This window comes from Panicum virgatum, chromosome 1K (genome assembly GCF_016808335.1).
Source record: "Panicum virgatum strain AP13 chromosome 1K, P.virgatum_v5, whole genome shotgun sequence".
Taxonomy (NCBI): domain Eukaryota; kingdom Viridiplantae; phylum Streptophyta; class Magnoliopsida; order Poales; family Poaceae; genus Panicum; species Panicum virgatum.
The window spans coordinates 2749018-2819974 of NC_053136.1; the positions used below are offsets into that span (position 1 = coordinate 2749018).

Consider the following 70957-nt stretch of genomic DNA (forward strand, 5'->3'; position numbering starts at 1 on the left):
GGTACATCTTTGGTGTCTTGGTCCTCTCGCAAGCAGGCTAGTGTAGCGCTTTCTTCCACAGAAGCTGAGTATGTTGCCGTTGCTAGCTGCTGCTCCCAGATACTTTGGATGAAACAAACCTTGCAGGATTATGGCTTGAGTTTCGGTAGGGTTCCCATCTTTGTAGACAACATGTCAGCCATTAGCATTGCAAAGAACCCTGTCCTACACTCCAGAACCAAGCACATAGAAATCCGATTCCATTTCCTGCGAGACAATCATGAGAGAGGACACATAGACCTGATCCATGTCCCTTCAGAGAGGCAAACCGCAGATATACTTACCAAACCGCTAGAGCAAGACACTTTTGCTCGCTTGCGAGGGGAGCTTGGGGTTTGTTACCCCTTTTGATCGCTGACTTTTGTTTTGGTTAGCTTGGTAGGTCTTTGTTTTGCTTCTCTTCGCTTTGTAGGTTTGGTAGTTGCATTGTGCATATGCATTGTACATGTTTGCATTTTGCATTGTCTCACTTGCACTAGCATTCTTGAATACATTGCTATGATCTTCTAGTGCCTGCTAGTGTGAGTTGATAAACTTGATCATGTATAGCTTGCTCCATTGTGTATATGACATCATCTGAGTTAAGCTATTTTGTTTTGAAAATCTGAAAACATGATCACCCTGCTTTGGCTACTAGCATGTTAGGGCGTGTTGATGTGCTTTGCTATCTTATTCATGCTAGTATAGCCTTCTGTTCAGCAATTCACACTTGAAATGATCTAAATCTGATAAAATTGCTTGAACTGTTCTTGAAATGGATTGAAAAGATCCAGGTGGGATTGCTTGTCGCACTGATCGAGCTTTCGGGACGGCTCACTTTGCACTTGTGAGAATCCGGGCAAGGCTGTGCATGACTGAAATGAGTGCTTTAAGCTTCTGATTGTCTTTTGGCATAGGCTTGGCCTCGTTGCTAAGTGAAGCATGACAAGCTTTCAACCCCTGGCATTAAGAATTGCTTGATATAAATTTGATTGAAAAATGAATGTTGCAACTTGTTTTGGCTGTTTTGGCTCACCTGTATGAGTTTGAGTAGCACTGCTTTCCATTTCCTACTTGCTAGTGCTAGATCATGGGTGATGCATTTATCTCTCCTAAACTGAACTTGCCTAGCTCTAGACTGATTTGATATACCCTGTTGAGCTAGATGCAGGTCTTGTTTATGGATGCACACGTGCTTGTGACTAGATGTTGCTCATATCATTGTATCCCTGAATGCTTTCACTTACACCTCCTGCATTGCATTCATGGCATAGCATCTGTTCAGGGGGAGTTTTTGCTTCAGGGGGAGTTTTAGGTCTTTTTAGGCTTGATGTGTGCATGTGTCAACAAGGGGGAGAATTTTGAGAGAAGTGATCGAACAAGGGGGAGACTTGTTTGATTTTTGAAAAACTTGTTGTGCACAGGGCTTTGAGAGTGCATCATTTTGGGAGAGTTGCACTTGTGAGAGGGAAAAACTTTGCTTGGGGAGTTTCTGCTTTGGTTTTGGCTCCTGGTTTTCTCGTTTTCCCTCTGCTGCTTGCATGACTGCGTCGAGCGTTACCTCTGTCTTTGAGGAGTCATGTTTTGGCTTTTGATCGATTGCGTCGAGCCGTTGCCCTTGTCTTAGGGGATCGATCTTTGCTTGAGTAAGTGACTGTTCTTGCCTTTCTGAGCTTTTTGTCACTTGCTTGAGTTCTTCTCTTTCGTGTTTCTTTGTTCTTCTTTGGTTTCACTTCTCTTGGTTCATTTGTGGTGTGTTGACAATCCACTCATCAAGGGGGAGATTGAGAAATGTTGAGTACTCTATCCTGCTTGTGATGATTGAATTGTCAACCGTGCGGTGTGATCGTGCGCTTGGTCTTTGGATTGCAGGTACACGGGCGTCGAGTGTCGACGGGGAGCTGCCGTGGAGGTGCTGTGGCCGATGGACCGTGCGGTGGACGGCGGTGAAGGGCAGCCGGGACCGGAGCTCGGACCGGGCAGCAGCTGTGGCGTCCACTCCTGGATCGAGGGCGCAAGCGGCGACGGAAGGCGGGTTTCTTGGTTTGCGCCACAAAACCAAGGAGGCGGACGGCGGTTGAAGACGCCAAGTCGTGGAGGCACGGGCGTCGGTCTCGGGACTGACGGAGGCGACGGGCGTCGACGGCGTCTAGGGCCTCGCTGCGGGCGAGGAGGTGACGGGCGTCGGGCGGCGTCTAGGGCCGTCAGAAGGCCGAGGCGGGAACGGCGTCTAGGGCCACGGCGTGGAGGCGGGAATCTTCCCGCTCGTGAGGTTTTGGCGGTTTTCTCAAAACCGGCCACCTACCCGGGTTTCGCGGACCCTCCAAAACCGCGGACTGGATCTCCATCAAGACGGCGGCATCGCGGAGAAGACTTCGTTTCGAAGAAAGAACCTCGGCCGTCGGATGTGATCGTGTACAGGGGGTGCTGCAGGCCAACCGGTCTGACCGGTCCCTGGCACCGGTCTAACCAACCGGTCTGACCGGTCCAGCGTACCGGTCTGACCGGTCCCGTGGGTATAAATACGCCTTCACTTGTGTTAGGTCAAGTGCGGCTTTTGTAATCTACTCGTGGACACCTCTGTTCTCCAGGCCGCCGCCCCTGTGTCTTCCTCCCTCTGATCTTCTCGGTTGAGTTGATTTTGTCCATGGATTGTTGAAACCTTGTAAGGGATTTGATTGGGAAAGGAGGCCATATCCTCCTCGTGCCCTCTGGGCTTTTGATTCGATTCAATCCCCTGGTTTTGTGCCTTGTGCAATGGATTTTCGATTTCGTTTTTGGCACACTTGATTGAGAGGAGGCTACGAGTTCTTAGCTGTGATTCCCGTGCATCTAGCCCAGTTCTACACCCTCTGGAATCACGAGCTTTTACGAATTCGAGTTCTTGAGTTTTAGAGAAAACCCCAACCCTTTTGATCTCCCTTGGAATTCTCAAGAATCATTGATCTTTAGGACGAGATCTTTTGAGGATATGTTCACGGAGTAGGGGCGAAGCAATCCCCCAAGTTTCATCGATTTTCGTGGTCGTTTGATCGAGATTCACCGTTTGAATCTAAGTTTTTGGGGGTTTTCTGGGTGCCACCGGTCAGACCGGTAGGCAAGACCGGTCAGACCAGTCTGCTCTCTTTTGCACAGCCCCGACCGGTCAGACCGGTCCAGTGCACCGGCCAGACCGGTCCAGGCTGATCAGGTTGGCTGATTTTCCCGAATCGCTTCCGAATTGCTTTGGTTTTTCACTCGCTCGTTCGAGGGCTGTTGTGTTGGTTTAGCTTTTCAATAGCTACTCCAAACTTTAGTCAGAACGCTTGAGGGCTTGGGCGATTTTGGGACATAGGCCGACGATTCGAATTTCGAAGAAATTTTGATCGGCTCCCATTCACCCCCCTCTGGTCACCGGCTTCGGTCCCACAGAAATCATCATGCCAGCTCAAGCACAAAAACTTCTTGTGGTTAATACTTTCTGCGCCTCAGTACAAGGGAGATACTTCGGCGAAGAAATATGACTCTTCCTGCATATAATTGTGTCATGTGCACAGATGGCACTGAGGAAACGACCTTGCATCTTTTCATTGAGTGCAATTTTGCTAAGCAGTGCTGGTCGTCAATTGGTATTCAACTCCAGCAATCTTCAGTACCGTCAGTCCATCAAAAATCAACTGCAGGTACCATTCTTCATGGATATAATTATTCTCATGTCCTGGAGTATCTGGATCGAGCGAAATGGGGAAACTTTTCGAAACATCACAGCAACGATTGCACAATGCAGAGCTACTTTACGAAAAGAACTCGCATTGGTTGTCCATCGAGCTAAAAGTTCAGTTTCGACACATCTACTTTCATGGATAGAAACACATTTGTAACCTTTTTACTCTTTTTGCTCTTCTTCCTTAACTCCATTTTCCATCCTCCTTAAACTTTGTAAACAGAACCTCTTTTTTTCCGTTTTAATATATATCTAATCAACAGGAGCCTTGCTCCTTCTGTTACATCAAAAAAAAAAAGGACTGCCCTCAGGCATCGTATCCGTCCTAGCTATTTAATTTTTGGTTGACCCGAATAAAATCTGGCAGCCACGGATTTATATATTTTTTGGCTCGTGATAGTTCTAGATGAAACCATGCAAACTTTATTATGCGCAACGCAACGTGCTGGGGATCACAACTGACAGAACGTAACATTATTTAATTAGATGCAAATCAAAGAGTTCATTAAAAACAGGCAGCCTGATCGGATGTGTTTATTCGTCTGCAGCTGCTGTTGCATTGCACGCACGCATGCAGTAGAGCACTCCACAGAGATAATTTAAAGGCGCATTCGCTTCAGGCTTATTAAGTGAAGGTGGGCCTTGGCTGTTGTTCGTATTAGGCCTTCTGCGTAGCCCAGGTTGCGATCCATGGATCTGACTGAGCTAGTGAAATATGCGATGGCAATATTAGTCCATATCTGATATGATTTTAACGGGCAAATTATTCTATGCATTTATCTATTCCATCATATACTAGTGTGTTAATGTAATTAATTTTTAAGAGAACCCGACAGGTTAATTGCCGGTCTATGTATTGATAGACAAGGGGAAAACGTAAATAATAAACACCATTATTACATCACAGTAACACCAACACCAACACATAACCCTGAAGATAACACAAAAACTACCACAACAAACTTCCAACCCTGCACGAGCAACAAGGGTCACCAACAAACTAGTTGTAGCAACCACCACTGTGGGAAGAGGTCTCTAACTAAAGTGATGCCTCTCCATGGAGGATATATACGTCGATCGTTCGAGGACAGCCGCCAGTGGCAAACAGAAAAAACCCGTGCATGGTTTTTCAACCAAGAGCCCTCAAGCAAAAAAGAGAGATAGACTTCACAATAAAACCTCCAACGGGGAAAAAGGCCGGCGTCAAAGACATGCATCTCCATTCAGCTTTAGCATGACAATCACATACGTATGGAATCACTTTAATTAGAAAGTTATCGTGTTTGTAGACACACTATATGTACGAAACTGAAAGATACAATTACATATATACACATGGGATGATGGCCGCGCCACCCTTGCCCACTAATTTAAGGCTAGCCATAGACAATGGCACATACGACATGCATGTACATGGGGCTCAGCTCAAGCACCAATGTCTGGAATGAAAGGACCAATGATATACATGAGAACGAGGAGATGCGTGATGAACTCCCCACCAGTAGGGATGCAAGTCCCATATTTTTTTGGGTCATTGGGTCGACCCCAAACTTAATAAAATGAACTAGAGTGGCATGCTATGTAATTAATTTGGGAAAAAATAAACTAACATGAGAAACCCAAAAACACCAATGGGTACTCACTTGTATCCCTACCCACCAGTGCTTAGATGCTCATAGTGGAAAGCCGCTCCACACCGCGCGGTGTAGTATGCCATCTCTGCCCACACCGAGCCGATAAGCTCCCAGCGCTCTTTCTCACTGCTGATGCTAATGAGCTCCTGGGCCAACTCACTTGCACGCGGCAGCACAGAATATGCATGCGCTCCGCACGAGTTTCTGCACACGATTGCTAGCTGCATCAACACTATTGTCGAGTGATCTTGCCGGTACGTACTTGATGCTGATCGATGCTCCTGGTTTTCGCCGGTCGAGTGATCTTGCCGTTCCTTCTGGCTCCCCGTTGCGTCAAAAAGCTTTGCGACAAACTCATTGATCTCTATCTTCTTCTCGGCAACAGCAAAGATCTTTCTAATCTTGTTATGAGCTTGGTCATGTACTATCTGGGAGCTGGTAGAGAGCATCACACGGCACTTGAAGATAAGGTACATGATATAGTTTGATAGCTCTCTGCTGATCTGCCTATGCTTCTTGGTGATGAAGAATTGTCGACAATCAGGGCTGCTAGTGCTGGCACCGTCGTCGTTGCCTACAGATGAGTGGTATATAGTATCTCTGTTGCAATATGCCAGATGAGAACGCTTGTTGGGAAATCAGTAATGCCGTCGCTGGTTGTCTTCTTGACTAGTGCTTTTGTTGGCCTTACAGAATCTGGAATTCCGTGTGTGTCCATCCACTCCTGAATCACCCACCGGCCACGGAAGCTGGCAATGTTCCATTGTTTTCTTGTCCCGAAGCCTAGTAGCTTGTCGAGGACGAACTCCTTGCATTGATTGGCGACGGTGATCCCTCCTCACCATCACCATCGTCTTTATTGATCATGGGGGTGTGTGTCACCTCTGGTAACCCAATGTGCCTATTGATTATGCTGTATTGCCCGAGCTTTTCGGACCACTGCTTCTTGTTCCACCATGCAGAAGGTACCTGATAGTAGCTGGGAAACGTGGAGATGGTGGAAGATACATCTAGGGCTATTGCTCCTATCAGCAATATGTAGGACACGGTGATATCAGCGCGGCTGGTATGGAGTTGGTTTTGGTACCCCTTTTCGGCGGCCCAGAAGAGCACCAGGGCTATTGGAGTTGAAGCAAACTGGAAGAGGGTGTATAGCACAGAAATAATATGAAAGCCAATGAGGCACAAGTTAGCATAGGCGGGATCAACGTGTCCTATGCTATGGTAGAACTCAACATGAGAATCAATGAATAAGAAGTTTCGAAATGGGATTTTGGTGTATAGGCTTTGGTAGACGTGTACCAGAAGAGCTCCCACATGCTCGTAGACCCTGCATCGGCTTGCACTAAAGAGAAACTGCTGGAGTATGCTTTGCTCATTGTCTCCCCCAACCGAGTAGACTTCTACCTCGCTCTCAGATACACTGAATGATACCCTATTGTCGGGAACATCGCCTGACAGGAGGTCATCGATGATTGTACTATATTCTTTGAATAACCGTAGTTGTCCACTGGAACCTCCTTTGGTTATATTATCAAGTGTTTCCCTCATTTCTTTGTCATCGACTTCAGTTCTTGTCGACACAGTATTAAGTTCTCGTAAGTAATTTAATAATGACCAACGACTCTGGGCTCGCAACCTAAGCTGGGCTGGGCTCGAACGGTAAAGGCAGCCGGTACGCTCAGCGTACCTGAAGCACCCAGAGACGAAGATGAGCAGCATGGCAGCCCTGAGCCGGACGTCCGGCCAGGACGCCTTCGCCACCACATACCCGGCGACCGCCACCTGGGTGACCAAGCTCAGCAGGTGACGCTTCCACAGCTCGTTGTCCTGCTTCGAGAAGGCCGTGATGGTGTCCTGCCCGCCCAGGTGGACGAGCACGAACGGGGCCCAGAAGGACATGAGCTGGTGCCGCGGCTGGCCCGCGCGGACGGCGAGGTGGCCCAGCACGAAGATGGCCACCAGGTAGGCTAGCCACAGGACGGTGCGCAGGACGCGCGACGTGCTGCGCCTCCGCATGTCCGCGAACAGGAACAGGAAGGCTTGCAGCGAGAGGCTCACCAGGATCAGCAGTGGATCTCCCATGTGTTCCACAGCTCTTGGACAGCAGGCACCAAGCTGCATGCTCATCGAGGAGTTTCATCAGTCACCACGCCTACGTGCGTGTTAATTAATTATATAATCTTGCAATCTTCAAGCAACAAACCAAATAAAGCACATAAACTGATGACAAAACATATTATTATATATATATGAAAGTGATCGGGTGCTCTAGCCTAAGAGGGGGAGGGGGTGAATTAGGCACTCTAAAACCTTAACCTATGACTCTAACTAGTTTGCACAAAAACTTAATCTAAAACAATCTATCTAGATGTGCAACTATGGTTCTCCTAGTGTGAAACTCTCATCCCAAAAGAGTTTAGCAATCTATAGCCGATCCTATCAGGATACTACTCTATGAAAGTAAATGCACAAAGATTGCAATATGAAGTGTGGAAGCTTAAATGAGGGATGAGAGGAAGCAAATTCTCGATGCGAGGATTTATCCCGTGGTTCGGATTGCCACTAAGGCGCCTCTACATCCACGTTGTTGAAGCACTCACAAAGAGTATCGCTTTCCGGCAATCAAGTCTCTTCCGTGAACATAATCACGGTCACCTTGATCCCGATTTCTACTAAGGGAGATTGCCCACGAAGGAGGGGTATCCGTCCCCCGCACAATGTTGTCGACGCCACTCCACACCAAGCCGGAGGGTCGTTGACGTGCCGGCGAGCCACCAATGCTCCAAGGAGGCCGGCGCACCGAAATACAAGTTTGGTTCACTCTAGAACCAGCCACAAGGATCTCAACCTTACTTGCTCACTCACTTAGGAGCTAACCTAGCACTAACTCTTACAAAGCTTGTGCTAAGGACTAAAAATTTTATCTCTATGCTCTTGGATGGCTTGGAGGTGTTTTTGGATATGTGTGTGATGTCTTGGGACTCCAGCAAAATCAAAATGGCCGGGGTGAGGCGTATATATAGGCCACCAACTCGAACTAGCCGTTAGCCAGTTTTCTGCGTAGGCATCGGAACTTCCGGTGCATAGAGCATAGGTTCTTTCAGTCACTCCGTGCTCTGAAATAGCCATTGGCATCTCTGACACTTCTGCAGCAGCTTTTGGGACCATCGGTTAAACCGATGCTTGGGGCGTCGGTTAAATCGGTGACACTCGATCTTCTCGTAGCCGTTGCACCTTGCTGACGTCATTGCACCGATGCATTGCTCCGATGGGCATCGGTTCTTCTAGTGCTAAAGGCTTGGCTGCTGCACGCTTGACATCGTCTCTGGACAATAGTACATCGATTGCACCGATGCCTCTGAGTAGACCGTCGGTTAAACCGGTGCTACTGACTGTTCCTCACTTGGCTCAGTAAGCACATCCAATTACACCGATGTAGGGGTGTCGGTTCTTCCGACAACCATCGGATGCACCGATGCTTAGGCATCGGTTAAACCGGTGCTACTGTTTTACAGTAGAACTCGTCCAATTTAGCGTTTCTTTGAGTTTTTTTTTCGTGTTTTTCTTTGTATGGCCTTTTTACTTCATCCTTGAGATCTACAAATGTTCACTCAACAAAGCCATTAGTTTCATTGATTGCGTTGTCATACGATCACCAAAATCATTCGAAATGGCATAAATGATGCCATGTTCGTTACAATATGAAATCACAATATCATATCGATCACACCAACTCCACTACTAATGTTCCCATGGTTCACTTGCAGGAGTACTACGCTTATCCCTGTTGCCGCAAGCTATAGAAGATTCGAAGAATGACTGAGAAGCCTTTGTAGAGGCGGTTGACCCAATCGCTTTTAACTCCATGACTCTAGATTTCTAGAAGCCACAGAGAACAAGAACCACCTCCAAAAATGGATTTTCAGAGGCAGCTTGTTTAGTGGGGGCAAGCGGAGAGGAAAATGGGATATTCTGTGCCAACCAAAAGACCAGAGGAGTTTAGGGATACATAATCTAGAACAAAAAAACATTGTGCTGCTAAGTAAATAGCTTTACCGTCTGCTACGACACATGGAACGTGGCAGTAGATCATACGAAATAAATAACTTGGGAATAAACCCTTAATCCAAGTTCAATAGAAAAGTGGTGATTCTTATTTCTGGGCTAGCCTAATGAAGATCAAACGGGATTTCCTTAAATTTGAAAGCTTTATCATAAAGGATGGGTCCCAAATAAGATTTTGGGAAGATCGTTGGCTTGGAAATAGAACGCTTCGCGAACAATACCCGCAGCTCTACAATATAGCCAGCAAGAAACAAGATATGATGGCTGAAGTACTAGTCTCGCAGAATCCCAATATATCTTGGTGAAGGGACTTAATTGGCAACAAACTGGTGATGTGGAAAGAACTCGTTTCGCGTCTTGCCACTGTTGTTCTAAGTCAAGAGGAAGATGAATTTAGATGGAACCTGGACCAGACATGTGTTTTTTTTTGTAAAATCACATTATCTGGGCCTAATCAACCAGCATGCCCCAACCTTAAACAAAAAACTATGGAAACTTAAAATCCCATTAAAGATTAAAATCTTTCTCTGATATTTGAGACGAGGTGTTATCCTTACAAAGGATAATTTAGCAAAATAAAACTGGCAAGGAAGTCAGTAGCGTTGTTTCTGTCATGAAAATGAAATGATACAACATCTATTTTTTGACTGCCAGTTCACCCGTATGGTGTGGGCTACTGTGTACGCAGCCTGGGGAATACCCAAACCTCACAGCATACCTAGTATGTTTGGGAACTGGACTGTCGGTATACCAAAAGAGTATAAAAAGTTAGTCCTTTGTAGGTGCGGCAGCCTTGTGTTGGTCTGTCTGGCTCTGCAGAAACTCTGTGATTTTTTACAACCATCTTTTTTGCAAGTTATCTACTCGACTACGCACTGGCTACGCACGTGGGTTATCCTTCTGCAGCCTCCTTTTCAGGATACACTTGTGGCGGCGTCTCGTTTTTTGGTCCAGGTGGCCAAGAAGATTTTTGCCCAGGACATGGGTGGCGGTCTAGTCTTAGGATTGACAGTCATTAGTGTGCTAGGACTTTTATTGCTTTATCAAAAACAATTGTAGGTTGTGTGTCTTCGGGCAGAGGCCGGGAAAATTTTAAGACCATATATCTCCTCAATGTATCCTGCTTGAAATCAATAAAAGTTCCCCTTTCCAAAAAAAAAAGGTGTGACTGCATTCCTAGCCGTCTCTGCCTAAAACCGCTCCTGTTGCTGAAAAACATTTCTATAGTTTGGCATAAAATTTATATGGTGAGAAAATAATTGGATTTGATAGGCTTCAGACAAAGGTTAATCTAAAAAGGAGAGAATGGAAGGATCCTAAAAACTGCTATTTATGTGGTTTTGTTTTAATTATCGTATTGCGAAGATAATATGGTTTTGTTTTAAAGAGGCTTTAGGCTGGGATAGGATATCTTTGATAAGTGGATTCCTAGTGGGGGGCGCCCGGGGGGGGGGGGGGTCGTGCGCAGGGACTATCACATTAAGTTTATGGGGCCTATCGAATGTTAGAAATAAGATGAGGATTGAGAAGAAATTTCCAAGGAATTCTAACAAAGTTTGCATATTATGCCGCAAGCTAAAAGTTGAAGGGTCTGCCTTTTTTAATTGGAGTTATAAAATATAATTTTATAAGTACTATATTTCGAACTGAATGAAATTATACACTCCTCGTCACTTAATAAACGGTGCAAAATCATGGGATAGTGCTTTCTAGGGCTAATCATACACTCGTGAGTTTTCTTCAAACTGCTTCTTGAGTTAAACACAGACACGAGTGAAGCTATTACGCATATGGAAGCACACCATAAAAAGAATAAACCAACGTAATATAAAAGGTATATGCCTTACGATGCATCCTAACCATATATACCACCACGACGAGGTGCGTCTTAGCTTCTAAATAATATTTGAGAAATATGATTAAGCACATGTTACTTTTAAATTACGATAAAGTAATATGGAACTCTATATAGCCAAGAGTTTGCATAAAGTATTTACATAAATAAGTTAATTAAAAGGAAGAAGTTGCATCTCGTTTTAATTACCTGCCCCCCCCCCCCCCCCCCCCCCCCCGCGTCAGATTGTCCATGCCAAAGGCCTCCTCATTTGTCTTTAGTGGCCTCATGTCAGTCAGGAGATATGCAACGCAAGCACAACACATGGATGATGTTGCCTTGCTGCACTCGTATTTAAATAGATGCATTGTAGACATGGATTGAATGCCAAGTTTGTACTTTTTGGTGTTCCCACGAAAGAGGTTTGTCCTCTTGGCGCCACTTGACATCTATGCTCGCTTCGTTGGAGGAAAAGTGTTCGTATGTGTCAGAAAGCAAGTAATATATGCTTTCTTCGACTTTGAAAGAGAGCGAGCAAATGTTCATATATTTAGTGACAGAATGATATATAGGTACATGTGAATTGTACATATAGTAGCCCATAAATCCGTGCCACAGGCCACCCTCCCAAGGGCCATTGACTATTTGACTTGCACCGGGGACTGGGGAGTTCAGTTTGCCAAGATTTTTTTTTCTTCTTCTTCTTCTTTCTCTCCTTCCAAATGTTCCGAGCCGTATTCGTACCATGAGCATCGCAACAATAGTTCTCCTTTGTCTAGCATTGTGAGTTGTGACCTTGCAAGGAAGCCAGGCAGCCAGCCACCAATCTTATTGTACCGTAGCATATCCTCAGGTCGAGGAAACCGAATCCCGTATCCAGTGCAACTTAAAATAGGCATTGGATGCAAAGGTGCACCACATTTCTGGCTCTTGATCACACAAAGCACGCGTTGGATTGCATGGCCAGTTCCTGGCTTCAAGCTTGTCGTTTGTATGGATCATTGCCTAAACCAAGAGCCAAGCGACGAATTTGTGCTTTCCCTTGGCATGCACCTTCCAGATTGTGTGCGACCTACGATCCTCTAAACTGAGCCAGTTACAAATGGAGCCTCCACGTTCGTTCTAAAGGACAAAAAATTTCCACATTAATCGGAGAAAATTAGAAAAAACAGACACCGTAGATTTTACTTGGTCAAGTAATAGCGGTCGGATCTAATATGACCAAATTAAACATATGTAACATCAGGTAAGGATAATGGATTATATCGACAACCTAGCCTTAGATTAATTAAAAGGCTGCCGCCGCCGGCACCTAGCTAGGTCTTGGTAGCTCAGATTAACATGCGGCCGACGCCGGCGCCTAGGTCTCGGGAGGGCTTCGCTTCAACAATTCCTGGTGCCCTTATATGTCGCGGCAGGCGTTCAGCAGGCTCGGTGACGCGCGCGTGGATCATGCATGGTGGTGTCTCGGCAGCGTTCAGCAGTGGCAGCAAAGCAGGGATACGGTGTTCAACGTTTGCGGACGATAGCTTTGTCTCGGCAGCTGAACTGTACATCTACTCATGCATGAGCGACTGGACATCATGCACAGTATGTACATACTCCGCAGTAGTAGTAATACATTAGCGTGTGTCCTCTTATTATTATTCAATGCCCATCATGCATGGTTGATTTAATTAAATCAGTCACTCTCGCACGCCGTCGCCTTCGGTTTGTTGAAGGGATTGTTTGCAATTAGTTAGCTGGAGCCGCCGTGGGTGCCGGCCTGCCGGTACAACTGAACTGTTCGGGATCAATGAAGATGGGATTCATGTGGGGTACACTTTTTCTCCGTATTGAGGGATTTGAATAATCAAATCAAACAATCATAAGGTGATTAAATGTTTGGACCCTGCTTACTGATACGATACGGGCACTATTGATTCTGTAGTTTTAGTCGAATTCATGCAACTGGACGGACATGATATATTGGAAGCACAGACCTCTGAACAACGGTCAATGAGAGGTGAAGGGCATGTAATAACCAGCAGGAGTCGGTGAGCTGCATGTCGCACATGCCACGTCTAGACGATACTTGACTTGACCAATCAATTACTCCAAACAGTCCATGAATGTCTGCTCCAGGCATATGAGTTCTCCCAAACACAAAGACATAAGGGAAGAGGTAGCAAGAAGGCTCCTTGGTTCATTGTCTTTCTCCATAGTTATTCTGGCTACCAACTTTATCTTTGACAGCAGTGAAGAAGACCAAAAGTTATCCTGGCGAAAGCCGATTGATATGGGATGCCAACTACAATGAAGATGGAACAGCTGCAAGCAATGGCTCCAGCTATTGAAGTATGACTAGGGTAAGTAGTACAATGTTTCTGTTTTGATCCCTACTAAGAAGAAGAATTGAGGTGTGCATAGCGAAAGATGAGGAGAAATATGACAATTGAATGGCATGGTGGTGGTGGTGGTGCTTTCACATAAGGTATGAGCAATTAGTAGGCCGCATGTGCTCAACTCCAAACAACCAAGAACCGGCTGTACTGGTAGTAGAAAAGAACAACGGTAAGACTACAATGTCATCTGAATGAAAGAGGGCAGATAATTAGCAGCGAGCTGCTGGACCTAAATGACAATTCTGGGTAATATATAATCTCTGATCACCAGAATCAGAAGAAACAAGGCACATGGAGTGAAATTAAGATAATGTTACAACTAAACAAGGCATCTGTTGTTATAAGTAGTCAGTCTTTACACTCTCAAACATTTTTATACTAGCATTTGAATTATTACCTCCAGCAATGTATGTGTATTTCTATACTAGAGCATTTATAAGGTGCTCATGCTCTGGATTTTGCTACATACTCTAGTGTAACTCTGCTATAAGTGATTCTTAATTCATCTATGAATATCTACAATGTCTGCCACGCATTTCATTTACGACCTTGAAATAAATCAAATCAAAATATATCACCAAGTGTTTGATTGAATTTTGAATAACTTTCTCATAATAATACTAGCCGCACAAATGTGCGGGCTGCCCTACTAGTTGCTTCAAATAAAGTGGGCACATATGTTTGCCATGTAGTTATGTCATCCTCAATATTTAGCAGCCAGAGTAGTTATAGGAAGGGTATATAGTGTGTTTTGATTCATCTTAGCATATGCCTGTTTTTCTGGTGTTCTAATTTCTGCAACTGACATTAGAAAAATGCATACTTTTCATATATGTCCATACAACCCAATCCTAATATATACTGCAGTAGTATAAATAAGAGTTTGTTTTGTGCTAGTAAGTACGTACAAGTTTGACGGACTATGACAGAAAACAGAGCAACTCAAAACCACGTACGAGACTCCGCATGCAAGTCAGGTTCGGTTTCTTGAAAGACGACGACGACCGAGCGAGGTCAGGTAGGCCCACCGGTGTTCTGCTGGGTGAGCCGGCGGTCCGGGTACAGGGAGCCGCCGAAGCCGGAGCACATACCATGCCACTTGGGCTTCTAGACCGTGCCCCGCAGCGTGTCCAGGCGGAGGCCGAACACCACCTTGCCGGAGAGCCAGAACGCGGTGCCGCCTTGTGTATATCTTCGACCTTTCTTGGTTTAATGTTATGTTTATATTTAGTTGCGAATTGAACATGAACTCGGGCATATATATTACTGTCACAATATCACTACTCATCATGTTTTACCTAGTGTATTTTGGAATTAAAATATACCATAAATTTTCTAACGGATACTACCAAACCTGTCACTTGTTATTATCTGTGGCCCACATGTTTAGTTTTTTATAATTGGTTCCTCCTCCTTTCTAACCATTAGATCTGGCCCCCTCAGCGGTTCCTAAAATCTCCAAGCACCGTAAAATTTCTCAATCCACAATGGTTCCTTTTGGTCCTCCCATGCTTTACGTCCACAAGAAGATAAGTTGCAATGTAATAATAGTCATCATCATCAGAGGAACCAATCTTTACGATTCACTGCAATTACAAATTTCAAAGCCATTGCAAGATAAAAATATTGATACATTATAATTTAACCACTAGTATAATCTATGGTAGCCCCCATGCATATATATAGGCTACATATATACCCTTAATTCTATACTTCCTCACCATAGCCTACATATATCATCATAAATAGTTGTAAATGCAAAAAAAAAGAAGCAGAAAAGTTGCCTCGCTCGGATGTCAGCCAGCATGCATGGCGTGAGCTGATGGGTGTGCGGTGCAAAGCGGCGTGGCCTGGCCGACAGCCTGCTCCAAGGCCGGGTTGGGTTGCGCTGTCCTGTCCTCTGCTCAGGGGCGGGACACAAGAGGGAGCCACAGTGTGGGCGGAAGAGGGGGCTCATTTATATTAGGGTAAAGTCTGTTTTTCAATCCTGAACTATCACGATAGTCTGATTTTGGCCCTTGAACTACGAAACCGGACATCCTACACCTCCAACTAACGAAACCGTTTGAAAAACAACCCTGGCCCAGCCAAAGGTGGTTTTGCTATAGTAAAATTTCTGAATTTCTAGAATTTCACACATCTCTCAATTAAATAATAAAGAAAGCATAGTTAATATTGTCTAAAAATCATGATATTTTTTTGGCAGGTAGATAAAAAGACAAGGAATTTATTTTGGCTAGATGTGGTACATTAAACATAATGGAATTTGAATTATAAAATTTTAAAAATGGGTAGAATTCAAAATATCTTTAATTTTTGGGTCAGCTAAACCTTTGATAAAAATGAACTAAAAATATGATAATTCATAATTTTTTATTTAGTTTAATAAGGTATTTTTATTGGCCCAAGTTTTTATGAAAGTTTTTGAATTCCTTCACAACGCTCAAATTTGAATCAAATTTGATTCCTCAAATTTTAATTTATGAATTTTCTATAGAACTTGGGCTAATAAAAAGTACCTAACTAAATAAAAAATTATGAATTATCATATTTTTAATGCATTTTTATCATAGGTTTAGCTGACCTAAAAAATCAAGAAATTTTGAATTCTACCTATTTTTAAAATTTTATAATTCAAATTCCATTATGTTTAATGTATCACATCTAGCCAAAATAAATTTCTTGTCTTTTGATCTACCTCCCAAAAAAATATCATGATTTTTAGACAATATTAACTATGCTTTCTTTATTATTTAATTGAGAGAGGTGTGAAATTCTAGAAATTCGGCAATTTTACTGTAGCATAACCGTCTTTGGCTCAGCCAAGGTTGTTTTTCAAACGGTTTTGTTAGTTGGAGGTGTAGGATGTCCGGTTTCGTAGTTCAAGGGCCAAAATCGGACTATCGTGATAGTTCAGAGTTGAAAAACAGACTTTTCCCTTTATATTATGCAGGCATTTGGTTTTCATATTGATCGACGCAGATTAATTAATATCGATACATAGGAACATTGTGAGGAAAAATTTCAAAATCACAAAGGAAACATCTATCCCTCTTTTTAATTTTAAGCAAGAGATATGTGTAGGAGAGTTTCCATTTGGATCAGCCCGCATGATCGACAATAATACAAACTACAAATCGGGGAGAGATTATATTTTATTTATATTGCTCAAACAGAGGTGGGCCGTCCTCCCTGCTGGCTCTTGGTCTCCATTGACAATGACAGGGAGCAGAACACCGTGGCGGTAACCATGGAGAAGAGCTGCGCACCAATGGACGGGAGACCAGAGCCAGACACTACACCCAGCAGCCACAAGTCATGGCTGCGTGCCTCGTAGTCGTAGTAGGAGCCAATTCCAAACCTCTCCGGCGGGTAGACGAAGGAGAAGGAATACACGGGCACCGGGTACACCACGGCGGGCAGGAGGCTGACGACGAACACGAGCACGGCAGCCTCCTTCCCCCTCGCTGCTGTCACGAGCCGCCACCCCCGCCGGAGTGCCCACAGGGTGTGGCAGCCTCTGTCCACCGCCGACGCGGCCAGGCTCACCGTCGTGACCGCGCCGACGTACATGAACACCAGAAGGGCGAGGAGGAGCAGCAGGTAGCGGCCGTACAAGGGCACGGTGTCGTTGGTCAACGTGGAGACGAGGAGCAGCACCAGGAGAGCCGTCAGCGACGACTCGAGCGCCCCGACGAAGGCCGCGGTGGCGACAAGGCCCCCGATCCTCTCCCTGACCGCCTTGCGGGTGAGGCGCTCGCCGGAGTAGGTGGCGGCGGCGGCGAGGGCAGCGGCGAGCTGGGTGGCGAGCTTACTCGCGAGGTACGCGAGGTAGATGACGAGCAGCTTCTTGGCGTGCTCCCGAGTGGCCTCCACGACCTCTGAGAAGTAGCTGTAGCTCGCGTGGTCGTGGGTGGTGGTGGTCTTGCTGTTGAGAGCTTGGATGTCGGCGAGCGTGGCCGCGACCAGCGGGTGGGCCAGGTGGACGGCGACGGCGATGAAGACGAAGGTGTGCGCGAAGATGAGCAGGAAGGTGGTCGCGAAGAGGCTCACGTCCTGCGTCGGCAGGAGCAGGGATTCCTCCACCAGTCGGACGCATGGTGACCTTGCTGCTGCTAATTTGGTGCTGCCCATGGATCGGAGAGGTCGAGCGCGCCGAACAAAGAGGAAAAATTGTTGTTGCAGTGGGACAAGGGAAGTGGTAGTGGATCTGGACACCTGTTCGATCGAGGCGTGCGTGTGCGTGCGGTTTGGTTAATTTTCCATACCAATCGCTGGACAGAAGCTAGCTAGCATTGGGTGAATTAACGGACCGCGGGATGTCACTGTCGTGTGGTCTCAAAAGTCCCAAGGACGACTTGGAAAGCATGGTCCTCAGTCAACGCTCCGGTGCCGGCCTTAGGCTCTCCACACTCGTCACTCTCCAAATTTACTCTCTAAAAAAAATATTTCATCCTGGTCATCGAGATTCTCTACTATACATTCAGTTTCTCCGCGCTCGTTCACTCTATTTTTCTACTCCATACCAACTACCAAGGCGTGGGGCCCATGTGTCATAATTTTTTTTCTTTTCTACCCCCTCTCCCCCGGCCTCTCTCTCTATCTCCCTCCCTCCTCTCTCCCTCCGCCACCGCGCCCTCCTCCCCCGGCCACCGCCGCCGGCCACCACCTCCTCCGCCGGTGCGGCGGAGCCAGGGACCCGTCCCCGGCGGCGGGCCTCGCGGCAACTAGGCCGTGGCGGCGCGCGCCGCCGGGCCCGAGGGGGGGGCCTCCTCCCTGCTCCCGCCGGCGGCCCGCCCCGCTGCACCGCCCTCCTCCCGGCTCCCTCCTCCCTCCTCGCGCCTCCTTCCAGCGGGGACGCGCCGCCGTCTTCCCTCCCGCGTCGGCCCCTGCGCGCCGGCCTCCTCCCCTTCCCTGGCATGCGCGCGGCGGTGGCCTCCTCCCCCTGCCCCGGTCCCTGCTCCCTCCGCTCGTGCGCACCAGTCGCCGGTGGCGAGGGCGGACTCGGCCTCGAGCCTGGGCGGGTGGGCGGCGGAGGTGCAGGGGCCCGCCCCTCGACGACGGAGGCGCGGATCCACGGCGGGGCTGCGCGAATCCGCGGCGAGGCGGCCGCGGCGCGGCCCCTGCTCGAGTTCCGCCCCCCGCGGCGGGGGAGCACGCGCGGCGGGGCTCTTCCTCTGCTCCCCTCCACGCAGCTCGTCGCGGCGTTGGCACGGACTCGGCGACGGCGGCCTCGCCTCCCTCGCCGGCCGCAGCCCTCCTCCCCTGCTGGGCGCCGCACCTCCCCTGTCCTCCTCCCCTCCTCCTCTGAGCGCGCGGAGGCCAGGCACCTAGAGCTCGCCGGCGGCACCACCTCCCGGGGATCCATGGCGGGCCGGCGAGCCGTCCTACTCCCTCGGTGGCGCGCGGCGAGGCGGCGGCAGCAGCGCTCGGCGAGCCGTCCTCCCCCCCCTCGGCAGCGCGGGCGGACGCAGCGCTGCAGGGAGCTGCGGCGGGATGCGCGCGGGGTGGTTGGCCGCGGCCGACGTGGAGCATAGCGCACGTCCACATGCTTCTCTGGGAATTGCGGACGAAAGGCCCTGCGGTACAATAGCGCAGCTCTTACAGAGCCCCACTGCGGGCTTTTTTTTCTCTAAGCGGCTCTGTAAGCTGCGTTGCGTTTCTTTTACAGAGGCCGCTGCGGGCAGCCTTAGACTGTCCGCGGCGGTGTCCCCCAAATCCTCCTGAACCTGTAAAATAGAGGATTCGATGATTAACAGCTGCTGCAACGGCCTCTCCTAAGGCTCTCCGCACTCGTCACTTTCCAAATTCACTCTCTAAAAGAAATATTTCTGTCTGCTCATCGAGATTCTCTTTTCTATATTCAGTTTCTCCGCATCCATGCATTCTCTATATTACTCTTTATACCAACTACCAGCCGCGGGACCCACTTGTCAGGATTATTTTATTTTTTATTTTTCCCTTCTTCCTCTCTGTCCCCTTCCCTCCCCCACTCCCCGTCTCTCTCTTTCCCCAATCTCCCTGCCGGCGCTCCTCCACCCCTCCATGGGCGCGCCCCTCCTCCCTCCCCCTGCTCCCTCCCCACGCCGGCCATGGGCGCTGCCGCGGCGGAGCTCGCGAGCGAGGGCCTGGAGGAGGCGGCGGCGGAGGCCGCGAAGGCCCCGGCACCCCTACTCTCCTGCTCGGTCGGGCGGAGGCCGCGGCGGCCGGGCGCGCTGTGCGCCTGCAGGAGCGCGCATGGACGGCGAGAGCTCGAGCTCGGCACCCTCTCTCTCCCTCCTCGTTCTCTCTCTCCCCCTCCCCTACGGATGTCCCTCCCCTGCTCCCTCCCGCAGGCACGCCGCCCCCTCTCCAGCGCCCTCTCCCCTCCAGCCGCGAGCAGGGGCCCCGTCCCCGGCTCCGGGCCTCGCGGCGGAGCGGCGGGGTGGCCCGCCCGCGGCACGGCGGAGTGGTGCGGACGGCGGCGGCCCGCACGGGGAATCGAGCAGGGCCTCTCGGCGGTGGCGGCGAGCGCACGGGACTGCAGCCGGCGAGCAGGCAAGGGCGCGCGGGACCGCGGTGGGCGAGCGGGGACATGGCGGGCGGCTGGCGAGCTCCTCCCTCCCGGCGGCCGTCCTCCCTCACCGCGGGGCTTGCTCACGGCGCGGCGGTCGGCACGCAGCGGGGTAAGCCGCGGGCGGTGCTGCGGCGCGAAACGGCCGCGGCGGGGGCCGTGGGCGGGAGGAGCAGGGGGCGTGCGCGCGCGGAGGAGCAGGGGCCCCGCGCGTGCTCGAGCTCCCGGCCTCCCTGCTTCGTCCCGTCAGCACGCCGCGGAGGAGGCCGGCCGGCCGGCGCGGCGGCATAGAGCCTCCGCCCCCTCCCCCCTCTCCTATCCTCCTTGTTCCCCATCCTCCTCCATGCGCCGAAGCCCTTGCTTGCGGCGGCTCGCTTGCCCGCCGCGAGCTCCAGGCCCTTCCTTGCGGCGCGGCAGGGCTCCGGCAGGTGCAGCGAGGCAGGCCCGTGGCGGCGGAGGCGGCTTACGAGCAGTTGGGGGGCGCGGCATCGATGCCGGGCCCACCCGTAGCGCGCGAGCGCTACATGCGCTGGGAATGGCGCGTGCCGAGCCGCGCGCTAGCTTTCAGTATGGCATAAAAAACGCTGCTGCGGTGTTTTTTTCTCTATCTTCACTCTGAATATGCATAGAGAACGGCTTACAGAGCCCGCTGCGGAGAGCCTAAGGGAACCAGCAATGTGAGTAAAAAGCAGTTCTTAGACAATAAATGCAACGCTATTGACTGCCCATATACATTGTGAGACTGGTCCATAGTAAAAAATTTCTTAAGGTCGACCATAACACTATGGTTATCCGTAAGAAATAAACAATGTTGTTCACGCCACCCCAGGAAAAGAAGCCAGTGAGAAAGAAAGCAGCCGGTTGGGAGATAGCTCATTCTTGTAGTAATATAGATGGGGCTCGTAGCTAGCTATTGACAATGTGGCACATGCAATAGTTGAGGACTGGCTGGATCCACTCATATAGCACGGCTGGTCCTCAAATATTGCTGCTGCCCTAAAGCCTCCCGTAAAATACGGTCTCCATCCCTCACCCTCTATCTTTCCGGGGCGCACGGACATCCCCCAAATCAGCTCGCCCGTGCGTCCGCCTCCCCCTCCCCTCGCTGTCGCCGCCTTCTCCTCTCCTGGCTGTCGCCGCCTCCCCTCCCCCGCGCCGTCGTCGCCTCCCCTCCCCCTCGGCATCGCGCCATCGCAGCCTCCCACTCCTTCTCGGCGTTGCGCCGTCGCCGGCGGCGGCTGCGGTTGGCGGCGGCGCGCCCGCGCCTCTGCTGGGCGGCGGTGGGCTGCGGTCGTCGTCTTGGTGGGGCAGCACGACGCCGAGGCCGAGGCACGCCAACGGGAGGCACATCCTTGGCGGCTGCAGCTACGATCTGGTCGGTACCTGACCTCTCCCCCTCCCCCTCGTCGTCGGACATCCGGCCAGAAGACGACGGCCAGGTCTTTGTGGGCACGGCGGCTGCAGCAGCAGACCTGGAGAGCATTGGATCGTCGGCCACCTCGAGGTAGGGTTTTTCCTGAATACTTGTGAATTGGAATTAGTGAATCTTGCTTACCAATCTTTCTATACGAAAGTTTGGATTTGCTTGTGAATTGAGCTGAAAGGTAGAATCTTGCTTGTAGACATATATCTGTACAAAGGTAAATTTCACCCACAAAAGGCCATAGAAAATTAGGTTACTCATCTTACATGTGCTCCAGATAGTGAAAGAATCCATATCCGTACGATTTCAAGAAACTGACAGTCAGACACTGTATTTCCTCACCAAAATCCATGACTTTAACAATGATGAATTGTCTGGCGTGCTAACAAAACAGATTGCAAATTTGACAAATCTTGAAATCTTGTAAGTTTTCTTTAAAGTTGACTGGTGCATTAAGACCGGCCATCCTATTTCGTAAAAGAAAGATTAGATCATCCTATTTTGTAAAGTTGACTGTTGACTGTTACATTTGTACTACCTTTGCATCTTGTATGCTGTTCTGCATTTTCAAAGCTGGTTTAGATGTGCAAAATTGGCCAAGATTGGCCAAACATGCTTTTGTAAGGTTTTCTGCATTATTACTAGTAGCAGTTCCTTTAAGGTTTTCTGCATTATTACTAGTAGCAGTTCCTTTCTCTGATGTTGGCATTATTATCAGTTTATCAGTTTTATCTTACATATCGAACTGTTTTGGCATGGCAGACTGATCAGGATATCATTCCTACATACGAGCTGGAAGATGTTTGGCAATGGACAGGCATGACAAGGAGAAAGAGATGGCGTCAATTCTTCTATCCTCACTAAGCATGGAGCAGAATAATAGCCTGAATGAACTACCAGTTGTTACTTATGGGTGTGTAGCTGAATAATAGCCTGAAAACTTCTCTCGGACGTGTTGAAAACTTCTCCAGAGTGATGTTCTCTCTTTCCTGAAATGCTGAAATGAAACATTGTGTACGGATATCAGTTAAATATTGTCCAGAGTGATCTTCTCTCTTTTCTGAAATGCTGGGATCGTAGTCACAGGTTGACAGACACCAACTGTTCTGAATCTGACAATATTGTGTTCGCCAATATTGTTCATGCCAAAATGTGACTCCAACTTAGAAATGATGTGTTGCATTTTTAGAGAAACATTGTCTGACTAACTACAGACTACCTTGTATTTTCTGCATGTCAGTAATATCAGTAACCAGAAAATTCAACTTTTTGGAGTGGCTTACAGTGATGTGCAGACTGCAGATTCAAATGGAGCTTGAGATACTAAAAAATGAAGATATGGAAGCAGATAAACTTCTGCTGATTTATAACTGATATCTTTTCACAACAGTTCATTTGTAAAGCTTTGTGCCTATAAAACTTGATCTGTACTGCAGTTTGATCTGGACATCACATGAGCAGGACAAGCATGTGTCCCAATAATTGTGAATAACTATATCAGAAGAGGTACTCAAATCATACAAGAACACATAGAACTGATCAGAAGAGATAAATTTTGAGAATGAGGTCAATACTGCAATCAAGTGTATCTAAAGAGTTGTATCAGCTAACAACCCGGGTACACGCAAAAACTGCAGAAAAAAGAGCCACAAGATCGCATTATCATATCACTGATCAGCTAGCTGATCGTGCAGGCAGGCGAGGCGAGCAGTCTGACAGTTGCAGCTGGACAGCGCATGGCGGCAGCTGTTCTTCGCTGGTGGTGCCCCTGCGCCGGCCCAGCACTGATGAGATCTCGGCGTCCTGGTGACATTGTGAGAAGATGAGATCCCTGCACTGATGCACAGTACCTTCAAGATTCAGATGAAGATGATGGTCTGCCGCCCGCGTCCAGCAAGCCCGGGAACCAGGCCCAGGACCCGCGCCGCGCCGGCGAGGAAGAGGAGGGGGCGCGGCCGCCGGCGTTTGGGAGGAGCCATGGCCGCCGGCGAGGAAGAGGAGGACCGCGCCGGGGGAACGGCGGGAGCTGCGTCGAGGCGGGAACGGCTGGGCGGCGACTCGGCGAGCGGCTGGGCGAGCGGAAGGGAGTGGCGAGCGGGAATACAGGATGGATTTACGGGTTACTGCTGCAGTAATAGTAATTTAGAGGATTAAAAATTTTTAAGGGACTATACGAATATTCCTTTTTAGAGGGTGAATTTTGGGGGCTACTGCTGCGGACAGCCTTAGTGGTTCGAATGGACGTAGCCAAGAGTACGGTCTACGGTATAACGTGTGGATTACGCATCTGTGCTAGCTAGTTATCCCAAGCCCCCTATATATATATATATATATATATATATATATATATATATATATATATATATATATATATATATATATATATATATATATAGTCTACTCATTCAAATATTTCTTGAGAGCCCACTAACTAAATTGGGATGACTTTTGCTGGAACCTAACTGGAATGAAATAGGAAAATATAGCAAAGACTTGTTTGAAACAATATTTTCAATTGCCTGGAATGTAGGAAAGGTGAAAGAAAGAGCAAACAAATTACTAGTATCTGGTTTGCTCTGCAACCATATGTAAGACACAAGAAGATCCAGGCCGTGTTTGGTTGCGCTCTGTAAAATTTTTAAAAAGGCATCTTTCTACATTTGAAGTACTAAACATAGACTATTCACAAAAATAATTACAGAACTCGTCTGTAAATCGCGAGACGAATCTAATGAGCCTAATTAGTCCGGCATTAGAGGTTGTTTACTGTAGCATTACTGTAGCAATTTAGCATCTGATTACAGCCTAATTAGGTTCATTAGATTCGTCTCGCCATTTACAGCCAGCAGTCGCAATGCGTTCTTTATTTCGTCTAGATTTAAGTCTTCATGCAGGTGCCGAAAAAAAAATTTGAAATTTTGAATTTGGTAACCAAACACGGCCCCAAACACTCACCTTTTCGCACCATCTTCTTTCCCAAGTCTGGCCACCCACGGCCACTGCTCCAGCCGCTTTCCGACGATCCCGTACCCACAGCCGGCTTCGCCATTCTACCTACCCGCTGGCCAACTCCTCCTTCCCCATCGTCCTCGCACGCATGCCCCAGACTTCGCTGGCGAGCCGCCACTGCCCCTATACTGGTAGGGAGAGGCCGGCCAACATGGCTTCCCCACCGGTGCACCCGGTTCATGGCGTGGACCATGGAGATAATAAGAGGTCCTAGTCCACAAACACCTGTAGACCTAGTCCATTAAACCGGTCCACAATGGACCACACCCTCAGCAGCATCCCGGTCCACAAGCCTACAGACCCTGTCCACAGCACAGTACCCCTCTTTTTCCATTTTCTAGAATTTCCTTCAATTCAAACTTTTAAACCCTATATCTCCTCCGTTTCAAATCCAATGGCCGTGATCTTCTCACCTAATTTCAAGCTGTTGGGGGTGTAGACCAAGGGCCCCCACACAGGACGTAAAGGCTCACTAACGAAGTGTATACCGCTGTAGCCAAGAACGAAAGAGTCGCTACGGAGGGGAGTCCGTGGGCCTCGAGGCCCAGGATCGTACGTCGAGCTGGTGGCTCGTCCGAGCCATCCCCACTCGCCCGAGCAATCTCCGCCTCGCCCGAGCTATCTGGTTTGCCCGAGCTAACTACGCCCGCCTGATCATTCGGTTACCCCACAAACCTTGTGCGTGCTGCCTACGCGGTGCCCCCACATGAGGAATACGGGAGGGCGGGGCGTTACGCTGCACGTCACCTCGGACATCCGTTGTACGCTGACAGAGCGGGACACTCGAGGGCAGACGGCGCACGTCGCCCACGCCGCTACCGTACGTAGCCCACGATGCTACGGAATAGACTGTAGCGCCGTATGCCAACCTCAGAGATACACGGGTCACTGTAGCAGCCTCCAGGATGACGTCTCCCGTAATCCCCTCGCCAGCAGTAAGCTAGGATGGGACGCGTCTGACCCCGGTTCTCCTCAGCGCCAGACCGGGCCCACCACGACCAGCGAAGACCGGGAGGAAGACCAGGACATTTTTGCACTTTCCCCTTGCGTTTGTATTCTTTACCATTGTAAGGATCGGGCCCTCCTTCGCCTATAAAAGGAGGCCCCGTTCCCATGCGTATTGCAATCGATCAGACCAATATACACGACATCACCTTCACACTGAGCAACAAGTGGATTCACGAACACTTCTCACACCAAGGCTTGAGCTCACACGGCTCTCCCTTGCATCCATTGTACACACCCTTGAGCACAGTAACACGAAGAACACCACAACTGGATGTAGGGCATGTTGCCCGAACCAGTATAAACCCTCTGTGTCCACTGTGCTACCATCCAGCTCCTGACGCGCAATCTCCAGCCATATAAATTTACTAGCCCCGACAGTTGGCGCGCGCAATCCCCAGCCATATAAATTTACTAGCCCCCGACAGTTGGCGCGCCAGGTATGGGCATTTGCGCTTGACGTTCGTTCATCTCCAGGCGGCTGGATGGCTGACCATGGCGTTTCCTGCGCCCCGGGCACAAGCGTGCGTTACGGGTCCCTCGATTTCATCGTTGCTAGCGACGGCGAGCTGGTGCGGTCTCAGTCGGGCCGCCCCACGCATGTCCAGACGATGGACTCCATCACCGTGGCCTTCGGCAGGCTGCGGCTGGACGACACAGAGAGCGATGTCTCCGCGGATGATAGCAACTCTATTCAGAGTTCCGCCAGCGAGTACGAGCCCTCCTTCTCCATCGATACGGAGGAGCTGAGGCGCCAGTTGGATGCAGCTCTGAGTCCCTGCGTGACTAAGGGACATTGTCTTCTCCTTGGCGGACATCATCGCGCAGCTTTCTGGCAACGAGCCGCTGCCCCGGGAGCTAGTTGCTGGACCCGTACCGGTGGTGATGCCTTTCGGCCTGCGTACGCCAGGCCAGAACCTCCTCGACACAGCAGCGCGAGAGATGGCCAGACGGTTTGGATTACCCCCTCCGGACAGCGAGTTCGCGGGTATGGTCGAGGCGGCCCTGGAGTCAGTCCACAATCTGCTCAAGGCGGTCATCGAGGACTGTTCGGGTTCGTGCTCCAGTGGCGGGGATCATCACCCCTCGCGAGAGTGTCTGATGGCGGAGATTGCTGAACCCGCCGACGGAGCCAACGCCGACGGCGATGATGGCGATGGCAAAGAGCGGGAAATGGAGCATACTCCCCCGTTGCAGCCTCCACTAACGATGGAGCAGCTCTAGGAGTGGCAGAAGGAGCTGGACGAGGCAGCAGAGCAGGTCGCTCGGGAACGCGCTGAGCTACCTGCGGAGTTGCGCTGTCGCAGTGTCGGCTGCGGTGCTCGCGGAAGAGCCCGCAGCGTTGCGCGGCAGATTGTGAATAACGGAGAAGGACTACTCCTCTTCGATCACCCAGGGCAGAATCTCGCTGCCGCGGCCGCGTTGCTCCATGTCCTCCCGGAGCCCGAAACTCCGGAAGCGTGGGTGGCCCGACAGCGGATTAGCGCCTTACTGGACAAGGCGGCAGAGCAGCAGGCGGAGAGCTCTCTGTCGCGCCGTCGGGCGGCTTCATCAGCTCGAAGGACCCCCACGGCAGCTTACATCCATGACGTGTCGGTGCGCCAAGCGTCTCATCATGACGAGAGACTCCCGAGGGCTCCTGTACGAGAGCGTCTGGGACAGAACCGTGACGCACGGTGCACGTTAGACGCCCGGAGGTGCGACCGGGCGGAGTCATCGACCGCTGAAGTGACGCACGGTCGCTATGTACGTCGCGGCGGCCGCGCCGACAGTGACGACGATCAAAGTCCGAGTCCTGATGCTCCAGGTCCACGGGTTTTCGGATCTCGGATCCGTAATGCGCAATCCCGCCGCGATACCGACCGCCGACCAATATCACTTGGTACGCCGGCGAGACCAAGCCTAGCCTTTGGCTGGACGATTACCGCCTCGCATGCCACGCGGGCATCTTTTCATCATCTAGAACTTGCCATTGTTCCTCGCCGACTCAGCGCGGGCATGGCTCGAGCACCTTCCGACCGATCAGATCCACTCTTGGTCAGACCTCAAGGAGATCTTTGCAGGGAACTTCTAGGGCACATATGTGCGCCCTGGTAACCCGTGGGATTTGAAGGCCTGCCGGCAAAGGGCCGGTGAGACCCTCCGCGAGTATCTCCGGCGTTTCACCAAGCAGTGTCACGAGCTGCCCGATGTGACCGACGCAGACGTCATTGGGGCATTCATCAGCGGAACCACAAACAAGGAGCTGGTCCACAAGTTGGGACGCAATAGTCCACGCACGGCGCATGATCTCTTTGACATTGCGACCAGTCACACGACTGGTGACGAAGCTGTGGGAGCCATTTTCCCTGACAGCAAAGGCAAAACCAAGCACGACAAGGCGGTCGGCGAGGGCTCCTTGGGCCGCAATGGGAAAGGGAAGAAGCACAAGCACCAGGGCGGGGGCGGAGACAAGTTCGTCGCCTCGGCCGAGCGAAAGGATAGGGCACCTGGGAGCTGACCTCCACCTCAGGATTCTCCGGACCATTTCGAGAAGATGCTCAAGAAGCCGTGTCCGAACCACGCTGGGCCTGTCAAGCATCTGTACAAGGACTGTTTCCTTATGAGGAAGTTCCTTGCGTAGAACCCGAAGAAGCGGGAGTATGGCCGGCATGGCAACAATGACAAGAAGCCCGAAGCAAAGGCCCAGGGAAATAATGGTGACGACTGTGATGTCGCTGAGGGCGATGGCGATGGCAACAAAGGGGACGAATACTCCCACCCGCAGGGATGCATGATGATCTTTGGCAGGCCGGATTCCTATAGCTCCAAGCGTATACAAAAGCTTCGTCATCGCGAGGTGTATGCAGCCGAGCCTGCGGTGCCGACCTATCTTCGGTGGTCCGAGCTACCCATCACCTTCGATCGGAAGGATCATCCCGACTTCATCCCTCAGCCGGGCAAGTACCCGCTTGTGGTGGATCCGATCGTCGGCAACATGAAACTCTCTAAGGTCCTCATGGACGGAGGGAGTGGCCTGAACATTATGTACGCGGAGATGCTGGACGCTATGGGCATCGATCGCTCACAGCTTCGTCCATCCGGTGCACCGTTCCATGGAGTTGTGCCTGGGAAGCAGGCGCTACCTATCGGGCAGATCGACCTGCCAGTGACATTCGGGGATCCGACCAATTTCAGGACGGAGACCTTAACGTTCGAAGTGGTGGGATTCTCCGGGACCTACCACACGTTATTAGGTCGGCCGTGCTATGCTAAGTTCATGGCAGTCCCCAACTATACATACCTCAAGCTAAAGATGCCCGGGCCGAGGGGTGTCATAACTGTAGGCACTTCCTTCCAGCATGCCTTTCAGTGCGAAAAGGAGTGCTGCGAGCACGCCACGACTGTCATTGCCTCAGAGGAGCTTATTGTTCTAAAGGCAGAACACGAAGAAGGGCCCCTTGATTCCAACGGCAAGAAGTCTGGATCGTTCCAGGCGGCTGTGGACACCAAGGAGATTGAGGTTAACCCGGGCGCGAAGGACGGCATGATGTTCCTTGTCGGGGCCGGCCTATCCACCAAATAGAAAAGCGCGCTCGTCGACTTCCTCCGAGCTAACAAAGATATCTTCGCGTGGAAGCCGTCCGACATGCCGGGGATCCCAAGGGAGGTCGCCGAGCATGCCCTGAAGATCAATCGTGGGTCGAAGCCCGTCAAGCAGTGACTGCGCCTCTTCACTGAGGAGAAGCGTAGGGCGATAGGAGAAGAAGTCGCTAAGTTGTTAGCTACAGGGTTTATCCGGGAATGCCAGTACCCCGAGTGGTTGGCCAATCCTGTTCTTGTAAAAAAGAAGAATGGGAAATGGAGGATGTGTGTTGACTATACGAGCCTGAATAAGGCGTGTCCGAAGGATCCGTTTCCTTTGCCGCGTATAGATCAAATCGGTGATTCGACCGCGGGGTGCGAAACCCTCTGTTTTCTTGATGCGTACTCCGGGTACCATCAAATCGCGCTGAAAGAAGCCGATCAACTCGCTATCGCATTCATTACGCCCTTTGGTTTATATAATTACACGACCATGACGTTCGGGCTGAAAAACGCAGGTGCGACATACCAGCGCTGCATGACTCAGTGCTTTGGCAAGCTAATCGGTTCAATAGTTGAGGCTTATGTCGACGACATAGTAGTCAAGACGAAACGGGTCGACAAGTTAATCGCCGATCTTGAGCTCGTTTTCGCGAAGTTGTGTGCCAACCGAATTAAGCTTAACCCCAAAAAATGCATTTTTGGGGTGCCGAGCGGCATGCTGTTAGGCTACCTTGTTTCCCAGCGAGGGATCGAGGCGAACCCGACCAAATTCGCGGCCATCTCAAAGATGGGTCCCATCCAGAGCCTCAAGGCGGAGCAAAAGGTCACCGGTTGCGTTGCAGCGCTTAGCCGATTCATCTCACGCCTCGGCGAGCGAGGATTGCCGCTCTATCAGCTCCTTAAGAAAACCAACAATTTTGCTTGGATCGATGAGGCCCAAGATGCACTCGACAAGCTGAAGACGCTCCTTTCGAGTGCGCCGATCTTGGCCCCGCCAGTGGAGGGCGAGCCCCTCCTGCTTTACCTCACGGCCACCACTCAGGTGGTTAGCGTCGCGCTCGTGGTCAAGCGGTCAGAGGTGGGACATGTACATCCAGTTCAGTGGCCGGTCTATTTCGTGAGTGAGGTGTTGTCCGACTCGAAAACTCGGTACCGTCAAATTCAAAAACTGCTCTACGCAGTCCTGATTGTGAAAAGGAAGTTGCGCCATTACTTCGAGTCCCACCCAGTCACGGTGGTCTAGTCTTCCCTCTCGGCGAGGTAATCCAGAATAAGGATGCGACAGGTTGGATAGCCATGTGGGCGCTCGAGCTCATGGGCCAGGGGATTACTTACGCGCCACGAACGGCGATCAAGTCCTAGGTATTGGCCGATTTCATCGCGGAGTGGACCGAAGTGCAGATGCTGCCGGCTCCAGTCGAGCATGAGTGCTGGTGGATGTTCTTTGATGGCTCGATGATGACGACCAGCGCTGGGGTCGGTATTGTTTTTGTCTCTCCCCTCGGCGTGAGGATAAGGTATTCGATTCGACTCTATTTTCCCGCTTCAAACAACGTTGCGGAGTACGAGGCCCTCGTCAATGGCTTGCGTATCGCCTCTGAAATTGGGATCAAGCATCTCGAGATTCGGGGGGTTCACAATTTGTCGTTGATCAAATCATGAAGGAGGCCAGTTATCATAGCGAAAAGATGGCGGCCTATTGCCGGGAAATCCGTCGTCTGGAGGAGAAATTCGATGGTCTCGAGCTGAGGCACTTGTCGCGGATGTACAATGAAACCGCCGACATGCTAGCCAAAATGGCATCGCAGTGAGAGCCTGCTCCGGTAGACATCTTTGCGCAGGACCTGTACAAGCCGTCCGTTCGGCTTGAAGAACCAAAGGCAGACCCGCAATGCTCAGGTGCTCAGCTGCCCACCCCAGCCGAGCAACTGTGCTCGGGGGCTCTGCCGCCTGCCCCAGCCGAGCGACCATGCTCGGAGGCTCCGACGCTTGCCACAGCCGAGCAATCATGCTCGGGGGCTCCCTCTCCGATCAACCCACAGGGGTCGGGGGTTCCGAGCTCTGCCCCATCCGATCGATCGAAACCAGTACCTCCGGTGTCGCCACCACGCGAGGCCATGCAACTCGATGGAGAGCCCTGCGAAGAGGCAGAATCCGACGATGATCGGCCTAGAGACGAGCTTTCGGCGGCTGCTGAAGGACCCGGGGACGAGCTCCCGCCGAACCCGGGAGTGGTGGTGTCGGACTGGAGGGCACCTTTCTTGGTATACTTCAAACATGACATCAAGCCCTCTGACAAAGACGAGGCAAAGCGGCTAGCTCGGCAAGCCAAGTCGTTCCGGCTGGTCGATGGCGAACTCTATCGGCGTGGCAGGAGCGACGTGCTGCAAAGGTGCATCCTGGCTGAGGAGGGCCAGGCGTTGCTCGCGGACATCCACGCGGGTGTATGCAGACACCATTCCGGGCCAAGAACCTTGGTCAAAAACACTTTCTGTCATGGCTTTTACTGGCCCACCCCGGTGGCTGACGCCGAGCGACTCGTTTGTTCGTGTCAGTGCTGCCAGTACTACACCCGCCAGATACATCAACCCGCGCAGGCTCTTCAGACGATCCCACTCGTATGGCCCTTTGCGGTATGGGGCCTCGACCTCCTCGGGCCTTTCAAGAAGGTGCTGGGTGGTTTCACCCACGCGCTCGTCGCCGTCGACAAGTTCACCAAGTGGATCGAGGCTAAGGCCTTCGTTGCTGTCAAGTCTGAGCAAGCGGTGGAGTTCTCCCTGGACATCCTTCATCGATTCGGAGTACCGAACTCCATCATAACAGACAACGGGAAGCAGTTCACCGGAAAAAAGTTCCTTCGATTCTGCGACGACTACCACATCAGGTTGGACTGGGCGGTTGTGGCGTACCCTCGAACGAATGGGCAAGTCGGGCGCGCCAACGGATCGATCGTCCGAGGCATAAAACCCCACATTTACGATGATCGCCTGAAGAAGCGGCTTGATATTCTTGGTGGTCGGTGGGCTGCCGAGCTACCCGCCGTGGTGTGGAGTCTGCGGACGAGCCCGAACAGGAGTACCGGCTTCACGCCGTTCTACATGGTCTACGGGGCAGAGCCGGTCCTTCCGACCGATCTAGACTACGGTGCGCCAAGAGTCCGAGCCTTCGATGAGGCAGGAAATGAGAAGTCGCAGGAAGACGCGCTGGACCAACTCGATGAAGCGCGAGTGGTGGCGCTGGCTCAGTCGGCCAAGTATCAACAGGCGTTGTAGAGGTATCATGCGAAGCACGTTCGAGCCCGAGCATTTCAGGTGGGAGATCTTGTTTTGCGCAGGGTTCAGAGCAATCATGGAAGGCACAAGCTATCTCCTCCTTGGGAAGGGCCGTACATCATCGCCGATGCACTCCAACCCGGGGCCTACAAGCTGCAGACATCCGATGGCAAGGTCTTCACCAACGCATGGAACATCGAATAGCTATGTCGTTACTATCTAATCCATGCTTGTAACGAAGTTTATTCTCGAATGAATAAAAGAGCAAAAGTTTTCCGACTCTCTTTTGCGTTTCTGTCCCATTCCCTTGTCTTCCGACCTAAGCACCGGGCAAGGGTCCACGAGACGCTCGGGGGCTGGGAGTTATCGTTCTTTTCGGTCGTGGTCCCCTGTTTTCGATGTTTCCCGACCTATGCTCGAGCTACGGTCGCGATACACTCGGGGGCTGGGGACACTCGATTTTCGTTATCTACTTCTCGTTTCTTTCCTCGACTCCAGTGTCCCCCGGTCCTACGGTCCTACCCCGGTGATAGGACTGTGACACGCTCGTGGGCTGGAAGGGTGTTAAGGCACGCGCTTGAAGCTAAAAATCCTTGGCGTGATGACAACTTTTTGATTTCACCAAAATTTGGGAGGAATGTTGTCCTGGTGATCTAGCGTCGGCTATGGTTGGACGGACTAAAGACAGCTTACACTGCCGAGGCTATGGCATCTGACGTCACCTTCCTAACTGAACTACTTAGCTCGGTGCATTACTCTTGGATCGGGTATAAGAGAAGGTTGGATAGCGTGTTTAAAAAATGAGCAACAGAAAAAAGTTAGCGAACTTCGAATATCATACATTGATAAATAAACTTGTTTTATTTACAAGTCTAGCCACCGAGGCTCCGCCCTAAGACCGTCCACAGTGGAGAGAGCAAATGAAGGAGTAAATGTACTGTTTGGCACTGTAGACGCACTATAGACAGTAAATATGTGAGGGGGCGTGGGAAACGAGGAGGAGGAACAAATTTGCTCTTGCCGTTGTGGACAGCCTTAGCTGACCTAACTATCTTGCCTTGGGCTCTCAGCGAGGTCGCTCTTCTCGTCGTCGGCCTCGGCGGTGAAGGACTCCTACAGGTGGCCGGCCAGGCGCTCGGCGAAAGGTTTCACCAGTTCGGCGATCTCGTCCATCTGCTCTGGTGTATAGCCCCGCGCGAACCCTTCGCTCACCTCCTGTAGGGCGAAGGTGTCGTAATGCGACCGCGCGATCGCCAGGGTCTCCTCCGCCCCGAAGAGGATTGCGCGCGCAGCTTCAGCGGCCTTCGCCTCCTTCACCACCGCCGGAACATCTCCGAGGATGGCTATTTGGCCGGCTACCGTCGCGGCGTTGAACTCCGCGAAAGTCTTCGCGCCGAGCTCCTCGATGAGAAGTCCGGTGGCGGACTGAAGGGCGGTGAGCTCCCCACTTCGGACGTTGGCGGCCGTTTGAGCCTCGGAACACGCCCTTTTCTCCTGAGCGAGCTCTCCGTCAAGGCCTACGCCAATAAGAAAGAATCGTGAATCGGAGAATGATGAACCAAAATTTGATAGAACTCTCGAGGAAAGCGGGACACTTACGGCGGATCTCTGCCGCGCTTTGCTCGGCGAGCACCTCCTTGTCTCGGAGCTCCTGGGACTGCAGAGCCACTGTCGCCTTAGCGACCTCCAGATCCCCCTCGAGCTGTTTGATCTTTTCGCGCTCCTCTGCGTGAGTGATGGAGTCACACAACAGTAATCAAATTTGAAATCCCGAGCAGAAGGGAAGACGACTTACCGTTCTGCTCTTGATAGTAGCGGTCCCGAAGACTACGGACTCTCTTTAAGTCCGCCGCGTCTGCAGCGATTTTCTCTAGCGCCTGATTCCACGAGGCGGTGGCATTCCTCGCCGTCTCCGTGTGGCGCTCCCGCTCCACCATGAGCGCCTGCTTGGTGATAGCTAGTTCCCAGGCGAGCTGGCTCTGCCTCTCATCGGCGCTTGCGGCGAGAGTCTTCTTCAGCCTCTCTCCTTCGGCTGCGAATTCCCGACGAGTTCGGACCAGCTACTCGGAGAAACGCCGGCGCCGCTCCGATTCGCGGCGGAGCTCGTCCCAGACTCCCCGCTCCTCACGAATGAACCCGGACTTCCCCAGGCTTGTTTGTTTAAACCGCTGCGCGATGGATGCCGAGTTAAACAATTGACAAAGGCGTTAGCTGATAAGTAAAAAACCACAAGAAATTACGCACCGCGCTTGCGGGAGAAGGACATCACGGATCGTCGTGATGAGTTGCCGTCCTCCTCTCTCCAGTGCATCCCAGTTGGCCAGCTCGACGTCGTCGTCCAGCTCGAAGAATGGCGTGTCGGGGGCATCCGGGGCAAAGAACCGGATTGGGTTCGGCACGCTTGTACTCCTGCTGAAGGAGAAGGGCGTGAGGAACTGACTGGGTCCTGGCGTGGAGGGTTCGCTGCACTCCCCGGGGATGGTCCCCTCTGTCGCCTCCTCAGCACCGGCCCCACCGCCCACTGGGTTAGCGCCGCTTGTGTCCTCAGGAGGGTAGGGCGGCGGGACCACCACCGCCGCAGTCGCCACGGGCGTGGTCGCCGAGGCAGCGGTGGCATCGATCGACGAGGGAGGAGGACCCCCCACCACTAGCGTCGTTGCCGCAATTCCAAGGATGGCAGGGGTGTCAGTAGCAGCGTCGGTAGCGTCGGTGGAGTTGTCGGCCGGCACTTCGAGTGCCGCCCCCGTGGATGCGTCTCTCCTCGCCTTCGCTCGCGTGCCCTCCTCGGACGCGATCTCGCCCTGGCCAAGGACCGGCCCCCGAGTCGCGTCGCCGCCGGTTCCTCGGCGTCGGACACTTCGATCACGACTGAGGCGCGCGTCCCCGAGCTATCTTCCACGAGTGGGGGCGCAACATTATCCGTAGTTGTCCCCCGCTCTCCTGTTCGCTCCTCGACCGCTTTGGGCCGAGGTATCTCCGTCTGCTGCGGCGCGGCTGCGGCATCAACCGACCCCTTCTCTTCATCTCCGCCTCCGCTGATCAATCAAAGCGGATGTTCTATCCCCCTCATAAGGTATACCCCACAAGGAACGGTCAGGATGAGATGTGTATTGCTTGGCGATTGGTGCAAATACCTCCTACGAAGTTGACGTGGACATCATTATACTCGCGGATTTACAGAGTGGCAGCTCTTCCATGACTGAACGGTCAACTCAAGAAAACCCGATAGGCCATTGCCTTTCACACCAGAACAGGTTTTATCTAGGAGAGAACCTTGCGTTAGAAGGAAACTAGGCTTCTAGAGTCTTCTGCATCTAGTGCCAGTAGGCATATCTGTAAATGCAAGATGGAGAAGGGATTCGTGATCTAGACCTGATGGAAACTACAGGATTTGGAGATGGTGAGGGAATGAGCGGAGTGCAAGAAGAGCCTGTAGAAAATAGAGGATTAGGCGGCAAAAATTGGGGCGCCGAAGCTCGTGCAGAGCATATGGAAACCGGAGCATTTGAAGCCTCGAAGGCTGCAGGCCGCATGGAGCTTAGCTGCCAGGCATCAATCGAAGAGGAGAAGAAATCAACAAGCAATGCAATCTTACGAAGTGGTGAGGCAGGAGGATTTCCTCCACGGCCACGTCGCGGGTGAGTTCCTATATACTGTATATGTGATCCCTTGAAATTGCATATCAATCGTCTTGTATAGATGTCAGATGAACATAATTAGCTGATGTGTGTTACTGCATATAAGAGAATAATGAATTTCTTATGTCAGAGATGCAGCGGCAAGATGTTTGATATATTTTTGAATTGCTCATGTCGGCAATATGTTGGATATATTAGCTAGTTCGATTAGTGATAAAATGAGTTTAGAATACTACTGCCTCCATGACACATTGCGTAAGATCATGTAGTACTGCAGCAACTCGATGCATTGCTTTTCTGGTAAGCCACAATAATTAGCAATGTGGAATAATAATGAGTTGTTTGTAAATATTTCTGTATTAAATTCATGCAGGAAACACGCCCGTGAAGGTCCAAATGAATGAATAGCCCCAGAAGATGAGGAAGATGCGGTGACAAAGGCTATACGCCTTGCAGCTGAACGGCCAGACCAGCCAATATTTTTCCCTTACAAAGGAACTGTGTTCAACAGCTGCAATGAGGCGAAAGAGTTCTACAACTTATACTCCTGGGAGAAAGGTTTCGGAATAAGAATAGGGCGAGGATGCAAGAACAGGCTCTGGGCGATGGGTGAAGCTCTGCGCCGTCAGGAAAGGCTCCTGGACGCCACTCTCCCTCGCCTTGGCATGCCGGGCAGCACTCCGTTCCCGTTTCGCCGCTCGGGTGCTGCTGTGGGTGGCAGCGGAGGCGGACCGTTCGGATCCGTGCGTGGCGCAAGCTCGGACGATCCTGAGGAGATCGAGTCCGGTTCTGACAGCAGCGACACGCTGCCTGAGGAGCCATCCCTCCCTTCTTCCCCTGCGCCTGCCCCATCCCCGGGCTCCTTCATTCCCGTGGAGCCGGCCGTGAACGACCTTGCTGAGGTGTTCATGCCTCCAGGCGCCATGACCTGGAGCCTCAGGTTCGCCTTTGTCTACATCGAGCCTCTTGCCGTGAACCCGGGTGTTGTCATCCGCCATGCTCTCGAAGATGTTGCTGGCGATCCCTACTACCTGCTGCGTCCTTCCTCCCGTGGTGCCATGCTGCTCGAGTTCCCCTCCCCCGAGGCGCGCGAGGAGATCGTTCGTCGATCCCCGTTCCAGTATGGCAACCGCCGTATTGTTGTTGAGCGGCATGAGAACTCCGACAACCGCTTCTTCATGGACTTCAGCTTCTTCGCCGACGTGGCCGCCACCGACTTCCCCATCGAGCACTGGTTCGAGTCCAACATCCGCGCCGCCTTCGCCTCCATTGGGAACACCTGCTGCATCGACTCGCGCTGCCTCACTGGCGCTGACTACTCCAACATCCGTGTCGTCCTCAAGCTTGCTCATCATGGCTCCGTCCCCCACAAGCTCATCGTCCGCAACGGGGCTGGCGGGCTGGCTACCGTGGTCGACCTGCATGTCGTCCGTATCTGGTCCCAGCCTTCTGACATGCCCGACCCGTACGACTACGACTTCGCCGTCTACGGCTTTGCTCTGCCTGGCGCGCAGGGGGCTCACCCTCCTCCCCCGGCTCCTCCACGTGCTAGCGGGGCTGGTACCGGCAACCAGCGTGGGGGGTACGGCTCCACTTCATTCCGCACTCGTACGCAAGGTCAGCCACGTCTACCTCGTGTCCCCCTCTCCCTTTTCTTTTCCTTCCTTTGCTTTCTCACCCGCCCTTGTTCATTTTCAGCGATGCACCTTTCCTACCTCCGGGCAATGCTACTTCTTCGCATCCGCACCCGTCAGCTCTCTGAGCAGGTCGCAACTTTACCCCGGGCTCTTGCCTGCGCCACCATCGATCTCCCCTGTGGCGACGGGGGATCTGTCGGTGAGCTAGGCCCGATGACGATGGAGTTCTGCCCCCGCCTGTCTCCGCTGCAGCAGCCAGCTCCTGCTGTAGAGGAGGACGTGGAGCTCCACGAGCTCTCGCGCCGCAAGATACGTGGGCGCAAGCGCCGCATCCTGCACAGCGTGCACAAAGAGCGCCGCAGTGCGCGCCTTGCTGCTAAGGAGCCCGCTGTGTATGTGGGTGCGGTTGACAAGGCGTCCCGCGTGAAGGAAGCCAAGCTCAACATGTCTGGTGTTTCACGCTCCCTCTCTGAAGCGATGGTGGAGTCTGGGATCCTCCATCGCCCTGCCCCAAGTGCCATTCCCGTCTCCAAGCTGCGCAAGATGGGTCGCTCCTGCATTGCTCGCCGTCGCCTTCAGGAGCTGGACGCGGTGGTCATCCCGCGCCGCTGATGAAGCTTCACCGCCTCTTTGTGGCTCCCGGCCCGTGGCACTGTTATCGGCCAGGCTCGCCTACTTTTGGCACCTGCCCCCCCCCCCCCCTCCTGGAGCATGTGTGCGCCCTCTAGCATTGTGTGCAGTCGGATGAACTACAGTTTTTTTCTCCTCCTTTTATCTTTCCTTCGTTAGTACTTCTTCTGGTCTTGTAGCCGTGGCCTTGACTTCTCGAGCATGTGTAGTGCTCCCCTGTTTTTCAGTACTGTCACTCTGTGTCTTGTTACTGAGATTCCTAATAGATGGCCCTTTCTAGCTTAGTTATTGGAGCTCATCCTGCTTTATGGTTAATTGTCGATCCTTTTCCTACTGCTCCTGGAATGTCAGGGGTCTGGGAGAGCAAAGCAAATGTGATTCTGTGCTATCTGAACTGTTGTCTATGCAGGTGGCTATCGCCTGTCTTCAAGAAACTAAACTCTCTTCTCCTGACAGCCGTAAAACCCGGAGCTTCCTTCCTTCTCGCCTAAGCTCTCACTGCATCCTTGACTCAATCGGTGCCGCCGGCGGCGTGATCACTGCCTGGGATCCAAACTTTTTCTCCCTCATCTCGGTCACCAGGACAGCCAACACCCTCTCTGTTACTCTCTCCTTTAATCTCGATGGATCCTCCCTGCACGTCACAAATATTTATGCACCCTCTGCAGATAAAACACACTTCTTTTCTGAACTCCGCTCCCTGCCCCCCACCTGATACTCCCTAGATCCTTCTTGGTGATTTTAATCTCACCCGCTCTCCCGCCGACAAAAACAACACCAACTTCTCCATGCATGAAGCGTCTCTTTTCAACGACTCCCTTAACGATCTGGGTGTCATTGAAATCCCACTCAGAGACCGCGCCTATACCTGGAGCAACAAGCGTGAAACTCCAACTCTCGTCAGACTAGACCGTGTCTTTGTTGATCTAATTTGGAGCGCCACCTATCCCAAAACCACCCTCAATTCTCTTACCCGTTTTACGTCCGATCACGTCCCCTTGCTTGTCAATGTCACCACCGCAATCCCGCGCCCTTCCTGCTTCCGCTACGACCGCTCATGGTCCTTCCATGAAGAATTCCGCCATCTGATCGCCAATTCCTGGGGCTCTTTTAGCCATCATGACCCAGCAAAACGCATTGTTGGGAGATTAAAAAAAATGCCATCAAAAATGTAAACTCTGGGTCCGCCGCATCAGCCCCCATCGGCAGCGCGAGAGCGATTGCAAAGCCATCATTGATGCTCTCGACCTCCTCGAGGAAGAGAGACCGCTTGGCGGGGCTGAAGCACACTTGCGCACCTTGGCGATCGATTCCCTTGAACTCGCAATCATGGGAAAAGTCGCTTATTGGAAGCAGCGCAGCAAACTTCGTGTTGCCGTCGAGGGGGATGAGAATACTAAGTTTTTCCATGTCCATGCGTCCCACCGTATGCGCAAAAATACCATCCAATTGCTGGAAGAGGACGACCGTGAAGTCACTGACCATAATGGGAAAGCAACTATCCTTCTCTCCTACTATGCCAACCTTCTTGGTTCTTCCTCTCCCGCTTCCTGGAACTTTGACCTCGCCGAGCTTTATGCTGATCAGGACACGTGGGACCCTAGTGCCCTTTCTCTCCCTTTCTCAACATCTGAGATTAGCAGCGCCTTCCACGGTATGAATGCAAACTCCAGTCCCGGTCTAGATGGCTTCGGCCCCAGCTTCTTTATGACCTACTGGAACCTCATCCTCCCTGATGTTCACGATATCTTCACCAAGTTCTTCTCCCATGAGCTCTCGCTTGACGGCCTGAACCGTGCCTTCCTTGTCCTCCTCCCCAAAAAAGATGGTGCCCGCTCAGCTGCAAACTTCCGTCCAATCTCACTCCAAACCACTCTTGTGAAATCCTTTGCGAAAGTCCTCACTAACAGACTGTAGCCTTTTGTCCCCCTCCTTGTCGGCCCTGATCAGACAGGTTTTATCAAAGGGCGTTGCATCTCCGAAAACTTTGTGTATGCCGCCGAGCTTCTTAGCTGTTGCCATCGTCGCAAATCCCCCACCATTGTTCTCAAAATCGATTTCCAAAAAGCTTTCGACTCAATTTGTTGGGAGAGCCTCGACAAAATCCTTCAAGTCCGCGGCTTTGACGATCGTTGGCGTCTTTGGATCAACTCACTCCTCTCCACTGGTCGCACCTCAATTCTTTTGAACAATATCCCTGGCCGTTGGTTCAAGTGCAAACGTGGCCTCCGTCAAGGCGACCCACTCTCACCATACCTCTTCATCATAGTAGCTGATGTTTTGAAAAAACTCATTGCTGCCAAATCAGCCGTGCTAAAACATCCACTCGTTCCCTCCCTTCCCTGTCCTGTCCTTCAGTACGCGGATGATACACTGATTCTTCTCCGTGGTAGTCCTCCTGCTGCTTCCATCCTCAAGGGTGTCCTTGATGACTTTGCTGCTGCCACTGGGCTGCGCATTAATTACCACAAGTCCACTTTCATTCCCATGCACATGGACGAGAGCGACTTCACTGCCGTTGCCGATATCCTAGGCTGCCCAATATCCTCCTTCCCTCAGCCCTATCTCGGGCTCCCCCTCTCCGCTACCAAACTGCACAATGCTGATTTCCATCCGCTTATTGCGAAATGTGACAAGTACCTCGCATGATGGAAAGGAAAATTGCTTTCCACTGGTGGTCGACTCGTGCTCACCAATGCTGTCCTTAGCAGCCTCCCCGTCTACTGGATGTCCTCCCTGTTACTCCCAAAAGGCATCATTGATGCCATTGACCGCCGTCGCCGCGCCTTCCTCTGGACCGGTGAGGAAACCTGCTCGGGTGCTCGTTGCCTTATCGCTTGGGACAAAGTTTGCCTGCCTAAGATTGAAGGTGGGCTCGGAATTAAAGACTTAGCTACCCAAAATCATTGTTTGCTTCTCAAATTTGTCCACAAGCTCCACCTCTCAGATCCTTTACCATGGCGCGATTGGATTCTTCGTGACATCAACTGTGACCTTGGGGATGGTCTCCCAGACGACTCCTTCCTCCGACACATCGTGGTTGCCGAGCTCCAGCGGTACCGAGCGTTTACCCGTGTTCTAGTGGGTAACGGCACCTCCACCTCTTTCTGGTTTAACAATTGGCTCCCTGATGGTCCACTCTACCTCCATTTCCCAGCTCTCTTCTCCCATGTGGTCCGTCCTTTTTACTCTGTGGCTTCTGCTCTTCAACCATCCCTAAACCTCAACCTTCGACCACGGCTCAGTACTGTGGCTAGCCTTGAACTCGCCTCCCTGAGGGGGCTCATCGCTGGCCTAGCTCTCACTGCTGAAACGGATGCACGTGTCATGACCTGGGATCACGAAGATGCGACCTTTTCTTCTTCTGCTTACAGGTACCTGGCTGCAGCTGGAGAACTCGATCCCAATGGTGAGCGTATTTGGGCGACAAAGATTCCATCCAAGGTGAAGTTCTTCGCTTGGCTGTTCTGCAACGACCGGCTGCAGACTCGAGCCAACCTCCTCTACAAGCACATTCTGCATGATGAAGACGCTTCCTGCCCTTCCTGCTCAACCCCGACTGAATCTGCAGAACATCTCTTCTACGGGTGCGGCAGTGCCCTAGACATTTGGTTGGCGCTCTCCATTGGGACGAGGGGTGCTACGACTGCCTCCCCTTGGATGTGCCATTACCCCCAGCACCTTCCGGCTGACGTTTGGGATGATGTTCTTCTTATTATCCTGTGGCGTATCTGGAACCGCCGCAATGACGTAGTTTTCAGGTCCCTTGAAACCTCTACGGCGGCGACTCTCCGGCTTATTGCGACTGACATTGACACATGGTCGCACCGCTTCCGTGATCATACTCTTAAACTACACCTATGTACCTGGCGCTCTCATGTTTTGAGTGCCCTAATGGCGTAGCCATTCTTTTCCTTTTTTGGAGCAGCTTGTCCAGTCTGGACAACCATGTGCTCCCCCCTGTAAACTACTGCTTTGGCCCTGTGCCAAGTTTCTTCGATCAATGAAAAGGTGGGGCAACTCGCCCCCCCGACATTCTCGAAAAAAAAGGATGCAAGAACAGCAAAGAGTATAGAACTAGGCAAGATTTTGTCTGCTCGTGTGAGGTGCACACTAATATATGTTGTCTGCACACACAACACTATTATTTCTCAAATTGGACTTGTAACTCATTGATGGTTTTTAATATATGCAGGGAACAGACAAGAGCACAACAGCAGCTTCCATCAGGACTGAATGCAAGGCAATGATCAGACTTCTCAGACAAAATGATCATTCATGGTACATCAGCAGGGTGGTTGACACACACAACCACCCATTTTCAGCAGGCTATGGTGAAAAAAAGCAATGGAAATTGCATAGTGACATAGATCCACTAACAAAGGATTTGGTTAAGAAGCTTAGGGAGAACAATATAAGTGTTTGGAGGATCTGCAACATCCTAGGTGTGTCGGATGCAACCTCAAGCAAAACAATGAGAAAGGAGTCTATACAGTCCTTGTGTGCAAAACTGTCCCAAGAAAACATGAAAGATGATATTGGAAAGACAATGGGACTTTTGGAGGATATGAAGAAGACTGACCCTGGGCTTGAAGTAAGGTTCCAAATGGACAGCAGTGGCGCGATGAAAACAATGCTTTGGTGCACCGGTAAAAATAGAGTGGACTACGAGAATTTTGGAGATGCCATAACATTTGATACAACCTACAGGACAAACCTTTACAGCCTGCCATTTGGTCTTTTCATTGGTGTAAACAACCATTTCCAGTCAATAGTGTTCGGAGGGGTGCTTCTAACATCTGAGAAAACAATTGATTTCGAATGGGCATTCACAAATTTTGTAGAAATAATGAATGGTAAAGCTCCCCTGACAATGCTAACAGGTACAACCTATCGTATCATCCTCAGCAGATCATTGTATCCAGTAGTTTTATCTTGTAAATATACCAACCTGAAAACATCACAACTAGTAGTGCAATGCTTAAGTAGATTGACACCTACATTGTCGATTACTATGCAGACCAGTGTGCCGCCATGGCAAAGGCGATAAAATCAACACTACAGACTACAAGGCACAGATGGTGCAGGTGGCACGTGCTGAAGGATGCAAAAAAGAAGCTTGCGAACATCTACTCAAAACGTAAGAAGTTCAAGCGTGAATTCAATAAACTAATAACTGATGAGATTGACATAAGAAGGTTCGAGAATGAATGGGTAAAACTACTAAAGGAATACCGCCTTGTCAAGAACAAGTACTTGAAGAGGTTGTTCAAGCACCGGGACAAATGGGCTAAACCATATTTCATGGACATATTCTGTGCTGGAATGACCAGCACACAAAGGAGTGAAAGCGCAAATCATATGTTAAAAAAGTTCATTCAACGGGCTGCACCAATGCACCTTTTTGTGAGTAAATTCAATGAGCTGCAGAGCGACAGACACGACCAGGAAGGAAAAGAGCAGCATTCTACTAAACAGGTATGTGATAAGCAGAAATAGAAAATGATATTTGGCATGAGTAAATCTCACTAAACCATGATAATAACTGTGCAGACACTAATTGTTCGGTCCAATCTCTCCTATAACAGGTTCTCAGAAAAAAGCTAAGAGTAGGGGTTCCAATAGAGCGCCACGCAAGCACGGTGTACACAAGAGCAATGTATGAGAAATTCTGTGATGAGCTATTTGAGTCAGGATCATTTGCCATATTTAAGAGGATCAATGATAGTGAGTTCATTTTAGTAGACACAAAGAACGAAGAGGAAATAGATGCTAAGCATTTCAGGGTGAAGCTAGAAGGAGATAATAAGATCAGTTGTGAATGTGGTTTCTACGAACATATGGGCATGCTTTGCCGCCATACTCTCAAGGTGAGTGATGAATTATTAAATTGGATTTGTAAAAGTGTTGCAATGATAAAATTGTACTGAAAACTATATAAAACAAAAACAGGTCCTCGTCCATCTGGACAAAATGGAAATCCCAGCTGGAAACATAATGAGAAGATGGACAAAGGAAGGGCACATACCATGTAAAGAAACATCGATATCTTCTGCCTTGGAGCAGCAATCGCATAATATGCAGAGAAAGATGCTTCTGGCAAAAGCTTGTGAACTTACCAAGGTGGATGACAAGGGACGACTCGTCTCTTTTGGTAAAACAATTGAAGAAGTAATTGGCAATTCCATGGTAAGTGAGACATCAGGTCAACAAATTGGTGAAGTTAAAGATGCAACAACTTCTTGGCCAACCTCGAAGCCCACATCCTGTCCTCCCCGAACAATATTCGGTGGAAGGCCACCAAACACAGGACTAAAATCATAGATTGCAAGCACTAAGAAATCTGCAGCGTGCCAAGCCGATGATCCAAGCACTAAAGCATCAGAGTGGCCAGAGGAAGAGAACCCAGCCAAGAAGAAAACAAAGTCCATTTTAGAACTTATGCAGTTGAAGTAACCGTTCAAGTTGCCTTAATTATGTTACCGGTATGCGTATGTAAAACTGATGCTCTTTTATATTTGGAACCAATAATACACGCATTGTAATCTTATTAAATTTGAACTCAATATGAGCATTGTGTCCAGTATACAATCACTACTTTTATTTACTACTAGTAGAGTATATGATGTACATGTTGACACACTGAAATAGGACTAATACTGTCCACTCAAGTAAGTATATGACGTGTATGTTTCCTCCTATTACAGCTAGTAACAAGTTGGTCTTGTATCAAGCCTTCACATGACGACATACTAAAATGCACCTGATAGTTGATAAATTATCTGTAAAAGATCACGACGAAAAGGTCCATTTTGAGTAACTCCAATATTTCTGCGAGTGGATGTAACGTACACATGAGCTAGGCATCTTGTAACTCAATAATGAGGTTTACCACATGAGTGCTAATTGAAACATAATGATTACTTTAAAATAAATGATAATGAGAACTGCCAATCTTTATATGTAATTCTTATTTCCAAACACATCATATTAATAGTACATACAACTGTGGACATCCAAATACAATAAAAAATAATATTATCTAAGCATCCTAGGGTGAAGAATCAAATTGAGGAGCCTCGAGCTTCAAGGAACCCCTTAGCCAAGACGAATTGTAGTCCTTTGACCTCCACCTTCTGTACATGGAAGTGTCAAGTAAAAGCACAGTTTAGTTTATCTACCATATAGAGCAAGAAAACTTGCTTATCTATATAATAAAATAGAGAAAAAGTGTATCATAGGACCATCCTACATGACTACAATATAAAATATTTTAGAAAACACTATTCCATAAAAACAAATTCCCAAGCAGGATGTACTGGATAAGCATAAGCTGTACTGATGAAGGTGCTGAAATAATGCTCCAATTATGTTATACAAAACTGTATCCAGTCTAAACTAACTAGATCTCCAATTGAACAGAGGAGAGAGAAGACATACCTCCATAGGAACTCTATATGATCGAGCAAGGGATCTAGTTGCTTCCCCCAAAAGCAACATTCAATGAGATTGTGTTCTCAGTGGCATCTACCTCCCAATTTAAAGAGCAATGGTAGCATCATTCTAATGCTGATCGTAACTAGGAGTGGAAAAGTGGTACAAATAAACTTAAAGGAAATAATCAAATCTGAGAACCATGATATATACTGAAGTGCACAACTTATTCCTGCTAAAACTGCACAATATAAGATGTGAAATAACAACCACCTTGCTTTTTCCAATTACAGAATCAGGCTGATCCAAGGTACAGGAACAATATTGGCACGGATCATAGGCCTCATTCTGTCAGATGCAAAACATTTAATATGCGGAAAGATACAACTTTCTTCAAGATACCATGGTTCATACTAAGGACACTGAGGTGTATACTGTCATGGTACAACACCTATACTTAAATTATGAAATTTAAACAAGTTGGGCCGCATTATGACATATATGTAATTACCACAATGCTACAAAAAATTATATATGCAACAGAATATCTATTTCGAGATACAAATAAAGGAAACTGTATAGCTGCAAGAATAATGTGCAAGTAATACTGGGTACTTTTGTATTGCCATTGAGGTCAGTTTTAATCTTAATCACTGCATCAAAGTAGCCTTTCTCAGTACATAATCATACTATTGATATGACCCTATCGAAGGATTGTGCAGTGCAGTCCAGTAACAACTGATGCATAGTCAAGCCTAGCACCTAGTGATATTAAAAGTTGACATAACATACATACACCACAATGCAAGCTTGAATGAACTCTCCTCGTTAGCTGACATTGCCAAATGCCAACCCATATTGACACTCGGTTACCTACTTTTTCTAATTCCACATGGAAGCCCAGAATGCATGCCACTTTCTTCCTTGCTAAACTTCAACTTTTTTGAATAAAACAGAACAAGGGTATGCAACAAATGCATCAACCCTCCACAGTACATCATCCGGACAGCAAACATTCTGTTTATTTGCGAAAGAGTAGGGAAGTGAATCAATCCCCTCAAACCTGAATTCTTTTACTAACTTCTTGCAATCACCAAGCCTAGAAATCAGATCAAACAACCGGGTAAGCTAACACCTAGCAGATACACCTGCTAACTCTTTTTCCCCCTTTGCCCTGACAATATTGACAAATCCAATAACCAACTAGAATGAGTACTTATGCAACCTAAATGAGTACTAGTTAAGCCACCTAAATGTGTACTAATGCAGTAACTTAGAAAGCTAAATAAACAATCAACATATCCATAAAACCACATGATATCCAGTTGATTAGTCAGACTAAATTTTTAATGACATTGTTAAACTTTAGTGACCTCCAATTGAGACAAATAAACAAAATAATGGGATCTGACCTCCGAGTTATCATCCTCACTGGAGAGCTGATAATCAAGCAGCACCAGATCTGCAGTTAACTGAATAATGACGGCCCATCTGGATTTCAATGTGATGTATGTACGAGAAATCAAAATCTGAAACTCTATATCAACAAGAATCCACAACCGATCAGAGACAAAACTCGAGATCACCCGCAAGAACTCTAGAACAATAAACAAAAGGGGAGGACGGGAAGATGAGAGTAGTAGTACCGACAAAAGCAACCAGGACTCTGCTTGGGATTAAAAAAAAGCGCAACAAGCATCAACACATACCGAATATTGGATTGAAAAGAAGGCAGCAGCAGGGATTTGTTCATATGTTCCACAGGAAGGATACGTGGTTCTGGAGGGGATCGTGCCGAAGATGATGTTGTGAGGATGGACAGATGGCCGGAGATGAGTGGTGGTGGATCGATTTGTGCACAACAGAACAAAGCATCTCCAGTTCTAGAAAAGGGAAAAGATTATTTAGGCTCACCGATGTCTCCTGAAGATCGAAGCCGACGAGAGCGTCACTTCCCACACCGTGGCCAACAAGACCGATGTGCGAGGTCACAAATCCGACGAGATGAGAGCGGCGATGGCAATGGCGATAACAGCAAGATATGATCTGTAACGAAGATGTATAAGTGGAGGGTGAGCCCCGCCCCGTCTCGTCGCTGACAAGGTCGCCGGAGGCGGAGAGGGAGGCAGCCGGTGGAGATCTGGTCGGAGGTTGGCCGCAAGAGGAGGGAGAAGAAGAGTCGTATCCAGAAAACTCAGGTACAATGTGAACGGGTCTTCTAGACATTGTTGACCGCAAGGAGGTTAAGCTAGCAGCCAATCTGATGTCAGCATGTTTAAGTGCACTGCTGCGTGCCACGTAGGAGCGGAGCGCGAATCTTGAAAAAGAATCGGATGGCATATTATAGGGGGGATATCCAATGTGGTGGACATGAGAACATTTGCGGCTGACCAATGGCGGGGCGGGCGTCGGCCTCATTGCGCCGATGGCCAGTTTTTTCGTTAGCACAACGCGGAGGCCACCCGAAGCCTGCGGGCTAGATGGCGAGCGAGAAGCCAGTCGATGAAAGTAAGGAGATAAAATTCAGGATGCACCAGAGGAGAAATATACCTGCCCACGAAGCGCTTGCATTTTTGCGATGAGCGATACTTGGTCGGCACCGCCGGAGCAGCACCGCTCGGCTGCACCCCCGATCCCGACTGACCGGGGGCCCCTCGCGAGACGTGGATGCCCAAGCCAGTTCCGGCACTCGGGGGCTGGGTCCTCGTCGGCCGGGAACTCCTCGGCGGTGTTGGCTCGCGCCGCACCTTACCCTTCCCCTTTTCCTGGGTCGCATCAGGTTCAGGGCTCGGGGCGACGACAATCGCAGCCTGGGTTACCTGAGCCGCGGATGTGCCCTCCGGTTGGGTCGGGGGTACGTCGGCGTCGGTGTCGCGCAGGATGTCTTCCCAGTCCTCGGTTAGCACCCGTGAGGTTCCCAGCGACGTGCCCTCGTTGTTGTCATTGTCACCGTCGTTGTTCTCGTCGTCGTCGGGGCTCTCATCGCTCTCCGTGTCGAAAAAAACAACCTAGCCCCTACTGCAGAGCTTGTCATGCTCTAGCCTCCGCCTGGCCCGCCAATCTTTTTGCGCCCTCTCGGCGTCTTTTCTCTTCTTCTCTTTCTCGGCATGAAGGCGGTTGATCTCCCGCCGGTCGGCATCCTCGGGCTGCAGGGTGCGGCTGATCAGGTAGCCGCCCTGGGCAATGTCGTCCTACCAAGAGGTTCAGCGTCAGTAAGGCAGTAAAAGCAATAAGATTGGATTGAAATAGTGAGGAAACTCACAAAAGACAAGGCATTCGCGTGCGGGTGCATTGGAGTGAAGTAGAAGGGGAAGACTAGCGACGTCGACCCCGTAGCATCCCGGAGCCGCCGCTGGATCTCCACATAGCTCGGCGGCAGGCCGAAGGCTGTCGTCCCGACCAGGGAGACCCCCGGGGCCATCTGGAATAGGCGCAGTTGGCGCCTCATCAGCGGGATGACACCCCGCTGATTGTACGCGGCCATCACGATGGCGCCGGTTACCTGCAGTTGCGCGAGGCGGGTGATGGCACTGCGGTGTTCCGCGAACTGGTGCCAGGAGTCGCTTGTCGGCCCCCAGCCCCAGTTCATGCCGTGGCACTCGAAGATGATGTCGTGGAAGGAGGGCAGCAGCTTCAGTCCGACGTTCTTGTGGTAGAAGTGCCACCCCTTGTTGGAAGTCGTCAGGCCAACAGGGATGTAGTCCTTCCCGCGGCCTTTCTTCAACCCCATGCCGGCGCTGCCGATGGGGACGCACCGCCCATCCTTCTTCGTCAAGTTGATGGCGAAGAAGTAGAGGAAGAGGTCGCAGTGCAGCTCGATGCCGAGGTATCCTTCGCAGAGGGCCGCGAAGATGGCCATCTGCTGGATGCTGTTGGGGTTGAGATGGTGGAGGCAGATCTCCCAGCAGTACAGGAGCCCGTGGAAGAAGTCGTCCGCTGGTAGCGCGATGCCGCGCTCGTGGAACGTGAGGAAGGAGACGATGTACCCCGGCGGCGGCACCGGCCTCGGCTCATTCTCGGGGACCCTCCACTCCTCCGCTGGAGTGAGGGCGGGCAACAGGCCCCGCTCGACGAGGTCGTTGAGTTGGGCGGCCGTGACAGAGGAACGGCCCCACGTAGCCATCTCCCGAGAAAGCTCGGCGGCGAGACGGAGTGCTGGAGCGACAGCAACGACGAGCGAAGGATGCCCGAGTCGGACCCAGAGAGCCGGGAGCAGGGAGCGAAAGCGAGGTCGCGGCGGCGAAGTGGGTCGCGGCGGTGAAGTGTCGAGGATGCTAAGATCTCTGGACCGCAAGAAGCACGGTGGCGGGCGCGACGCGGACGAAGGTGAGTACTACTTTTCCCCTCTTCCCCTTCGTTTTATAGACAAAAAACACCGGAGCGTGGTTGCCGCGGGTGAAACGGCACGGGAATCTCACACACGCCGCGTCTCGTCGCCATTAAGGCACCTGCACGATGTCCCGTCACACTGCCTAAACCTCGGGCTGCGGCCGCACGCGCCCGCTGAACGCGCCCCTTCCGAACGAGTGCGGGCGGTTCCCCTTTTCGGGGCGGGCCGCAAAGGTAAGTTTGGGCTCGGGGGCTCGCCCCCCGACGGCCCATTTCGCTTTGGGGTTCGAAGGCTGGCCCGCAAAGGGTACGACAGTCGCCCCAGGCCCACTCGAACGAGGGGCAGTCAGGGGAGGGCCCGCTAGCGGTCTCCGCCTCGGCACTCAATTGCCTAGGACTCTGCGAGCTGCGTCTGAATTTCAAGCCATTTACTCTGAGTACCTCCCTGGGAGGGGCATCAAGCCGCTCGGACCTAATCGAACGGTCCGAGTAGTCTCGCGAGTTGATGGTCGAAAGAGTGGGGTCGGACGCCAGCCGACCTATGTCGATCTTCAGTGGATGAAGATCGGGGCCCCACTCAGATAATCCGTTAGTAGTTCAATGAGCGCCACTCTTCGGCTAGCGAGGCAAAGGGTGGTACGAAGCTCAACCCCTCCACTTGACCGAGCAAGTGCGCGAGGGTGTAAAACGACTCAGACGGAATCCCTCGGGTGAACGAGGACGCTAGGACAACACGCCAAACAACAATGATGAGCCTCCGCAGGAGTGTACCACTTCTCTGAAGGCTCAGGGGCTACATCCTATAGGATGCGCTTGCGCGCATGTTATTTCTTTCCCGATTGAACGATGAGCCTCCACAGGAGTGAGTCAACTCCTCTGAAGGCTCGGGGACTACTGTTGCGGGTGTAGACCAGGGGCCCCCACAGAGGACGTAAAGGCCCACCGATGAAGTGTATACCGCTATAGCCCAAGAACGAAAGAGTCGCTATAGAGGGGAGTCCGTGGGCCTCGAGGCCCAGGATCGTGTGCCAAGCCGGTGGCCCGTTCGAGCCATCCCCGCTCGCCCGAGAAATCTCCGCCTCGCCCGAGCGATAGGCGCTCGCCTGAGCGATCTCCTCCTCACCCGAGCAATCTCCGCCACGCCCGAGCTATCTGGTTCGCTCCAGCTAACAATGCTCGCCTGATCATTAGGTTACCCCATGAACCTTGCGTGTGCTGCCTACGCGGTGTGGGACCCCCCACGTGAGGAATACGGGAGGCCGGGGTGTTACGCTGCACGTCGCCCCGGACGTCCATTGTACGCTGACAGAGCGGGACGCTCGAGGGCGGACGGCGCGCGTCGCCAACGCCGCTACCGTACATAGCCCACGATGCTACGGAACAGACGGTAGTGCCATATGCCTACCCCAGAGATACGTGGGTCACTGTAGCAGCCTCCAGGATGACGTCTCCCGTAATCCCCTCGCAAGCAGTAAGCTGGGATGGGACGCACCTGACCCCGGTTCTTTACTGTTGTAAGGATTGGGCCCTCCTTCGCATATAAAAGGAGGCCCCGTTCCCATGCGTAGCGCAATCGATCAGACCAACATACACGACATCACCTTCACACTAGAGCAACAAGTGGATTCACGCACACTTCTCGCACCAAGGCTTGAGCTCACGGCTCTCCCTTGCATCCATTGTACACCCCCCTTGAGCGCATTAACACGAAGAACACCACAACTGGATGTAGGGCACGTTGCCTGAACCAGTATAAACCCTCTGTGTCCACTGTGCTACCATCCAGCTCCCGACGTGCAATCCCCCGCCATATAAATTTACTAGCCGGTGGTTCCTTAATCCCTGACTCAAGCCCTATCCAATGGATCTAGTTTCATAATTTTAGGATCTTATTGGAAATTTGTTTAAATTTTGGATTTACATTCGATTTATTTGATGTTTTACTAACTTGGCATTTTATTGCGATTAGACAACGATCAAGCGCTTGACAAGAAAGGTGAAGACCCGAACTATGAGGAAGGACATGAAGAAGGCTGAGAAGTACGCAAGTCGTAACACTCCTTGGTCATATTGATCTCGTTTTATCACCACAATAACCTAGTAGAGCCGACTTACAAAATTATATATATGCATGCTTTTAATGTAAAGTATATGCGTGTGCTAGTTATGACCTTGCTTGAATTGTCCTTACATTTATGATTGAATTATTCTGACCTTGGAACTCTAGGTTACCCCGCTCAAATAATATTTAATTGACTAGATGATTCCCTAATTAGTAGATTTATGCTTAGGTCTTTTCTCTTCGGAGAAACCTTGAGTTGGGTACACACATACTTCAATCACAACTTTTTTAAAAAAAAAATGCGTGTGTCTTGGTAGTGTGTGTGTGTGAGTAAAACTTGGGTGGGATGGTGATAATAAGATTTGGGTGGAATGAAAAGTTGTTTTGGTGGGGGCGAGTAAGGGCCTCATGTTAGTGGGTTACCTTGGGCATGTACTGAAGAGGTACTGCTGGGAGACACTTGCCTCAGTCATATAAGGACCTGTTCATGGTGACATTCAACATTTCAACCTAGCGATACTCGTACAACCACACGTCACAAACGGGAATGGCCTAATTCACTTTTCACCGACTTAGTTTTGTACTCACCCGGAGGCCAGCGGTGGCAACGGGAATCCAGGAGCAGACCCAGGAATGTGAGTACTGTGGTCCAGCCATAAAATGAATTTGAAATACGATATGCATGCAATAGTTGTTGAAAGTCATGGCCCCTAGTAGTGTCGTTGTGGGTGGATATCTACAATGTTTGGTTGGGCACAGACTTTGTTTGGCGCGCTCCATTGGTAGCTCTGTTGGATGTGTTGCCTCTATTGTGTGGGTAAAGTGTACACACTCTACAAAGTTAAAGATATCCGGATAACCATGGTCCGCGGTCAAGGATGTGCTATGGTCAGGTCCCACAATTAGTTCTGGTGTGAGTATTCCTTGGCTTGTGTGTTTAGGGCTGGTGCCTTGGTTTTCAAAGATGCCGGATGTGAGTCATGAGCTGATTGTCTGCCAGGATAGAATAAAACTTGGGAATGCGGGATGGATTTATTGTCCCCCAAGGTCAACAAAATAAAACTTGACAAAACCTAGTTTTAGAAAGCTGTTTTTCCAACTGCTTTTTTACAAACAAACCCTTGCATCAAAATCAAGCTTTTCCACAAAATAAAATCCAAGCCCATCCTTGGTTATAACCCTATGCATGGTTTCCCTCTTTTGTTTGTGTTAGGGCTTACAGAGTACGTTTGTGTTCATATATCTACTGTATTTTTTTTTCCATATGAAACTCCTAAGTATGACTAGATCAACCCTGAGGATGTCAATTAAGGCATGTAGGGCTACGTCTGAACTACATCTTTTCCACTGTGGTTCTCTCTATTGTTTTCTCAGTGTTCCCTCATGTATGTAGGTCTATTTGCCATTTTATGTAAGACTATATAAGGCGGTCAGTGGGCTCCCCACCATCAATCCACAAACCCACAGAGGACATAGGGTATTACACCATCTTGGTGGCCCGAAGCTCTCTAAATCTCGTGTCTATGTGTGCTTTGTGACCATCATGTTGCAATCTCGTCGTTCCTCAGTCTACAAATCGACTACCCAAGTATCCCTGAAGCTGGCTGTCCAACATAAGAATTCGACACCAATGATGTAAGAATCCTTTTGTATTAATAAAGTGTGACATTGTATGATTTTTGTTGGCATTCTATAAAATTATACGTATCAGCTACTGATCTAGGGACTGATATGGAAGGCACAATGGACCCTATAGTTGGGTCTAACAGACTTCTAAGTTCTAACCTTAGTTTAGGTTTTTGGTGAGTTGCGATTGGAAATCTAAAGACATAGCAGTTTGAATTTTACTACTTAATTGGTTCAAGAATTCAGATCTGTGTATGCTTTATTGGTCAAACAGTAGATGCGGTCAAGCTATGACCAAATTGCAAACAAATATGTATACAAATGCATCATGGTATGCTTTATGGGTGAAAATGCACCGTAGTGACACAGGGTGTCACATAGAGCATAAAAATATAATAACACATGTACGATACTTGAATTAACACATACAATGTACTTGAAATTACAAGTGAAATCTTGCTCTTATTACAGGGAACCATATACCTGATCATTTAGAGGAAAGCCACACACACATCTAGATCAAAGAACACAGGAACAGCCATATGCCCCATATGCTCAAAGAATACACACTTATATGTACTCAAGACATACAAGCAACATGCTGTGCACCCCTTGAGGAAAGCCGCACACAAGAACCAAGGAAAATCCAAATCGATACATGAGCATAGGCACAGCTTAGCTGTTATACTCAAGTGTGCCGCATACATGCAGCCTCATGGTGGCACAGATGATTGCATGGATGCAGGTACGCAACACATGTACGTGCACAGTTTATTCCAGGCACATCCGTCATAAGAATCACACACACACACACACACACACACACAAACATGCACATGATACATAAGCTGCTAATAATCATGAAAAATCCGTGATGATTGGATGGACGAAGGATAATGGATACCTTTAGCACCGACCCTTCTTCATGATCCAGGAGATAGTTGGAAACCTTGCATCATCTTCGTATTCATCATCATCTCCCAAGCTTTCTTTTGCTTGGTCTTGTTGATCTGGCTTCTTGTTTATAAGAACAGGCCTATTTTCATGTGACTTAATGTCTGTTATCACCTGATGAGGGACAAGATCTTCACTGAGTTCAATTTCCTTTAATTTCTTAAGGTTGTTGATACCAGAGAGAGACTCAATCTTATTAAGGGACCAGATGATCTTCTTAAGATTAGGATCAGATCTGTCAGTGAAGCTGGCCTTGGTGATATTAGAACACTTGACAATAAGAATCTTGAGCATTGGGAACTGATCTTTGTTGAAGATAAGCTCGCTTTCATCATAGGACTTGTCCAAGAGCACCAGACATGACATATTTGGCTTGCTACCGAGGATATGTAGATCACTTTGCTTCAGCAAGGTATCATAGAGTGTCACCTTGGTAATTTGATTAGCATGTTCAAATAGTGTAAGAAGGAGCTTATTGTGCTTCAACTCGACCTCCTTCAGTTTCGGGAGCTTGTCAACTCTACGGAGAGACTTTATGTCGGTGCAGGATAAGATGATCTTCTCAAGCTCAGGAAGTGCTCCTTCTTCAAATACGATGTCAGTCATGTTGGGGCCCTCAACAAGAAAGAATTTAAGCTGTTGGAATTGATCCTTCTTGAATGTGAAATTGCTATGAGTGTATGCCTTGCGCCGGAGCCTCAGATGGCGTAAGGTAGGCACCTTAACAAGGCAATTCAGAATTTCCTGGCTCAGGCAAGTGCTACTCAGAGTTACCTTCATAAGTTCATTGCAACTTTCATTGGCCAACAATGGTAGAAGTTCCACCTTCTTTGTGGTTCCACTAAGTCTTAGACTCTTAAGATGCCTGGAAGATTGTGTCAAGCGTTTCTGCGTATTATTATCTAGTGGTTTCATGGGTGGAGTACCTTCGCTTCTGTTTTCAGTTTCAGTTATAGTGATTGAAATGGATTGGAGGCAATCTTTCAGGTCACTGGCCACTCGAAGGAAATTTCTGAGATGAGCTTCCTTGTCGTCGATAACCACACCAAGCTTCCTTAGCTGCCATAGCTTTCTAATGTCTTTTATCTCATCTCCATTTCGTGAAGCCTTCACATTTGACAGTACCTCCATATTTTCCATTTTCTTGATCTTGCTAGGGATCCGGACACTACTAGTGAATAGTGGATTGTTCTTTGTAGCGGGCACACCCGTGTCATGACTGCTAGTACTTGAATCAGGAAGACCAGCTAACATACGCCAAAGTTTTAGGAGTAGGACATCTCTTGTTTCATCATCAGGCACGTTGGTTTGCCGGATATCCAAAACCTCCAGCTCATGGAGGTTGTTGATTTCATTAGGTAGATGGGTAATATTTGTTCCCCTTAGGCTCAAATACTTGAGAAGTAATAAGTTTCTGCAGATGTTCTTGAGGTAATGATGGTCACTACTCAACCAAGCACAACCTTCTAGATCTAGCAACTTTATCAATTGCACTTGAGGTATTTTAGGGAGCTTCTTGAAGAACCTTTTTAGGTTATCAGAGGCACGGAGTCGGAGACCACCAAAGATGGAGAAGTGATGAGCCCATTGCTTGGACAGGCGTGGATCCAGAATGTGCTCCTTATAGGTGATCTTGGTGATAAATCCGTGGACTTCCTCCCCTACCACACAACTCTTGACCTTTCCTCCAGCACTAATAACACCAGGCAAAATAAGCAATCGGTTGATGAGATTTTCAAAGCATTGGTCACCATGACGCACTGCAGTTTGCCAATCTTTCTTAGTTATCAGCCCTTCTGTAACCCATCGTCCTATTATGGTTGATCTCTGGATGTTGTAACATTGAGGAAAGATGGCTAGATACAATAGACAGGTCTTTTGTTCTCTAGGCATGTCATTGTAGGAGAACTTGAATATCTTCTTGCTGTTGGTGGCCCAATGGTTCTTTGAATCCTCAAGGTTGTCATGCAACATGTCCAGTTCTTCACTCTTCCTGTTGGGATTACAGTACAAAGCATGTGTGAACATCTTCATGCAGAACTCATTTGGATCACACTTTTGCAAGATTTTGAGAATCTTGGAACTGTATTTGCTATGATCATTCACCCGCTGCCCTACAAACTGGAGGATAGTATCATGGTAGCGACCAACAAGGGAATAAGTTATGGGCTCCCTAGGTGGATAGCAAAAATTTTTAGCCCTCTCTCTATCCTTTGTGGTGGTTATGATCACTGCACCAGCAACAGAATCCACCAAAAGGCTCAAAGCGTTTCTGATTTCTTCCCATTTGGATATATAGTTCCTATTATCATTGAGGATAACAAAGACCCTTTTATCTTTCAGATGTCCTTTTATCTTGTCCACGATCCCTTTGACCAGCAGCTGCTCTGTAATATTCTTCTTGATTTTGTTCATCTTCTTGTTGGCCTCTTCAATGGCACTTCTGATTTGTTGACCCTGTTTACTTGTGTCAAATTTTTCCATAGACACAGATGTATCCTCTTCTTTGTTTTGATGCTTGCCCATTGTAGAATTTGTACCTTCTTGTTTATTCCTATTGTCTGCATTCTCTGATGGTAGTTTGGCTTCTGGTATGTCTTGCCCCAGCTGCGGCTTGCTTTTGCTAGTTGTGTATATCGTCTCCTGTAGGATGGCTTCATATTGGGGAAGATCAAGACGAATTGGGGTGTCATCTTCTTCCATATATTTTTTAAGCTCTTTTGCCATTCTCTTGGTAATTTTTTTCTTGTCCCCTTCTAATATACGCCTAGCTTTGCCCCTTGCACTGTCTATCTCTTCTGCAGATCCTTTAGATTCGACTTCAACTTGGCCATGGCTAGGTGAATTGAGGAGAAGCAAAGCCATGAGGGGTATGCCTTCGACTTCAACTTGGCCATGGCTAGGTGAATTGAGGAGAAGCAAAGCCATGAGGGGTATGCCTAAGGTTCCAATGAATCTCTCGCCCTCAATGTTCAACTGCTTGGGCTTTATTTCTTTAATCTTGCTTTGGATTTGTTTAATCTTGGTGACTACATTCATTTTTTTAATCTTTCCCATGATTTCTATAAGCACATTCCCTTTACCTTCGCCAACTTGCCAACCATCAGAAGTAGAACTATCGGCATCACTTGAGTCTTCATCCTCCTCGTCCTCATTGTCATCCTCCTCTTCCTCGTCATCCTCGTCATCCTCCTCCTCTTCTTCATCATCAACGATACCATCAATATCGTTGTCAGCATTGCCTTGCGGTTCCTCCTTGGCTTGATCTGTGCCTTCTTGCTGGGATGGCGGTTTGCTACTATCGAGCTCCCGCAGGATGTAGTAGAGAATATCAAAGGGTCGCAGCATGAGAAAATAGAGGTGAACCTTGGGAAGGTCAACCAAGATCGTCCTGTGCTCGAACAGGGCTCCCATGGCAACCGAATTATCATGGGCAACATTGCGCGCATCCTCTTTGTTCAGTGTCACAATGGCGATGGACGGCATCCCTGATCTCGCCTTCTTGGCTTTGGGCTCCATCACAAGCTTGAGCCAGTCGGCTAGCTTATCGGTGCAGTAGTCCTCTAAGTGCAAGGCTCCAGAGCTATTCGACGGGGATCAGAACTGTCGGCCAGTACAGCCGCTTCAATGTGAAGGTCGTCGTCGTCTTCCTCCTCTGCGGCCAGAAGCCTGGCAGCAGCAGCTTCAGTTGACGGTGGTGCTGCGGAGGTCCCCGCCGCCTTCCCGGGGATGTCCACGCCGTACCTGAACCGCCGCTCGCCAACGTCGCGTGCCCTCTCTTTGAGCTCGCGAAGCCGGATGGCCGCCTTGTGCTGGGCGATAACCTTGTGCAGCAGCCAGAAAGCCCACCAGAGGTAGCTCCAGCGACCGCCCCTGGCTTGGTACACCGCCGGGTCGCCACGCTGGAGGAAGAGGTCGAGGCAGTTGCGGCAGTCGTGGGCGAGGTCCCGGACCTGCCTCATCCAGGTGCGCACCTGCTCGTCGTGCCCGCCGACGGGCGGCGCCGTCCGGGCCAGGTGCTCCAGGAAGCTCTGCATGCTCTCCATTTCCTCCTTGATGAACTCGACGTCGATCCCGACGCGGCTGAGCAGCAGGGCCTCATTGCGGAGGAGGCCCAGCAGCGAGCTCACGGCGCCTGACGCGAGCTCAGCCATGTCGGCGGCTGCGGTGGCGCGGGCGCCGGCGCCGGCGCACACCTCCCCTCTTCTCCTCTCCTCCCCCCTGCTCCGCCTAGCTCACTGGATAATTATTTACTAGGTAGATAATCCGGTTAGCGCCAATAGCTAGGACGGACACAAGCCAACAACGCATTATATATGCATTCGTTTCTTCAAGAACAGCTAGTGCTACCTCTGTGTCTTAGCTTTGTTTCAATAAATGGCGCAAGCTATCGCAATGCTTTGGCCTAGCTTCAATGCACGGCGATACTCGCTCTTTCTTTTCCTTAGGCACGCAATGCAAGCATGGCATTATTCCACTAAAAGGATTATATTCTTTGCTTCATAGTACTCCGGAACCCCTTTACTGCTACTTTGAATCCTTTCACCGCTTTGCTTGCGGATGTGTTCTCGCATCTATTCCACAGTCTGTCTCTGTCTCGCAAAGACTCCAATCCCCTATAGAACATAGCTGGCACACATGAACAAAATACTGAATTAGCCGCCTTAGGTTATCGCTCAAATCAAAACTCAAAGGTCATATCCGATCCCTTGAACCTGTTTTTCTTTTACACTTTGATCTAGTACTCACTTCGGTACCCTAAAGCAAGTCGTTTTGAAGTTGCCTAAGTCAAACATTTTAAACTTTCGCTACAAATAAATTCTTTTGTGTTGTATTGCTTAGCTTATTCGTGACGAGTAGACAAGAAGCCATTCGAAGACTTCCAAGATCAAAACTTTAAAGAATTTGAGCAGCAGCAAGTGACAGAGAAAATCAAGTACAGAGATCATATTTCATCCCAATAACATTTATTTTGCACTTGCATGTATTAAATTGATGAGTACTTATTATCCTATTTGAATAGTCTGCCTGGCCTCCGTCGGCGGCTCCGGCGCGGCTGCTGCGACTGCGACCGCCGGCGACGGGAAGACGCGCAGCCGCATCTCTGAATTCTGATCAGGCCGGCCTGTGTACTGTGTAGTGTAGTGTAGAACTGGGTCGGACCAGGCGACTTGGCTATCTTGTAGCTCAATCTGGATCTTGTAGGACTGCAGGGCGATCTCCATGGCATCCCACGATCGACTCCAGCACGTTTAGGATGCTGCAGCTTGCCTGAAGCCCTGAATTATGTTTTTTTTTCCCGTGATGATCTGGATCTGCTGCGATGCCTTGCCTGTAAACGATTAAACAAGCAAATAAACAACGTCTTGTATGGGCCGCAAAAACCAGTGCAAAGGTCTGATCCGTTTGACGCCCAACTCCGGAACGGATAACCATCGCATGTTTACGGCCCAATATTGGGCAGCTAGGTTCCCCAAAATCTTATATATTTTTCGAAAGATTTTTTCTTCCTCACCTTCCAATATTTAAGATTCGTACAAATCATATCATCCGTTGGATCCTCTCAACCCTAACCTTCTTCCTCCTCGTGCCTTTTCCTCGTTATGCGCCGCCGCCGCCCATGAGACCGCTCGTCCGCCTGGCAGCCGTCGTCACGAGCGCCCACACATCCGCCGCGGCGTGCTGCTGCTGCTCATCGCCGCGCGCTGCATGCTGCTGCTCGCCGTCGCGGCTTGCTGCTGCGTGCTGCTGCTTGCCGCCGCCGCGCGCTTGCTGCTGCTGCGTGCTGCTGGAGAAGAAATTTTCAACATTTTTATTTTAGTATTTTCAACATTTTATGTTTCCAATTTCAACATTTTGTCTTTACAGATTCAATATTTTGAAAGCCAAATGTTGAACATGTTTAACAAAATATTGAGATAATCCGACTAAAATGTTGAACATGTTTGCAGTAGATAATTAGACCAAAGTGGGCTTTAAAGATGAAGGTCTTATCTATCTTCCAGAAGATAGATAGGAGCCCCCGCTAGGTTCCCGTTGCACCTTGTTCCAAAAGAAAAAAAAAAAAGGTTCCGTTGCACCTTCTAGGCTTGTACATTGGTTGCAACCATTTCTTGTGTGATTATTTCTTTGTGCTGGAATAAGTAAGCGTTGCAGGGTTGCATGCAGCGTGCCTCCAGCTGATGGTGTCTGTCCATGACAATCTTATCAGGCAGGTTGCAAATGATAAGCCTAAAAAGTCATACATTTACATTTATATCTAACTAATGTGTACCAAAACAATGAAAGATTGCTATATATTCGATGTCCATAAATTTCTACTACTCTTTGTTCACATCTAATACAATCGGTTACTCATTTCCAAAAAAAATAGTCAAATTAAAACACCTCTTGCAGGGAAGCTTATTACGCTATCTTGCATTGATTACTCTCTGTCTGTCTCTATATATATACTGGTGATGATGATGAGCCGAGGAGATGAGGCCAATGTTCGCCTCTCATCTCTCAAACAGATAAGAGATTGGCAATCAACCTACCGAATATGAAGGGCAGCTCGGTATATGTGATGGCCATCCTCTGTTTCGCCATTCTCTTTGGATGCTTAGCATTGTCTACACAATGTAAGTCTCTTCGTTCCAAATTATAGGTCGTTTAGCACAACTAATATCGAATTCTGGCACGCGTGCAATTGTATATCATGTGCCATACTGAAAATAAAAAAGAAATATTTTACAGGCCATTCTTCCCCCCCTCCTCGTCACCACCAGCAGCTCAAGGTCATGCGCACAAGGGGACTGTTCATAAGCACTAGCCCGACCAACAGAAGCAGCTACCACACCGAGGTCGAGTGCCCCGGCGATGACGCGGGGAGCCAATTCTGCGCCGCGGAATGCCACTGCCGTGGCCACCGCGACGGCCCCTGCTTCTGCTGCCTGCTGGACAGACCCTCCAACTATTCCATGCCACCGCGGTGCTTCGACAAGCTGGGCGACTGCAAGGCCAGATGCCCCCTCTGCCACCCCGCTTGCCCGTCCGCAACGACCTCGGCCGGATTATTCAACTCCTCGCATGAGTAGTAGTTACATGACGGCTCTCGTGTTAAAATAATGTCGTTGTGAAACAATAATACTCTAGGCGATGCCTTCACCAACGCCTATTTTGAACTTTTGATCCCTGTAGTTTTTCTGGACTCGTACAAATTTTCGACAATTTCGATGAAAAAAAAAGAGAAATGTTCGTGCTAGCTCCGTCCGTTGCTGATTTTCTTGCTTCATCGATCTCATCTGTCTGGAGGCAGAGGCGAGCATAACTTTGTTAATTCCATTATTCAAAAGGGTTAATCTGATTCTGATCCATGTCGTCTACATTTATTTATTTATTTTCACGTGCATGATGATCTTTGATTTGTGCCTTTCCTCCACCAGTACTGTATGAATCTACCTGAGATTCAGGCGAGTTTCATGGAGAGACTGCCGGCGATCGAGCGCGCAGATTGTCTCGCGCGGCGATGAGTCCAGATCACTCGTCTCAATCTCAGAGTGGATGGAATAATCCCCAAAGGTTGGGTGGTTCATGACTCTGTCGTCATCAGTTTCTGTCTGTCCGTAAATTCAGTGGGCACCATTGCACCTCAGTGTGCAAGCCGGCCACCGCCATGGACTCCGTATATGCAAAGGTGACTCTCGCCCTGTTCGGCTGGAACTATCTGGCTGGCTGGGCTGGCAGCTCCAAAGCCTAGCAGAGGAGGCCAATGGCTGGGCTGATCAGCCCAGACGAACTATCTGTCGTCGTCGCCGTCTCATTCACGCCGATCACCTGATCATGAAGCTTGGCGAGTTGGACGAGGGGCTTTGCTTCGAAGATACGACAGCAGACCGTTGAACTTTTTTTTTTCTGATTCCTGTTTAGTCCTGGAGTTGTAGGTGTTTCAGTTTTCTGGTTGTTTTGTCAGACGTGTCTCTGGTGAGCTAGTATCCCCAGCGCCCGTGTTACTGAAAAACGCTCTAGTGCTTTCTATAAAAAGCAGGATCTGTTCTGGTTCAAAAAAAAAAAAATGAAGCTCGTTCGCTGGAATCGGAAATTCGGAACTCGGGGTCTCCAGCACCAGCACAACTACCGACGTCTCTCTGACTGTCTCGAGGAAGTACCTGCCAACCTCGTATGCTTTAATCCCACATCCCCCCCCCCCACCCCCCCCCCCCCCCCCCCCCCTCCGGATTCCTCCCTCCCTTCCAACCTGCGCACCAGAACCATCCGCCGTAACCGAGCAACCGGCATGGCCTCCATGAACTGGGGGGCTGCCAGGTGGGACCGGGCAATGGACGAGGCTGTGGACCGCGAGAACGAGGACACAGGCTTGCGCCTCCATGTTCTCGGCCCGCAACTGGAATACGACCCAGTCAAGGTTTTTTTTTCATTTTTATATTAAAAAAAATTAAAATTTCAAAAATATATGGCTGTTCCAAGAAATTTCAAAAATGGGCCCTATCGCCCATGGGGAGGGCGACAGGCTTTTTTTGTAAAAAAAAATTTACAAACTGGTCCTCGGTCAGCGCGGCGCGGGGGCTGGGGGGGCGACAGGGCCCTCTCCTCTATATAAGCCCCCCATTCCCTCCTCATTTGAGCCCAAAAATTCCAACAAAAATCCAGAAAAAAAGAGAGGAACTTCCACCAAAAATCCTGAAAAAAAAGAGAGGGGTGAGGAGAAGGGAAGCGGCGAAACCCTGCCGGATTACGCACTTGTGATCTGCAAGTAATTATATTTGAATCCATTGATATTGTATAGCAATTTAATATAATTAGTGCTATAGTAGAACAATTTAAGTACGAGTTCGAGGATAGAATTAATTTTTGGATAGTGAAATATAGAATTGTAAATTTATAATGACAGTACTTTATTGATATTACAGCATAAGGCAATGGCTGCCTCCAATTCTGGAGGATTTTCATGGACCGAAGAAAAATCTAGTATAATACTTGATATCATGACACATCTTTTAATCAGTAAGAAGTTGGATCCATTAGCGGATGGTACGATAGAGATGGTGTTGTCCAAAATAGTATAATTTAAAGATTTCACAATGTTTCGAGGTATTACAACGCAAGATGTAAAGGGACACCTGCTAGAACGTCGGAATATATACATGAGAGTATGTGAACTAGCGAATCATCCTAATGTCATTGGATTCTTACAAAGTTCTTGTAAGATATGGATGCGGCCAGAGATGTATGAGATGCACATTAAGGTAACTCTCATTCAGTTCTAATTCCGTCCGTCATTTGGAATCTATATTTATAAAATAGTAAAATTGTTGTTTAATTATATGCTAGGATTACCCCGAGGGCACGGAGTTGATTAACAAATCGATACCAAATTTCTGTAAATTGGTATGTATCTTCGGTGGACTTATGCCGCAAACGAGGCGAAGGAGGTGGAGAAGATCTTCGGGTGATAGTACTTGGCCTCCACAAGAACAGATGACCGGAGGTTCGTCAAGTCATGCTGCAGCACCTCAAGCACCAAGTTGTGTTAACTGGGATGACGACATGGATGATTTCATGCCCCCCCCAAACCATGGCCTCCAACACATGATGTTCCTCCCCCTGTGCATGAACCTAGATCCAGAAAAGAAAGAAAGGGAAAGGCAAGAAGTTCGTCGAGCCATACTACACCACCTGCAGCACCACTATCTGTCAACTGGGATGACGACCTAGATGATTTCATGCCACGTCATCCTTCACGAGGCCGCCACCACACGCGGACCTACAGCCTCCCCGACGATAGGGAGGCCGAGGAGGTAGGTCACGTCCTGCAGCGTAGGATTTCTAACAGCAACCTGGAATAACATACGAGGTAGGTTATCATATGATGCCTCGTATGTGCCGAACCGCATCTCGAACACCTTTTGTTTAGCCCGCCATGCCTTCAAATAACTAATGGTGTACTGGTAAGTCTGCTCAATGTGTCGAACAATCATTTTTGGCTCATAATTTAGGTTGTCCATAATCAACCCATATATTTGCTTTGCAACAAAGTTGCATGATATATTGTGATGCGAGGGATGAACTTCTAACAGCAAACAAGTGTGCTCTGTCACAATGGAACATTTCCAGTTCGACTTCCATTTTCTCTTGAATGCATGTACTCGCCATGGACATCCATCATTCACACACTTCACCTCATATTCTTTACTGCCAGACTTCACGACTCTAAATTATCGCTTCAATGATATTGCCCATACTCTCACAGCATCTTTTACGGCTTCAATGTTTGGATATGTTGCACCTTGCACTACCTCATTCCCTCTGTACTCCCTCTCCTAATTTTGTACGTCTTCTACGACATGATTGCCAAAACCATGCTCCTTCCACTCTTTTGGCAATGAGTACTGCTCGTCATCAGATGAGCCCTCATATTCTTCCATCTCCATTGCGGCTTGGTCTTCTGCCTCCATCTCATCCACGATGCTATGTATCCTCTCTCCCTCATCAGCAAGGCCCTGTGGTCCGATGTTTTGGTTCTCTATCTCTTCTGACTCATCCTGCTCAACATAGTTGGTCTCTCTTCGAATACTCGGAGTTGCTTGATCTGCACCATGTTGGATTTCATTTTGTGTCTTCTCCCGAGTTTGAACAAGAATGGCCAGAGGCCACCCACGCTCTAGAGCTGCTTGCATGTACTTCTTCTAGTCATCAGTGCTGTGTATCATCATCAATTCCCATAAATCACTTTCTACTTCCCAATTAACAAGAGAATGGACGGTCATCACATGTGTCTCCGGATCAACACGGAACCCACGCTGTAGCCACTTATATATGGAATCAAAACTCATCTCCAGAGGTTTATCTATGGCGCTAGATGTGCACTTAAAGGCAGAAAGGTCTACTCCATTTGGCTCATACAAAATATTGTAGTCACCAAAAAATACTTGAAACTACATCTTGCTCGACATATCTGTATATCACAGAATACTTATCGAGTTATACTCTTTACTTCGCTACCTTATTCAATAATCCGTAAAAATTAAGTATGGATTTCAACTACAAATTTAAGTATTCATAACTACGTGATGACACTCAAATTCTATACTGCATATGCGAAATTCTATTCTAAATCGTAATTAATTTATAAACACGTCTCTAATAGTACTGCAATTGTAATAATAAACGCGTAGTCTTAATTTCCTAAACTAATAATAAACGTGTATCCTTAAACTCCTACTTAAATTAGTTCTACTATAGCACTAATTAAATTTAATTACTCTACAATATCAATGGAAAATACATAAGTTAAATATAAATACCTGCAGATCACAAGTGCGGAATCCGGCAGGGCTTCGCCGCTTCCCTTGTCCTCACCCCTCTCTTTTTTTCTGAATTTTTGGTGGAATTTTTGGACTCAAATAAGGAGGGAATGGGGGTGGAGGGCTTATATAGAGGGGGGACCCTGTCGCCCGTTGGGGGGGCGCCCCCTCCCCCCGCCGCCGAGCCTCCGCGACGTGCTGACCGAGAACCGGTTTGTAAATTTTTTTTACAAAAAAGGCATGTCGCCCTCCCCATGGGCAACAAGGGCCCATTTTTGTAATTTCTTGGAACGGCCATATATTTTTGAAATTTTAATTTTTAAAAAAATATAAAAATGAAAAAAACGCATCACCTTGTATGCGCCGCGAAAACAAGTACAGAGGGTTGTGGACCTGGCCCGTTTGGGATGACGATGGGGGGTTGACCGTTGACGATGTTTCCGTCCGATGGAGTGGGCGCTCCATCTTGTTCCTGTCCTATCAGTCGCTGCGCTTCCCGTTGCACACCGTGGAGTTGTGCTCCATCGCCTCGGCTGTCGTCACAATCCGTATTGGGGAGTGGTTGCCGTCATGGGCGGTCACATTCCCTGCTGTACGACGCGACCGCTCGGTGGCGGACCCCTCATCGACTGGGGGCGCCCCCCTCTGGCTTGGGGTCAGCAGATCGCCACATGGCTGCTCGGGCCCTTCCCGAGCAGGGCGGAGCGAGGCAGCTCTCGCAGGGGTCGGGCGAGTCGGAACTCCCCCGCGGAAGTCGGGCGAGGCAAACCCCTCCCACGGAGGTCGGGCGAGCCCACTCCTCATTGGGGGCGTGGACCCCCTTTGGGAGTTGGGATGCCTGCGTTTCTTGGGCTGGCATTCGCTGCTTTGTTTTAAGTGTTGATTCGCCAACGGGGATTAAGCCGGTATCCGGTGGTTAAGTACCACCAGTTATTTTTATCCTCATCACTTCGTGTCATATCTTTTGTTTTTGAAAAGGACATCTTTTATATCCAATTCTTTTAATGTGTCTGGCAGCTGATTGTGTCCATGACAATATGTTCTGGCAGATTGCGAGGATAAGTCTCACATATCATGTATTCATGATATTCTGTACATACTAAAACAAAGGATGATTCGTATATATGGCTATATGCACCATCATTTAATTTTGCCTATCCACCTCGTATAGCAAGCAGTTAATGTCCATAACTTTTGTAATCTTCTTGATATATAATCAGTAACTCGTTTCCAAATTATTAGTCAAATGGCAGCATCTTAAGATCAGTTAATTAGTAGTTTATTCTCTTTATATATTGAGCTGGGTAGCCAGGCCATTGCTCACCTCCAATCTATCTTCTCTCTAACAGAGAGCTAGGCTAACAATGGAAAAGGCAAGAAAGGGTATAGATACAAGCAGCAGCATGAAGGGCAGCAATGGTGGCGGGAGCTTGCCATATGGGACGATTGTCATGTGGCTAGCTATTCTCTTTGGATGCCTAGCATTGTCTGCACAATGTAAGTACACTCCATGCGTCATTATGGGACCATATCTATTGTAAGTCATTTACAGTGGCCTTGTGCAGTCACAGAGGCCGGGAACAATTTTTTTTAAAAAAAAGTATACAGTGACGAACACAAAATATTTGTAGGCCGTTCTCATGAGCTGCTCAAGAATGTCTATTTGGTAGAGTAGGGTTGGATCCTTCCATTCCGGAGATGCGGAGTGGGTTCTTGTACTGGTGCTGTTGCGGCTTCGGCGGTCGACGACGAGAAGGCGAGGGTGTCTTCCAATCGAGTTTTGATGGGAGCTTCTTCGTCGTTTTTGGCTTCCCTGTCTCCGTCATCGGCAACAGCTTCAGGTTAGGGTTAGGGTTTGAATCTTTCCCGAGCTTCTCTGGCATGGGTACTGTTGTTGGGCGATGGGTTGATGAGTTGCTCCATGGGCGGGAGATGCATGGCGATGTCTTATGCATGAGGTTTGGCATCGACGGTCTTTTCTTGGTCTCATTCTTCTACGTTGATGCTCAAACCACCAGTGTGCTTCTTTGGGTTGTCTGTGTTTCTCTCATCAATGGTGGCGCCAAATCCGTTACCTATAACATGCCTGCTGCTCGGATGAGTTTCGGTGCTTTTGCCGGTGAAGTGCTCATCGGAAGGTTCTTCTAGTACTCCTTTGTTCATCGGAGGAGTTTTATGTACCAACACGAAGCGAAATCGGGTTGGTTGCTTGATCCCACTTTTGGTGGTTCAGTTCCCCTTCGGGGTTCTTCGTCGCCCGGTGATACGAGGTTCTTAGAGGTCCTTGAGGCGTCGGATCCCTTGTTGCCTGTCGATGCGATGGTTTCTGACCATCATCTTCAGCCGGTTCGTTCAGCGTTTATAATGCATGTCGATCCCGATGTGCTACTCAAGATGGCGCCAAAAATTCATGTTCTTCACCAGGGAGGAGGTCGGCATCAAGCTGGGAGCTCCGGCCGGCGGCGGCGAGGACGACCGGGAATGTACAAGGACTTGAATGTAATCTCCAATTCATTTAAGGGTGTCTTTGTAATTTGGGCTGTAATCACCAAATATTATGAATGAATGAAAACCCAGTTTCTCAAAAAAAATGGCAGTGCGAGCAACAGCAACGCTTACCACACCCAGATTTTGTGCCCACCTGCTGCAGATGATTTTTTTTTGATAAAGGAATTGTCAAATCCCAGCCTCTGCATCATGAAGATGTATCCGGCTAATTATTACAAACGTTTATCGCAAAAGAGTAGGGAAAAGATTACAAGCCAAGCCTATTTCTAAACATCCACCCATTTGTTGCATAATGGTCCATCGCCACCGTCTCTAGCATGCGACAAGCAGCGGCAATGGCCTCCCTGTCCTCCTTGTGAAGAATCGCCCAGGCTCTTGTAAGATAAGTGGCCCTGAAAAGGATCTGCAAGGATGTTTGATTTTTAGTTTTTTGAAAGACAGTATCATTTCTGGAACGCCAAATCGCCCAACACAAAGCTGCAATCCCTGTGTAAACCAAGCTTTTATGTGATTTTGTTAGCCCGCGCAGCCAAGACCCAAACAAATGATTCACATTGTTAGGCCGACTCAACCCAAAAGTAGTGTAAATTATTCTCCAAAGTAAACTAGCTGAGGAACAATTAAAGAAAATGTGTGCTATATTCTCCTTATCTGAACAATAACGACATAGCATACTACCCTTCCAGTTTCTCCTAGCTAAGTTATCTTTAGTTAAGATCACACCAGTTTCTCCTAGCTAAGTTATCTTTAGTTAAGATCACACCACGGTGGAGAAGCCAAATGAAAACTTTTATTTTGAGCGGGATCTTTAGTTTCCACAGAGGTTGGATGATTGGTAGAACTGTTTCATCCATTAGGGCAGCGTACATGGACTTCACTGAGAACTGTCCATTACTTTGGAGGGTCCAGATACAAACATCAGGGCCATCTTGTAACTGTATGTTGACTGTTCTAGTCAGTAAATTCAGCCAATATAGGTCAATTTGTCTCCTTAATGTTTGCCAAATATATTGTAGCTGCAGATGATGATGAGAGCAAGCTGTAATGAACATGGCACCATTTATGCTATTTCAAGTGATTTTGGTGATCGTATGATAACGCAATCAATGAGACTAATGGTTTTGTTAAGTGAACATTTCTAGATCCCAGGGATGAAGTATAAAGGCCATACAAAGCAAAACACGAAGAAAAAACTCAAAGAAATGCTGAATTGGACGAGTTCTACTGAAATCAGTAGCACCAGAAGAACCGATGCCCATAGCATCGGTGCATCCGATGGTTGTCGGAAGATCTAATGCCCTGGCATTGGTGCAGGACTGAGCACCTTTGGAGATCAAGTGAAGAAAGAAGTGAAGCACCGGTTGAACCGATGGCTTCAAGATAGGCATTAGTGCATTCAACGTCCCATGTTCCAGAGACGATGTCAAGCGAGCAGGAGCGAAGTCTTCAGCACCGGTTGAACCGGTGGTGCGTCGGAGCAAGGCATCGGAGCAATGACGTCAGCAAGGGCAACAGCTACAAGATGATCAAGAGTCACCAGTTGAACCGACACCATAGCATCGGATCAACCGATGGGTGCCAACTCAGCTGCAGAAGCGTCAGAGAAGCCAACGGTTAGTTTCAGCTTGTGAGTGACCGGAAGAACCGACGCAGAAGCACCGGAAGTTCCAATACCTACGCAGAAAAGCTACTAACGGCTACAAATGGCTAGTTCGACTTGGAGGCCTATATATATATATATATATATATATATATATATATATATATATATATATATATATATATATATATATATATATATATATATATATATATATATATATATATATATATATATATATATATATATATATATATATATATGAGCTCCCCCGGCCATTTGAAGTTTGCTAGAGTCCCAAGACATCTCATACACATCCAAGAACACTTCCAAGCCATCCAAGAGCATAAAGATCAAATCCTTAGTCCTTAGCACAAACTTTGTGAGTGTTAGTGCTAGATTAGCTCTTGAGTGAGTGTACAAGTAAGGTTTAGATCCTTGTGGCTGGTTCTAGAGTGAACCAAAAGTGTATCCCGGTGCGCCGGCCTCCTTGGAGCTTTGGTGGCTCACCGGCAAGTCTACGACCCTCCGGCTTGGTATGGAGCGGCGTCGACGATATTGTGCGGGGGACGGAGACCCCTTTTTCGTGGGCAATCTCCCTTAGTGAAGATCGAGATCAAGGTGACCGTGATTGTGTTCACGGAAGAGACTTGATTGCCAGGAAGCGATATTCTTCGTGAGTGCTTCAACAACGTGGACGTAGGGGCATCTTTGTGGCAATCCGAACCACGGGATAAATCCTCGTGTCGAGAGTTTGCTTCCTCTC

The 70957-nt window shown here is 49.4% G+C and overlaps 4 protein-coding genes, 1 long non-coding RNA gene and 1 pseudogene across 5 annotated transcripts; 2 read left to right on the forward strand and 4 right to left on the reverse strand.

The window, feature by feature from the left end:
• Positions 1-16668: 16668 nt before the first annotated feature.
• LOC120650958 lies at positions 16669-17877 on the reverse strand. Its single transcript, XM_039928276.1, has one exon. The coding sequence runs from the start codon at positions 17773-17775 to the stop codon at positions 16810-16812; it is 966 nt and encodes a 321-aa protein (XP_039784210.1). The 5' UTR covers positions 17776-17877; the 3' UTR covers positions 16669-16809.
• A 10752-nt stretch (positions 17878-28629) lies between these two features.
• On the forward strand, positions 28630-29334 carry LOC120647793. The gene is made up of 2 exons (XM_039924636.1): positions 28630-29133; positions 29197-29334. The coding sequence occupies exons 1-2, from the start codon at positions 28630-28632 to the stop codon at positions 29332-29334; spliced, it is 642 nt and encodes a 213-aa protein (XP_039780570.1).
• A 3954-nt stretch (positions 29335-33288) lies between these two features.
• LOC120712561 lies at positions 33289-35489 on the reverse strand. The gene is made up of 4 exons (XM_039998409.1): positions 34715-35489; positions 34266-34638; positions 34070-34195; positions 33289-33987 (listed from the first exon to the last, which is right to left on the reverse strand). The coding sequence occupies exons 2-4, from the start codon at positions 34405-34407 to the stop codon at positions 33584-33586; spliced, it is 672 nt and encodes a 223-aa protein (XP_039854343.1). The 5' UTR covers positions 34408-34638; positions 34715-35489; the 3' UTR covers positions 33289-33583.
• A 7380-nt stretch (positions 35490-42869) lies between these two features.
• On the forward strand, positions 42870-44982 carry LOC120712635 (protein FAR1-RELATED SEQUENCE 5-like). The gene is made up of 4 exons (XM_039998510.1): positions 42870-43258; positions 43396-43853; positions 43964-44245; positions 44328-44982. Exons 1-4 carry the CDS (start codon positions 42901-42903, stop codon positions 44697-44699), a joined length of 1470 nt encoding a protein of 489 aa, XP_039854444.1. The 5' UTR covers positions 42870-42900; the 3' UTR covers positions 44700-44982.
• Positions 44983-45313: 331 nt separating this feature from the next.
• Positions 45314-46966, reverse strand: LOC120712721. The gene is made up of 2 exons (XR_005691003.1): positions 45816-46966; positions 45314-45511 (listed from the first exon to the last, which is right to left on the reverse strand). It is a non-coding gene; the product is annotated as an uncharacterized LOC120712721 (long non-coding RNA).
• A 7673-nt stretch (positions 46967-54639) lies between these two features.
• Positions 54640-59129, reverse strand: LOC120712776 (annotated as a pseudogene).
• Positions 59130-70957: the final 11828 nt, after the last annotated feature.

Coding starts and splice junctions, on each gene's coding strand:
- LOC120650958 (XM_039928276.1), bottom strand. CDS start 17,775: ATGGGCAGCACCAAATTAGCAGCAGCAAGGTCACCATGCGTCCGACTG.
- LOC120647793 (XM_039924636.1), top strand. CDS start 28,630: ATGGACGGAGGGAGTGGCCTGAACATTATGTACGCGGAGATGCTGGAC. Junction 29,134..29,196: donor TGGACACCAAGGAGATTGAG/GTTAACCCGGGC, acceptor TCCACCAAATAG/AAAAGCGCGCTCGTCGACTT.
- LOC120712561 (XM_039998409.1), bottom strand. CDS start 34,407: ATGGTGGAGCGGGAGCGCCACACGGAGACGGCGAGGAATGCCACCGCC. Junction 34,196..34,265: donor CTACTATCAAGAGCAGAACG/GTAAGTCGTCTT, acceptor TCACTCACGCAG/AGGAGCGCGAAAAGATCAAA. Junction 33,988..34,069: donor AAGCGCGGCAGAGATCCGCC/GTAAGTGTCCCG, acceptor TTATTGGCGTAG/GCCTTGACGGAGAGCTCGCT.
- LOC120712635 (XM_039998510.1), top strand. CDS start 42,901: ATGAAAGATGATATTGGAAAGACAATGGGACTTTTGGAGGATATGAAG. Junction 43,259..43,395: donor TCCCCTGACAATGCTAACAG/GTACAACCTATC, acceptor ATTACTATGCAG/ACCAGTGTGCCGCCATGGCA. Junction 44,246..44,327: donor TTTGCCGCCATACTCTCAAG/GTGAGTGATGAA, acceptor AAACAAAAACAG/GTCCTCGTCCATCTGGACAA.